At 41.3% G+C, this 72,089-nt stretch overlaps 1 protein-coding gene across 2 annotated transcripts; it reads left to right on the top strand.

Moving 5' to 3' along the window:
- The first annotated feature begins 40,073 nt into the window (after positions 1-40,073).
- On the top strand, positions 40,074-66,520 carry RAD21 (RAD21 cohesin complex component). Of its 2 annotated transcripts, XM_080611643.1 has the most exons (14): positions 40,074-40,279; positions 47,271-47,444; positions 49,230-49,359; positions 51,567-51,666; positions 52,629-52,735; positions 53,629-53,832; positions 54,402-54,527; positions 56,418-56,540; positions 57,783-58,006; positions 58,335-58,497; positions 58,875-59,026; positions 60,708-60,857; positions 62,090-62,173; positions 64,684-66,520. In XM_080611643.1, exons 2-14 carry the CDS (start codon positions 47,301-47,303, stop codon positions 64,873-64,875), a joined length of 1,899 nt encoding a protein of 632 aa, XP_080467769.1. In that variant the 5' UTR covers positions 40,074-40,279; positions 47,271-47,300; the 3' UTR covers positions 64,876-66,520. The 2 variants fall into 2 exon arrangements, with proteins under 2 accessions (XP_080467769.1, XP_080467770.1); XM_080611644.1 differs by lacking the exons at positions 40,074-40,279; positions 47,271-47,444 and adding an exon at positions 47,525-48,209.
- The last annotated feature ends 5,569 nt before the right edge of the window (positions 66,521-72,089 follow it).

Below are 72,089 nucleotides of genomic sequence, written 5' to 3'. Positions count from 1 at the left end.
TTTAGGTGCAGGCAGTTCTGCTGCAAGGATAAAAGTTGCTGACTTCTATTAGTGCCTCAGAAACTTCAGGGAGGAGGTACAAGAGTTAGGAGGCATAAAATGTGAACAAATTCCAGCATTCCCAGATGTTTCCGATAAATGCAAAATGAAACCATAATGTGATTTCATTATAGTCAACATCAATTTCCATTTTAACCCTATTACATGATCAGTGGATCGTGATAGGTGATCCTGATAATTCTGTCTGTCTAATGTTTTCCCATTAAGTTCTTGCTTTCAGTGGTTTATATTTTGCCAAACACAACCATTTAGACTATATTTTTCCTTCTTCAGCTGGTTATGTTTCTGTTTTGATTTTGGGGTGTTGGTACAGCCAGTTCTGCTGTTTCTGAGAAGTACAGGACGGGAAAAATGTCAGTAACTTTGCAAGAGCTTGAACTAATACTTTAGGTGCTTTTTAGTGTGCTCTTTATATTTACATATAGCAGTAGGGAAAGGCAACTTAGCAAAATTTGTGCTGTGCCCATGAAAAAAATCTATTCTGGGCAAATGACAAGATTCTAAAACACATGATTTTTGTTTATATTCTATATACATTTTCTATATATACTTTTTTATATATTTATATGTAAATACAATATGTATAACTATATATATATAAGGTATTTGTAGACATGATGATTGGCAGAACGCAATAAATACTTGCTGAAAATATCACTGGGCATCCCATCTGCGCTTAGCATGCTTTGTCACCTCTGAAGCAATTTATAAATACCAGATGTGGCAAGCACACTGTCAGGAAAAGATTCATAACTCAGTGAATTTTCACTGCAGAAATCACCCTCTGACCAGGGAAAATAAACAGTTGAATTGTGGGCAGAAGGGAAACCTTCTTGGCTCCAAGGAATTTGTTCCTCTGATTCTCAGCTGCTCCAGTGCTAAGTGCACTTCCCTGCTATTCCTAACCCCAATCCTCTTCTTTCTGTCCTGGCCTCCTGGTTTTTGCCAGCCCACATCTCTCCTGGGTGGTCCACAGAGAGCCAGTGCAGAATTGCAGAAGCCAGCTCTGTTACTGCTCTGTTGAAAAGAGTTGACTCAGTACTATATATTCCAATCAGTCCATGTTGCTAAATTGTTAACTTAGCACTTCAAATGCACTGCATGCCCATCTGTAAAAATCAGAGTAAGATTTACCTCCAGAACCAAGAACTGAACCCACAGCTCATGATCTACATTACATGATCCACATTACAGTAATGTAGATCATGATTAACACTCTGATCTCAGCAACCCCCAAGGTGTCCTTCAAATCTTTGCCAAGCAGCTGGTCTGTGTAAGTGTTACCAGTTACTTCTTGAACTCATCTGGCAGAAGTCTAGGCTGAGTCTTCAGATCAGTGCTACTGACTGTCCTTTGTGGATCTACTAAATGGAGTTAAAATAATGTAATTATTTTTTTAAGAGATTTTTAAAGCATTAGAAGACTACGTTGTCTGCAAGACTGAGTATTCCAAGTCAGGGAATGTGAAGATTAAGGTTGCTCCTTGTAAACTGTCACTTGGGGAGAGATGTCCTGGACTGATGGGCTCTAACTGTGCCATCCCTTTTATCTTGAAGTGCTCCCCTGCAAGTGGGTTTGATGTAGATGACAAGAGCAACAACGACTGTAGTCTGGAAGGCTGTAGCTTCATGAACACATGATGGTTACCTGAACTGACCACCACTTTCATCAGTAAAAAGGACCATCAGACATTAGCATATGTCTGCAAGAAGAACAGGTGGAACATGTATTTTAGCTCTTTGGGAACACAGGAATGACTGATTCAGCTCCTGTCCCTTTAACAGAACCACAGAATGGAAGGTATGTGTGGGGGTCAACTGCTCCAACCCCTTTTCTCAAGCAGGATGACGTATGGCCAATTGCACAGTACCATGTCCAGAAGTTGATCGAAACCTTCCCAGAGAAGCTGTGGCTGCCCTATCCCTGGCAGTGTTCAAGCCCAGGATGGATGGGGCTTTGAGCAAGCTGGTGTAGTGGAAGGTGTCCCTGCCCATGGCAGGGCATTGGAACTGGATGAGCTTTAAGGACTCTTCCAACCTAAAACATTCTATAACTCTATGGGGTTTTTTAATATCTCCAAGGTGGGAGACTCTGGCACCTCCCTGGGCAACCTATGCCACTGCTCATTTACTCTCACAGTGAAGAAGTGTTTCTTCATGTCTAGAGGGAGCCTCCTGTGTTTCAGTTTGTGTTCGTTGCCTCTGGTCCTGTCACTGGACACCACAGAAAAGGACCTGTCTCTCTCCTCTCTGCACCCTCTGTTCAGGTATTTATATACATTATGAGGTCCCCCTTCTCTTCTCCAGGCTAAACAGTTCCAGCTCTTTCAGCCTTTCCTTACAGGAGAGATGCTCCAGACCTTTGATCATCTTCATGGCCTTTCATTGGACTGTCTCCAGTATGTTCGTGTCTCTCTTGTACTGGGGAGCCCAGCACACTGCAGGTATGGCCTCACCAGGTTCAAGCAGAAAGGAAGGATTACCTTGACCTGCTGGTAAAACTAAGAACATCAATTTGTGAGACTATATCATATATACCATAATCAGGAAAAGCAAATCATAGTTCTAACTTTTAAGGGCTAAATAGTTCTGATTTTGCTTTTCCCTAAATTCTGGGTTCTTCATTTCTCCATCCTAACTTTTGAAAGTACACAGTATTTGTAGGCACAATGAATAAAATACATGCACTGGAAATACAATCCCAGTTTTGCATTAACTCTTAACAATTCTATAACCCAAATTCATGAATTATATGTAAATATTTAATTACATACATTTAATTGGACTAGGAATGCACTTTTCTCTGATTTAGACTTATGAAATTGACTGTAAAAAGGGATGCTACTTAACTATCCTTTTTTATGACAGAGTATAAAACACTGCCAGTATTTTGATATATTATTATTAATGTTTAACTGGAGTCTATAACTTTTTTATTAGAACTTTTCTTCGAATAATTGCTGCAAATTGAATGTAAATTATTTTCTTAAGTACAATAATGCTATGGACATTTCAATTTCTCAGAATGCTGTTAAAAGAAAAGTTAAGAGCAGAGAGATATACCAGAGATTTAGCATTCACTGACATAGTGGAAGCACTACTGAAGAAACTTGGATTTCAAAGGGTCAGTGTTAATTCCTTCCTATGTTTTGCGTGGAGTAGATTCTTAAACATAGAATTAATGACATAAGCGTGAACAGTACCGCCTAGTGGAGAGTTCCAGTTATGGGCACCAGTAGAGGCAACTTTCTTACGCCATGAGCCTTTCAAAGCGAGCTGCCTCTGGACACTGCGCTTCAGCCCGACAGAAAAGAAAGAGTGCTGGAAGAGGAGTCTTGGTCAGTCCCCTGCGGCACGTTCAGAACTACTCACAGAGCCCTCACCACGTGATGTGCTGGAGTTTGCACCCTGAAAATCACTCTCTGCAGCATGTGCCAAACTCAGCTTGATCTGCCATGATGGGGAGGACCCAGGGCTTTTGCTTGGAAGAGGGACTGAAACCTGGAAGCAGCACTAGCACAGGAGCTCCTGCATAAGCTGCTTCCACCCCAATCAAAACTCTCTCTGTGCCTGCAGTAGTTTTTCACCATAGCTGGCCTCTGCCTAGCTCACCAGTACTGTGATAAGCTCATCAATTAGCTTAGATGAGTAAGATGATTGCCAGAATGATTTGATTTAGCATTAGTGAATTCTTGTAATTTCAACATTTTTCTCACTGCATCTGCTGGCTAGGATTAAGCTTTTCTTAACAGCTCAGCTACCCTGAAGTCAAAACAGCACCTGATAATAATTTTTTCCAGTAGAAGATGGGCAAAACTTAAGTTTTAGCTTAAACAAACTACAGAATCAGTGCGGATGCCACAGCTCCAGTCAGACTTCATCTGCCGCTAGATATACCCCTCCCTTACATTGACTGAAGCAGCCCAGATAAACCTGTGTGGTTTCACAGCACACACCAGCACTGCTCACTGTGGGGCTGTGCAGATACCTGAACTACTTCTAAATAAAATATATGGGTAGGAGAAGCCATACTGATGCATTATAACAAGGTTCCACAAGGATTAATTTTACTCAAGACTGCTGATGCAAAACACAGCACTCCTGCAGTTTGCTTCCAACCCTCAGCCTCCCTCATTTACAGCTTGCCTTGGATAGTTTATATACCACACCAGAATATGGCCCTGGAGACCAACATTTACAGAATCTCTCCACTCTCATCTTGCCTCTGCATAATACATGTGAAAGATTGAGCAGAATCATTAAGGGGTTGGAACTCTGGCCCTAAGGGACAGGGAAGGGGACCTGCTGTTTGGTGACTGGGGAGGAATCTTATCCATTCCTCCTCCTTGTACTGAAACCAGCCCCAGGGAAGCCCAGGCCATCATGGGTGGGAATCATGGCTCCAAATCCACATGCTTCTGAAGTGTTGTGTGGTTGTTGGGGTTTTTTGTGGTTTGTTTCATTTTAAATCACAGAAAGCTGTTGAGGTTGCAATGTGTCCCATCAATCAGCACACCACGCAGTGTCTATATTAAACATCCTACTGAGTCCCATAGGAAGCGTGAAATTTCTGATGACAGGAGATAAGAAAATATTCAGCAGATTTTGATAAACAATTTATACGCTAAGGGACTGGAAGGTCAGTGAGCAGAAATTGTGCTTTATCTTCCTTGCATATATATTGCTTGATGATTAAGTCAAAAATATTACATATACAGATATGAGTGAAAAATATGACTATTCATAGGCAGAGACAGGAAAACAGAGGGGTTTGTTATACTGTTCATTTTAGTCCCCGTGCAACAGATTCAGAGATGGTTGTGCATTGTTATAGTTTGGAAGAACTGCTTTTCTGTCTCCTACGGGTATTGTCGACCTTTTGCCTTACCATACCTGCAAAACTTGTGTAAAGTTACTAATATAATACATTTTTTACCAATTCTTGGCCATCTGTAGCACAAAAATGCCTGAAGAGCTAGTTCATCCTTTAATTGGCAAGTGCAAATTAGTTACATTTCCATCCTATTGACTGCTAAGGGATTTGATCTTGTCTTCAGAGCACCTGCAGGGATGGAGGGTGCCTCAGTAGACTCAGTAAAACTGGTTGTATAATTAGTGCTGAAAAATCTGTGGTTCCTATATTCCATGGGGTAGAGGTATGCTGCCTTTCTGGACAAGAATTCATCAAAGGGAAGGGGGAAGACCAAATTCAGACCTTTTGTGTAGGGACTGTGCCTTGCCTCAGCTGAACTGAGTCACAAGTTTTTAGTAATGAAGTTTCTGTTATGCTGAATTTAAGAGCAGTTTTTGGCAAAAAAGAAATGAAAAATAATAAAGAATTTTTAATGCATAGGGCAGGCAACTGGGCACGAGGCATTTCTGGGCTCTTTGCCTGGATCTGTCATTGACTTGTTGATTACATCTTGTGGGTCTGTTTTAATCTCTTAAGGAAAAAAAAAAAGCAATAATCAGAATATTAAGAAACTGGGGAGGTTTGATTCACTGCAGCATAATCTGTAGGGTCATGTTGAAGGCCGGGTTAGGAGACCTTCAGTATATTTTGGCCCTTTTCTATATGCTTTATCCTATTTGTCTTTACTATGTATGAGGCTATAATTCAGTGGCCTTCAGGGCAAATGCTCTGTTTGGCTGTATGTGCACAGTGATGGTAGCAGTGCAAGATACACATCTGTGCTGGCTTTAAATGATATGTCTCATTAAAGAGGACATTTGTACAGGCAAAGTCACCAGGCTTCTCTGAGATGCACAAAGGTTCATGATGACATGGTGGAGATGCTTTTGGTGCTTGAGCTAACTCCAAGCCATGATGCAATACACAGCATAGACTTATCCCTATATAGGAATTTTCTACAGGGATGGTACGAAGAGAGCATCCACCTCATGCTGCAGGGGACAGAGGAAGGGCTGCTTACTATTTATTGATCCTGTCACAACTCCCTCTTCCTGGTGAATGTGTGTGAATGGGTTTTGTAGATGTATATCTGTGTGCAACAGAAACAGTTAACTAGAAAACAGCAAAAGTACACATGGAGAGGTAGTGTGTGAAAGTCTCCCAAAAGCTGATAAGCTCTGGAAACTTGTGGTCCTTTTGAATCTAAGATAGCTGATAAATTCAGAACAGCAAGAGTCCTCAGAATGTGTCCATGGCCATCAGCACTCAAGAGCGTGAACACCAGCTTTTATAACTCAGACCACAGCCAAGAAGACGGCAGCTGCTACATGCAAACACAGACCACAGGCTACAGGGGTTATACATGCCTGGGAAAGGAAGGGACTTCTGAACACCTTCCTAAAAGACACTGGTGTATCAGTACGGCTCTCTGATTCTCAGTAAACATCCAAGATTGGCCTCCCCGCTGCTACTCAACATGGGTAAAATGAAGGATTGAGCGGGATAATTGAGTAGATGGTACCAAGTTACCTGCTATTAATATGAACAGCTTGATTCTATTGTTCGTAATAGCTTGATTTATAAACTGTGTTTCAATAAATATTGGTGATAGCCTGTGTCTCCCCCTGAGTGTTTCCTCTACCTGGAAAAATTACCTTTTTCTCCCCCATAGCTGGAGATAAGGAGGCAATGCAAAGAAAATGCCATACTGTCCAGGCAGTGGATGGGGAGGAAGGGATGATGCGAAAGCAGGAGAGAGGAAGGCTTTTAAAGAGACAGAGAAGGAGAAGCCAGCAACATTTCCCAGTTATCCTGGGCTCACTGAGGTCACTCATGACATCCAGCTGCTAATAGAAGTATAATACGTACATTAACAATAATGGTGGCATTATATGACCAAGATCCTTAGATCAGGCTGTTCTGCCTCTTTCATTTGGTGAATAAAGCAGATGTAAGAGAGTAGTCATGTAAAGATTATTAAGTATTCCTGTCCACTGATAACTTTCTACAGATACGAACTCCTTTTTAATGTGGTTTAATTTCTGGAAAGAGAACCCCTAAGTCCACAGAATTTTTCTCCCATTAGCAGTATTAATCAGCTCCTGAATGGACAATCAAATGTTTGCCTTTATGTTCTCCAAGCCTGTTGCTAAGAGCTATATACAGAAACAAACTGTTCACATAAATTTTCACATTTTTCTTAGCAAAAACCCCAACAGGAAGAAGAAAAAAATCTGCTGACATTGATAAAGAATTTGAAAAAGCTCCTATGGTTTTTGTCATTCCAGACTGGCCGTTCATAGTCTGGGGACATTATTGCAGCTTAATTTCCACAACAAAAAGGCCCCATTCTTTTCTTAAATGTTTGACCATTCATCCTGTCCTCAGTGTTTTGCATCAGAAATGCACTTGTGTTGTCAGCCTTCCTGTCAGCACTCACTTAGGGAGGCTGCCAAAGAAAAGTCTAAGAAAAGGACAAGTGTCTCACAGGTTACTATAGTTCCTTTTGTGCTCTTTAAATTTGCAGACTTCAGGCACTTAAAAACGTGATTAACATTTGTGCATATGATACATTTAAAAGTTGGGTGAACTTTTCACACTGAATGTTAACAGTTTCCATTGTCCGTTCTCCAGTAAATCTGAGTCGCTGATTATTCTCACTCTATGGATTTTCGATGGGCTGTCATCCTGCTAGGTCGTACCAAAGCATTTTACAGGCACAGAACAGGAAACAACCATTTGATTTTTTAATGTAAATCCCGCAAAATAGAAGGTATTTTTCCCTCCAAAGGTGAGAGAAAAGGATTTCAATTATCACAGGCTGGTAGGTGACAGGTGTATTGCTAATAATACCTTATTGAGTTCTTCTTTCACTGTCACTTCATATAGTTGTTTAGTTACAAGTTATGAAAATGTATGAATAATCCACTTATGCTGCATCAACACAGTCCCGTAAGCAAATCAAATACGATCTTGGCAACCTCTAAAGGTACAACAAAATTAATGAAGTTAAGGGTATAGAGATCATACAACCAGAGATCTCACATAACAGCGTTCTTCCACTGAAGTACCTCAATTAAATTCCAGAACAGAGTAATTGTTAATGGAAATCATCTTATGGCTACATAATGTCTTACAAGAAGTGGGTCCAAAGGTTTTAGAGCTCTCTAGTTTAAAGCATACTGGTGTCTATACCACAAAACTGTATCTTACAAGTGTATATCACAAAACCAATCACAGTTTTGTGATACAAAGTTGTGATATACAGTTGACAGCCTGGTTGGCAAACTCAGCAGCAAATCCAGTAACTATTGCATTAGCCTCTGGTAGCAGCATTTGCAGGTCAGAGTGAGTAAGACAATGTCATGTAATCTGCACTGCATATATTCCATGTTGAAAACCTGAACTTCATTCTCTGAGGCTGCAAGGGTGATACCTACCAGTTCATACAGTCTTTAAAAATGCAATTGAGGCTTTGTGTTGATTTGGAGAAAACTCCAGGAACTCGCTAACAAAGTTTTAAGTTGACAAGCTGGTATTCTTTATTGCAGCACCAGGAGACACGGGGGGATAGCTCCTCCAAGCGTGTCTCTCCCAGGCATCAACCAGGCTGTGATTATATTGTCCTTAAACATACATATTCATTAGATTACATACATTACATCATACCTTTTAGAGAATGCCTCCTGTATACATACAAAAATGTGGTAGTGGGCTTTTGGACCCCCGGTGGTTATTTCTTCATCACTTTGTTTTAGGATCGTTGTCATATCAGTAACCACCAGGTGGTTCTGACAAAGCTTGTCTTAGTAATTTTCTTTTCTCTATAGTGGCTAACAGAGCCTAACATTCTTGAGCTTACTTATTTACAACCCTATTCTTCAATCAACCCCATTCTTCAGTCTGTAGGAGGATATTGCACCACCTTGAGCCATTAGAATGAGAGACAGAATTAAGGCAGTACCAGTGAGCTTTGTTCACGTGTCTCTAAAGATGGGTGCTCGAGAGAAAAAAAAAAAGTGCTGCAACATAGAATTTGAGAGTAAACACCTCATCATTTTAATAACTGCAAAAGGCATTTTTTCTGGAATGCCATGAACATTATTGCTGTAAGACAGAACAAAGGACAATCCTATAAAAGAGTACACAAAAAGACAAAGACATTACTTCTCCCACTGCTTATTTCAGGGCTAAAATGCTGGCTACATGTTCCAGCTGCACTATTTTAATGTTTCCAGCTGGCTTCTGCAGCAATGTGCTTACTTTGACTCACAAGGGAATAAGACTATTCTTTCATCTGACACAATTCATATAGGGAACAGAAAAAAACAGTCTCCCTATTACTTTTTTGCTCCTTATCTCTGACTGAGACAACAGGATACTTTTGCAGATCGCCAGCACCAACAGAAGCTTTTTGGAAAGCAGTGTAAATAAATCAATGTTAAATCAATGGGACTTAATAAGTTCAGTTCAGAAGCCTCACCCCATCACATATATTTGTGATCCCTCTAGTATGTATGTGCTGGTGTTAGGTGTGAGCATCACGATAGCATTAATTGCATTAATCTGCCTGCTAATGTCAGAGGTAGGATGAAGAAACAGGAATATTTACTCCTCCCCACATGGTAAGGAACCTGGAAAGAAATTGGAATGAAGACCCCAGGAGTCAAAAAAGACACATTCTTGGAGGGATAGATTACCCAAGGCTTTCAAAAGGATTATACATTCAGACTCAGGAAGCAGGTGAAATGATTAGATTGGCAGAAGGCATGGTTATAAAAGAGAAGGTGAAGATGAGTTTAGCAAATTTGTTTTAGACAACAGCAAAACAATGCTTGGAAAAGAGATCAGAAATGGACAAGTATTTTAGCAATGAAGGTAAGTTGCAATGGGTAGGCTTGTCTGGACTAAAATTATTTTATCTAATAAGTGTGTAGACGGAGAGACAAAGGAAGAATGAGAAATCAAGGACAGTAAAATTCTGAGCAAGAAAGGAAAATAAAGAGCATCCTTGGGACAACTACAATGTCTCATCTGAAGAGAGTTTGACATGGGCAAGGTAACACCAAAGAAAGTATGTCAGAGGCAGAAATGCACATCAGAATGAAAAACAGAGTTGTAAGTAACAAACTGTAGGGGAGAACGAGCTAGTCCAAATAGAGACCATAAGGATAAAAGGAGGAGGACTGAGAGTGAAAGTTTGAAGGGTGCCAACAGATAGTGGAGAAGGAGTGGGAGGATCTACCAGAGGAGGTGCTGAAGAGAACAGCCTTTGAGGTAAAAGTAGAAAGCAGAGCACACGCTCACCAAAGGATAAGGTGGAAAGGAAAAAGATGTGGCAACGTGACAGTGGTCCTGAGGACTGCATTAAGGGGAGTCTGAATTGGAAGGAGCTCTCAGGTTTGGCTAAGAAAGAATGTCAGTGAAGGTTACTACTGTGGATACTAAATCTAGGTAATAAAGACAGTATAAGGAATACTGGCCAGGAATGAATGTTTGGAAGTCTAATTGGGTATGGGAAAAGCTGAGGATGGAAGTGCAACTGTGTTTCCAGGCTGGCTAAAGAAGACAAAGAGTGGAGGCACGGCAACAGAGAAACAGCTGAGGAGTAAGAGAACAAGGGGCAGTAACACTGTGTCAAACAGGGAATAGAGAGGTAGCATCAAAGAACTCTTACCCTCCAAGGCACAGAAAACAAGAGGAGGTTGGATTTAATTGTGAGACAAACAGATGAGGTAGAAAAATCAAAGTAGTTTTAATTATCTTTAAAGGGATTTTGCTATTTAATATTAACAAAGGATTGCATACTCTGAAACTGCATACAGAAGTCTTATAGATGTAGTGCCATATATTAAACTGATGCTATAGCTGACCTTGGTTCCTGAAGGAGAGACGAGAGATTAACTTATATGGAAACTTTCCAACCACTAAAAGTGCAATAGAACTAGACAAAATATAATGAAATCTGTCTCCGTTAAGGGGCAATCTAGCCATTAACGTTGAGGTGAAAATATTTTGGAGAATCATTAGGATTGATTCAAAGTTTTACATGTCCTGTGAATTATAGAATGAAACTCTGTGGGGACCCATATTTATGCCCTGGTTCCAAGGCAAGGTGCAAAAACGATATAACGTGTTGTATTGGTACTTGGGTGCTATACCCATATTGCCATGAAGGCTACAGTCCCCTTCCAAAATTTAGTAAGTTTGCATCAGACATTAAGATATCCATCACTTCAGTGCCAACACAGTGTGCAGCTATTTGTCACATCCTCATCATACACAGTGGAGCATTAGCAGTGCTAATAGCATTGCATTAGTTGAGTATAGAATAAGTTGCTGACCTACAGTAAACCATTGACTAAAGATGCCATGGCTTAATCTGATATACAAAAGTGACTTTACGTATCCAGCATTAAAAATGATAGGGCACACTCCTTATAAACAGCAAGAAATATATCCTTGCAGATCCCATCTAACTTTACAAGAAATTGTAAGAAGAGCTTTCTAAATATGTTCTATCTTGCTTGTGTAGAAGAGTAACAACAATAAATGATATGACGAAAAAATATGTTTTAAAAAAGGCCACCTGCCATTGTATGCTTTAGAAGTCTGAAGTTCATTTAATAGGGCAATGATGTGTCTCTTCTATGGGACCTCTTCCAGGCTCATCTTGGTAAAGATGTTAAACAAGCAAGACATTTTTAAATGATCTCCCTTCAAACCAATCAAACCACAAAACTGAATTTTATCTGCTTTGAAAATGAAAATTTTTTGCAAGACAAATCAGCAACACAGCTCTCTATTTTAAAACACCATGGTAGGAGGATACTTTCAGGTGGTGGGGGCCTCTCGTGGGTTTGTTTTTTCAAAGATTACTTATTCTTTATGGTTTAAGTACAGAGACTGCCTGCCTTCGTTAGGAAGCTGGGTTGACAAAAAGTCCCAAAAATCTATGCAAACCTATATATTAATATATCTGATGATTAACAGTGTGTGAATCTCTTAAAACTCAGATCCACTTATATCTAATAAGAGGCAAGAACTTTGGTAAAACTTCTAGTCAGAAAGTCAGAATCATTCGCCAGAAAATGTTTGGTTTATCTCATTAGCACTAATCTATCCTAGGGAGAAATACAGAGAGATATAATTTCCCTACTCTAATCTCTCATGTAAATGTTGACAGAATTTCTAACTTTCTTTTGAAATGTTCACTCTGAGGAAAGTTAAAGGAAGTACAGGAGGATTATAAAATCTGGCAGATGAGATTTGGCACAAAATGCTTGAAAACCAAAAGCATATATGACTGATGAAAAGATGTGACATCCTTAGATGCATCAGAAATGTAGAGAGAACAAGATACATTGCATACAACAAATCAAAACCCTGTAGCTTTTCCCATGATTCAGAAACCAGTCATCTCAGCTGAAAAACATCCCAAGCACCAAAAATCCAGGACAAATCCATGTTGAATTTTAATGACTGAAATTCCTTAATAATGGGTGATTATTTGTTAGAAAATCAGCTGTGGTCCCATTGCAAGTCCTTTTGAGATTATTCTTGCAAAGAAAACCCAGCACAACATTTGACCATGAAGCCAGCAGTGTGTGGTGGTGGCTCTTCAGGCGCCAAGAACCACATGGCTACAAGGCTGAAACATTTTCTTGCTCAAAATTTTAGTAGGACACCTGTACTGATGGTTCATGGTAATTTTGAATCTTTCATTGCATTTATTTTATGAATCATCATAGGATTTCACTCTTTTGAGTACTGGAGACATTACCCCAGTGCAGTTCTCCCCAGAACCTCACTGAGGAAGGAGGAGGAGAGGATAACCTTAGAGCCACAGACAGACAGACACTGGAATATCTCTAGCAGGCCTTGAGGACAGGAGGAAAGACGAGGCAGAGCAGCGCAGAGCTGGGCAAAAGGATACTGTTCAGGTACCAGCATCTAATGATCTTGATGCTGTTGCTTAGTGGATAAGTTCAGAATCACTCATCCACTGTACATTTTTTTGTTGTCCATCACAACTGAAACACTTGTGTCAGCTTTATTTATGCAAACAGAGGCCTCTAGCGGGAGGACAGCAAATGCCAGACAAACTGTTTCTGCAAGGATAGTTCAAATGGCTTATCTCAAAACTCTCCTTCAGAGTTGGGAGAGCTCACTGGACCCGGATGGCTAGTGGTGTGGCTTTTTTCAAGCCCACATCCCTAGCTGGTACAGGATACCATACACAGAAACACTGTGCACTAGCTAAGCCTGGGATACACAGATTCATGAAGATGAGGGTTATCACAGAGAATGCCATTTGGGTATTGGCATCACAGAGCTGGGACCAAGGTCGTTTATTCAAAAAAGAGGCAGCGTAGAGCCAGAAGAGTGCCATGTGCACATCATGGGTGCATACATATGATATTATGACAAGAGATATGTGAGGTTTGCCAAGCTTTCAGAAGCAGGGTGAGTCGGCATGTGAAGATACTGTGTGGATGAAGGCAATCTCACTGTGATGCTGTACAGCCCCCCACTGACCAATGAAGTTTTAAAAACAACTTTGCCCTACTATGCAAGGATTTAAAGCATAAGCTCCGACATTAATCTGTCACATTACCATAATCTTCAATATTAAATAGTTGGCATTTAACTTCAAACCTACAGGGATTCCCTAGAACTTCTTTCATCAGTAATAGCTAAAACATTCTTGAGACCGCTGGCACCTGTCTGGCATATCTAATGTATACTGGGCCTGCTTCTTCACTGTATCAGTTTTATACCAGTGTAAAGCTGATATAATAGAGAGCAAAGCCTCCAGCTTCTGTGTTTGAACTGCCAAACCTTAGCTTTAGTACAAAAGAATATAAATCAGTGTATCTGTTCCATATTTCTTGTCTTCTCTCCAGAAGCAAAATCGCTTTGGATAGGTGCCCCAGGGAGCAGAGAAGACCATGTGTTTTCAGCTTTTGTGATATTTGTTGCATCTTGGATCGGAAGATTACAGTAATCTCACAATAAAATAAACTCCAAGCAATAATAAATCTCCAATGTTTCAGCTGTGTGAAGAAAAGCCCCCTCAGTGAAGACTTTCAAAAGAAAGAAGAGGTGACGGAGAGGTTAATTTGGAGGTAATTCTTCAGGGAATTTGATTCATGACTGGGAGCAGCACTACTGAAGAAAATGCATTGCACTTCTTTGATGGGATCTGAACTCAATCACTAGCAAAGGTCCTGTCAAGAAGCCAACAGCAGTGGTCCATGATTCCTAGGAAGCAGGTTGATGTGAGCATTGCACATGTGCAACAGCATGTCTCAGAAGGGTACTAAATGTTGCTTTGCCCTCTTCCATCACCACTTCTCTTAGCTCAAAACAGGCCTTTAAAACTGCCTTCATGCCTCCCGCCAGCCGCAAACTTCAGTTTTCTCCTGGTTTCTAACAGAATATGCAAATACAGACTTAGACATGACTTCATTTTCCAAAGTCAAGTTCTATGAAAAACAGGTAGATGCTTAGTAAAGACATTATTTTTCTTCATTCTTATTCAAGCTGCAAAACAACAGCACACACAACTATAAGGGCCTCTCTCTCCCTATGAACAAACACACACTGATACTTGCATGGTTGTGGTTAAACTGATGGGTGAGCTGGAAGTACAAAGTGCTGGCACAAACCGGGCTTCAGAGCTGCATTTCTCACAGCTGCTACATTTTCCATAGCAGTCATGAAATATACTCCTTGAAGACACTTTCTTTTTGAAATTGGTACTGGCTTTGAGAAAAACAACACATTTCGAGGTTTCTTTGCGTATTGTAAGGAAACGCAAACAGGTTACAAACAGCATTTTGAAAATTCTCTGCCAGTCACCTTTAAAAACCTGCAATTTTCTGTAAAAGGACTCTGCTGTATTTTCTCCCATCAAATCCCTTCTTTTTCAGGTTTTCTGTGCTCTGTTTCTGCTGTATGTGAAAAGGTACCTTAGCAATAGAATATCATGTAGGGTGTAGTTCTTCTATGATGTGACATACTAATACAGTACAGTTTTAGGAATCACCTGAGCTGGAGTCAGATATAAGTTTATGTTCAATGATGTTCTTAAAAGGTGACATTGTTCTAAGAAGAAGAAAGAAACCAAACCCTTAAGTTACAAAAAATACCACAAGAAAAAAAACCTGTGGAGATACAATTTTTCATGTAGGTATACTTAAAAAATATGTTAAAGGACCCAGGATATGGAAGTCCTGTACTTGTGCGTCTTTTTCTGATAGATGTTCAAATCAAGATCTAGCTGAAGAAAGAAAACTGCTATAAGAAATGCCCCTTTCTACACTGGGCTATCTTCCTCAGCTACAACATTTTTGACTGCCTGTCATGCAGGTCTTCCTAAAATGTAAGTCTGCATCCAGTGCTATCACTGGTAATGATTCCAAAGGGACCTTTATGTGGTCATCTATGGTGCATTTGTCTTCACATTTGTTATCTAGAAGTTGGTCATCTAGTTCAAACCAATTGTCCAGAGAACCTCCCCATCCCATGGGGGGAGATAAGTATCTTCACCAGACAAAGATATACATCTCAAAATGTGTGTTTGGCACCAATAAGAAGAACTGCCTTCTGGATGTACCTGTGTCAGACCACTAAAGGCGAAAACAGCTTGCTTAGGCAATCTCAGCCTTTACGTGACTGAAGATTCATGAAATAAAGCTCACCGCAAATGTACTGTAGTACTGAGGCTTCTGTAAGGCTCAGATTCTTTCCACCTTTCTTTAGGTACACTTCCAAGGTACCTGTGGGAGGAGCCATTTGCCTGAGGGACCTTCTATAGAGACTGGAGAATAACAGGCGCATCCAGAGAGTGAGCCATACCACAGGGCTGCACAGAAGAACATGACAAAGGAGCTCTCAAAGTCTATTTGGGTCACCCAAGATCTACTAAGAGACTACAGCAGGAGTCAAGCACAAGCCTTCTCCATTTCAGGCAACCTGGACAAGCAGTTAACATTATGTGGGATGAATTCCAGCTTAAACCCCACTAAATTGTGGATTTCCACATGTACAGTACAGCGCTAACTGCAATCATACTTTGCTGTAAGATAAACAATACCCAATAATAAGGCAAATCCATAGCTGTCTGAAATAGTAGCTCTTAGAGTGCTTTTTTATAGCAGAGCATACCAGATGTTGACTTTATGGATGTGATAAACTCTTTAAAAATTGTAGTACAAAGGATTTCAGCTGTTAGCACAGATTCTGCTAAGTCATCTGTATATGCCCAAGGAGAAAATTTGTCCTTAATGACTATACTCCTGCTTATTTTTAAGTGGCAGCTTAAAAACATCAGCCAGCATGAAGTATTGGAGCCAAGTGGTTTCTTGCTGTGTCTATTAATTTCAGTGTAGAGTCAATTTAGCTTTGCATTTTTGCTATTCCGATGTTTGTGCACCATATTCCCCAGTATTTCTGCTTGCAGTAATGTGGTACATGGAGATATACAGAGATCATGTGTCAGACAAAAGCTGCTGAAGTGTTTCGGGACCAAAACTTGTCCTGGAAAGCATAACAGTCAAGTATGCAAAGAAAGTGTCCAAACTAGCACACCAGGAGTCTGGCTAACCCTGTAACTGCAGCTCTCATGGTTTAGCATTCTTGTCCACCCCACAAACTCTGTTCACCTGTAACACCACTCTCAGGGGTAACAGACCCAGCTGAATGCAGAAATACCTTTATTTCACCCATCTCCACTAGTCCATGTCCTACCCTGAAGTGCAGCTCCTTGGTTATTTCTGCTATTGCTAGTTTAGCTTCTGTAGCTCAGTCCCGTTGGATAATGGCACAGTAAAGTCAACACTGCTGCTAAACTAGGCTGGCCTCCACTGTGAAAAGACCCAAGGCCAGCTAGTCCAGTCCTTCAGCTTATCTCTACAAACCTCCTTAGGTAAAATCAGATACTCCCCCATCCTCCTTCTCCTTCTTTCTCCTTCTTTGTATCTCCTTTCCAAACTGCCCATACAGCCATGCAGGAAGTGCTCACTGCAAGGCACTCTCTGTTCATCCATTCCCTTTCATCACTAAGGTAAAAATAGGATTCTATTGACATCTGAGGAAAACATAAGCAAATAATATATAAAGAGAAATTATGAAGTATTGTAATGCATACAAATGAATTGGACTAAAAGCTACTTTTCTCCCTACACATGGAGCAGAGATTTCTATGCTTCTAAATAATATTCTTACAATGTTCACGTTTCATATAAATTGAATTTGGGGTTCTCCCTGGGTCACTGTGGACATTTTCCCATCACCAGTGATTGTCAAGTGCTTTCCTACAGTCTGATTTTCTTACATGCTAAGATAACAATATAAAGGTAAGCTTACCTTACTCTGAAGGAACAGTAAACCCAAATTTATAGCAGCATGTGGTGTTTAACTGCTGGGAGTTGAGGCTATTGTATACAGGAAGTTTACTGGAAAGTGCAGAGCTAAGGGATTTCTGCATATTAGTTATGACATCTCTGGGAATATTTAGATTTTGAATCAGAACTCAGCTGGGTTTCAGTGACATCAATTTTATCCCAAAAGGAATATTATCACATTGCGGGCAAATAGTACTGGCTTGTTCCTATAAGAAAAACTTCATTTTTATAAAAAATGATGTGCTGACGAGGTGAACCTCTCTGCTGTGCTGAAAGATTGTATAAGGTTTATGCAAAACCTTATTCTGAGGATACATAAAGACCTCAGAATAGGATGTGAGGGGGTGTGTATACATATACAGCTTTCATCCTCAAAACACTATGCAGTTAAAGGCAAGAAAAAATCTGGGAATCTTGTGCCCCAGTTAGCCTGTTAAGTGTTCACACTAATAGGTATAGTTACTAGCTGAAAAAGCAGCTCTTGGTGTTGAGATGGCTGTATACGTGAGTTAGATATATGCAGGATTTGTTATAGTGAAACTAGAACAAAGGTAGGTAAGTAGGTAGATTGTTACATACTAGTATTGTCTCCAAATCTCAACTAAAAGCAATTAATCTCTTTCTTGGAACAGAGGGAGCCACAAGTTAGGAAAAATAGCTTATTTATTCCACGTTAAACAATTTAGATGGGTTTAGCAGCTTTAGTCTTCCTATGGCTTGAAGCAGGAATTTGGAGCCTGATATAATACATACATGGTTCCACTGCTCTGTGTTTGTCTTTTCTGTGAAATGCTGCCTACAGCAGAGCAAGCTGTTAGCCTGAATTTGAAGGGAAATGAGGCTTATTCAATTATGGTCTCTGTAAACCTTTTCCTAATAATTTTTGAACAAGATGGACAGTTTAAAAGAAATGAATAAATAAACAAACTAATAAATAATGACAAGGGAACTGAAGTCTCTGCAGTCTGAAGTTCTCAAAAGCTTACAGAAAAGAAGCGAATACAAAAAGAAGGAAGAAATATTGCATCCCCAGTGGAGAAGTGAGCTCAAGTTAGCTGTTGTGCCTGGCCTGCCAGGCAGCCCCTCAGCAGCGGTACATCCAGGGAATCAGCACCCTGGCAGCCCAGGATCCACCACAGCACACACGTCCTCTTGCCTTGTCCATGGAAGGAAACTAAGGACAAAATGGGGAAAAAAAAGGGCTTACAGGAAATGAGCAGGGAATAGTTTAAGAAAGAGGCAAAGTGCTAGAGGCCATGAGGGAGGCTAGCGCTCTCCCAGGTGAGGGTAGGGGGAATATGTAGCAATAGAGACAGAAATTAATAGGAAATTAGATTTAAATAGTTCTGTGATTCATGTGGCTTCCTGCTTATTAAACATAATCACCCTGGAATCATACATAAGCATTTCCACTGAACCCAGCTTTTACAAAAATATCAGAAAAAATGACATATGATAAATATATACATATATACGTATGTATCTGTATGTATTTAGACCTTATTAACCCTGTTTTATCTGAACATCAGGGACACAGGTATTTCTGACGGCAACAAGAAAGGCACATTAGTAAAGCAAAGAACAACAATAAAACATGAAAATTCTCTTCTTCTACCTAAGATGAAATCTGAGCTTGCATTATTTAGATTTGAAATTACTACTTGCAGCTTTTGGGGTTTTTTTGAGCATGAAAGCTCTTCCAGCAAATTCAAACTGACTCTAAAACACCTATGGTATCACCTGAGTCAAGAATTCCTTTATTTTTTGCATCACTTCAAGAAGGCAAGGTTGAAAAATGTTCCACAGTGTAACAGATGAGTTTGCAGACCTACAAAGACCAGCTTGGCCATGCCAATTTATTTTACTGCATCCTTTATTATTGTGCACTATGTCTTAATTTTCCTACTGCCTTCATGTTAATGCTGTTTCTATTAGACCATGTATGGTCTATATTAAAATGTGTTATCATAGTATCACAGAATAAAACACTGACCAGTAATAGATGGCAACAGAAAATGCTGGAAGCCCTGTAGTGAAGAATAATGGGGCAGACAATTCAGAGACAACCTGCATACAGAAGTAAATGTTCCCTTGTTTTCAGTACACTGTAGTGGCTTTATGCAATGTCGTACAGGCTTTATATTACTGGAGAAAATTCTGTCTAAATGTAGGGATTATCTACATAAATACCGAGTTTTTTACATGCTGTACTTAGCCCTTGACCTGAGTCTGATATAAGTGCCATGGGTCAGTCTTGCATTAGATGCTTCATGTTTTCTTTTATTACTTTTATAAATGCTGCCATGTTGTCTTCTAATTGAATTGGAAGTTCAACTGTAAGCTTCTGCTAATGCCTAAACTTTGCAGCCTATAATAAAATAAAGACAGGCTATGTTCTCATCTCCTCCTCAATCTTGCCCATTTATTGACCTTCTTTAAGGATAGAAGGCCTAGCCTACTAACTTCGACCAGGACAAGTTAAGCAAGAAAAACTCCATTGGAAACTTCAGATCCCAAAGACGTAAATAAAACTTTTTCCATTGATCTTTCTGGATAGGGGCTGGAGGCATTAAAAACCTTACTGTTTCCTGGCACCCTGGGTCTCCAGTAGCCTAATGGTGTGTATTTTCCTCTTTTATCACTTGTCTTCCTGCATGCCTTGCCTAACGATAACTCTGACCCAGCTCCTTCTGTCTTTTGATCTCAGTTTGATTGCTTTGCTCTTTTGCTGACTAGATTCTCACAGCTTACAAGGAGCTGTGACTGAGAAATTGATTCAGAACTAGGCCCATCAAAGTGTAATTTAGGAACAAATATAACCATCCCCACCACTGTATATGATTTTAAAAAGGTTACAACTCAGAAGAAATTACTACAGTTTCTTTTGTACTGTAAAGATAACAAAATAGCTTAAACGCATTTCAGCTATCTGTATTTGAAAAAGAAATACTTTTCTTGAATAGAGATTAGCTGCCAAGATTTAAGAAATAAAATCACGGGTATTTGAATGTTGAGTAGGAGACAATCTGCCAGTCATGTTATATCACCCCATTCACACACTAACCAAGAAACAGGTAGGAAGTTCTTTTCACTCTTGCATTTCTTATTCTAGAGTCATAGTTTTCTGATGTTTGGAAATTTTAACTTCTAGCTTCAGTTTTCCTTTGAAAAGACTACGTGTTTGTCCTTGAGTCATCACTGCCAGTTGGCTGAACTGAATCTTCACCTTCTTTGGCATTTACTTCTCTTGCCAAAAACCCTCACCCTATCATATCCCTCTCTGCTTTTGTTAACTTAAATACATCAGTCTCTTTTATTCTCTTGACAGAAACAGGTTCCCTGTTCTCCCAATTCTCTCAGTACCCTCACCTCACAGTACTGCAAGTCAAGCCTGTGTTTCTAGGAATGGAAAACTGTAAAGGTGGCATTTATACCAGTAAAATACATATATATAGTACCAGGCCCTGAGGGCACAAGTACAGGATCATCCACACTATCAGAACTCTAGCCTGTTCCCTACTACAGGTTTAGCCCACACCATCCAACATCCCTCTGGACAACGCACAGTTTGGAGGACAGAGCAAGTTACGGCCATTCCCAGTAGATGCTTTGGGATGAATCCTGGACTTCTCTTTTATCCATGGCAGTTGGGAAGGCAGAATGCAATTTAAGCTTATGAGCCATTTATTTACTAATGTAGATATAGCCCCACAATTTCAGACGTTAATGAGCCTTCATTTACATTCTGTCAGTATCTCCACTAGAGATACTTTGATACAGTTGATGATTGCATTTTCTGTTTTCATGGGCACATTACATGGATGACATCACATCAATCGATCTTTTGCAGTTGAGGCCCTTAGAAGCTGCTTTTGTTTACACTGCCGTTTAATTACAGCTGAACTAATTTCTGATCACTCATTTTAAAGCATTTTTCAATTACCACTTTTCAATATCATGGCAAAGCAAGTCTAATATAGTACCATTTCTGATTGGTTCTGTGGTTGTTTGGTGTGCCAGATTCTTGTCAGACAGCAGGCTCAGAAATCTCTAAATTTTACCATTTGCTCTCCAATCCACACCAGAATGACAGATGAACACTTAAGTAAATTGCATCTATGTTTAAATTGAAACCTGAGGGGAGAACTCTGGCAAACTTCATTCCCTCGCTTCAGGAAACTTTCTTTGTTTTTTAACAATCATCAAAAGGGATGGTAAACTTCTTTTTCTCTTTGTATCCCTTTTGTAGGCTCCAGCATTTAGCAATCTTTTCCACTCCAAACTGCCTTTAACATTTTTTCTGAAGATGTGATTTCTAGTTACTTATTTCAGAACATTTTATGCTTTACAAAGATGATTGCTATTCACTTTGTCCTTGTTTGTTTAACATCTAGTTCCATATTCTGTGTTGGTTGTTCTAATTTTTTTCCTTTCTTTTGTGTAAACCCCTTATAATTACTGTATAGATGCTTCAGTTCCTTTTTACTATTTATATCCAATTCTTCAGACTGATGAGACACCGTCCTTTTTATATCTGTTTTTATTAATTCAGATACTTGCTTCTAGCTAGCAATGTTTTCCTACTCTTTAACTTATTCTTTTTTGTGTTTGTGTACTTTTTAATCAAGTTCTGTTTAATTTGTGCTAAAACCAGATGTTTTTTCCAGTCCTCATAATTCCTCCTCTTCTTCACTTATGTAACACTCCCAAAAGGCCAGTACCCCTGGTGCTCAGTATTGTTATTATAAATGTTTTCTAGGAGATGGATATTCTAAAATCTTTCTTTCACAGAGACAATCCATGGCTGCATTATATTTTTATGACTATGTCACAGAATTATAAGAAAGGTAAACTGCAGGAGCCCCTGCAGATCAAGTCCAACCTTGCTGCTCAAGGCAGGGCTAGCTGCAGGGATAAATCATGAGGTGTGGAAGCAGCAACAGCAGGAATAATCAAAGGCAAGAGAAGCATGATATGAATGATCTTCTATTGAAGGCACATAGTGATTATCAGTTCATCACAATCGTAACACATAAATAGGACACTCTGATGAGAGACAAAGAACAGTTGAATAAATGCTAACAATTCATGGAGGTGAGATAGGATGGAAAAACTCATCACTGAGATTCCCTAAAGGGGAAAAAAAGGCACATGCAAAAATCAGCACATAACTCCCAACCTAAGAAGAGACCATGAGACAAGATGAGGTCTCAATAGCCAGTGTCCTTGTCCTTCAAACAGGACTCAGGGACAGAACACCTGGATTCAAGCATTCTGATGCCTGCATGCTGCACACACCACCTGGGTATACATGTCCTGGTACTTGTCTGTGGAAGTGTGACACAGGATTGGGCAAATAAGTATTGTTTTAGTGCAAATGACCTTCCAGTCCCATTCTCAGGGGGCAGCAAGAGTGTGGTTGCTCCATAAAGCGAGTCAAGCCAGGAGCTGCGAGTGACCACACATGAGAAAGGAACCCTTTCACCACCCTGGAGCAAGGTTAGAAGGGCTGAGTTCACACGAACAGGGACTGGTGACAGCCCATTGACAATCAGATGAACACCAAGCGATGGGTCAGGTCCAAGACAGCCCAGGAAATCCTATTAGCGAGTCAGCAAGGGACAGAGCTGGGCAAAGAATTACCCACAGCATAGGTCAAGCAGGACTGAGCAGAAATGGGACTTCAGGGCCCCTGGGAAGAGGGTGGGCTCCCAAGTAAGGCTCATCAGGGCAATTAAGGCTTAATGGCCACTCAGGGCCCTGATATCTTTCACTGTGTGATTTGTTAACAACGTTGCAACATTCTTTCTTATTCATCCAGTTAATTTTTAACAATGCTATTCTATGATTCTATGCCCCAAGGTCAAAGATTCACAGATCTTTGAGCAACCCATTACAGGGGTAAATATTGATCATGGTAAAGCTTTTCTTGTGTTTAAATCATAGAATCATAGAATCATAGAATAGTTAGGGTTGGAAAGGACCTTGAGATCATCCAGTTCCAACCCCCCTGCCATGGGCAGGGACACCTCACACTAGACCATGTCACCCAAGGCCTCATCCAACCTGGCCTTGAACACCGCCAAGGATGGAGCATTCACAACCTCCCTGGGAAACCCATTCCAGTGCCTCACCACCCTCACAGTAAAGAATTTCTTCCTTATATCCAATCTAAACTTCCCCTGTTTAAGTTTGAACCCATTACCCCTTGTCCTGTCACTACAGTCCCTGATGAATAGTCCATCCCCAGCATCCTTGTAGGCCCCCTTCAGATACTGGAAGGCTGCTCTGAGGTCTCCACGCAGCCTTCTCTTATCCAGTCTGAACAGCCTCAACCTTCTCAGCCTGTCTCCATACTGGAGGTTCTCCAATCCCCTGATCATCCTCGTGGCCTCCTCTGCACTTGTTCCAACAGTTCCATGTCCTTTTTATGTTGAGGACACCAGAACTGCACACAATACTCCAAGTGAGGTCTCATGAGAGCAGAGCAGAGGGGCAGGATCACCTCCTTCGACCATGGAAGGAGGTCACGCTCCTCTTGATGCAGCCCAGGATACGGTTGGCTTTCTGGGCTGTGAGCGCACACTGCCGGCTCATGTTCATTTTCTCATCGACCAACACCCCCAAGTCCTTCTCTGCAGGGCTGCTCTGAATCTCTTCTCTGCCCAACCTGTAGCTGTGCCTGGGATTGCTCCAACCCAGGTGCAGAACCTTGCACTTGGCATGGTTAAACTTCATAAGGTTGGCATCAGCCCACCTCACAAGTGTGTTGAGGTCCCTTTGGATGGCATCCCTTCCCTCTGGCGTATCAACCGAATCACACAGCTTGGTGTCATCGGCAAACTTGCTGAGGGCGCACCAATCAGGGTGCACTCAATCCCACTGTCCATGTCACCGACAAAGATGTTGAACAAGACCGGTCCCAACACCGACCTCTGAGGGACACCACTCGTTACCAGTCTCCAGCCAGACATGGAGCCATTGACCACAACTCTTTGCGTGTGGCCATCCAGCCAGTTCTTTATCCACCGAGTGGTCCACCCATCAAATTGATGTCTCTCCAATTTAGAGACAAGGATGTCATGTGGGACAGTGTCGAACGCTTTGCACAAGTCCAGGTAGATGACATCAACTGCTCTGCCCCTGTCCATCAGTTCCGTAGCCCCATCATAGAAGGCCACCAAATTGGTCAGGCAGGATTTCCCCTTAGTGAAGCCATGCTGGCTGTCACCAATCACCTCCTTGTTTTTCATGTGCCTTAGCATGCCTTCCAAGAGAATCTGCTCCAAGAGTTTGCCAGGCACAGAGGTGAGACTGAGTGGTCTGTAATTCCCCGGGTCATCCATTTTCCCCTTCTTGAAAATGGGGGTTATATTTCCCTTTTTCCAGTCATCGGGAACTTCACCTGACTGCCATGATTTTTCAAATATGATGGACAGTGGCTTAGCAACTTCATTCGCCAGCTCCTTCAGGACCAGCGGATGAATGTTGTCAGGTCCCATGGACTTGTGTATGTTTAGGTTTTTAAGGTGATCTCTAACCAGATCCTCTCCTACAGTGGGCCCAAGGTCTTCATTCTCACAGTCCCTGCGTCTGCCTTCCAAGACTTGTGTGGTGCGGTCAGAGCCTTTGCCAGTGAAGACCGAGGCAAAGAAGTCATTAAGAACCTCAGCCTTCTCCAGATCCAGGGTAGCCAGTTCTCCCGATATCTTCCAAAGGGGGCCTACACTGTCCCTAGTCTGTCTTTTATTTGCAATGCACCTATAGAATCCCTTCCTGTTATCTTCCACATCCCTAGCCAAGTTTAATTCTAACTGGGCCTTATCTTTCCCAACCTGGTCCTTAGCTTCCCGGACAACATCCCTGTATTCTTGCCAGGCTTCCTGTCCTTGCTTCCACCTTCTATAAGCCTCTTTTTTCCTTTGAATTTTCCTCAGCAGCCCCTTATCCACCCAAGGAGGTCTTCTGGCCCTCCTGCTGCACTTAGAATCATAGAATCATAGAATAGCTAGGGTTGGAAAGGCCCTTAAGATCATCTAGTTCCAACCCCCCTGCCATGGGCAGGGACACCTCACACTAAACCATGTCAGCCAAGGCTTTGTCCAACCTGGCCTTGAACACTGACAGGGATGAAGCATTCACAACTTCCCTGGGCTACTCATTCCAGTGCCTCACCACCATCACAGTAAAGAACTTCTTCCTTATATATCCAATCCAATTCACTTCCTTCTAGTTGGGGCGCAACACTCCTGAGCTTGTAGTAGGTGATCCTTGAATATCAACCAACAGTCTTGGGCCCATCTGCCCTCTAGGGCTATATCCCATGGAACCTTACTAAGCAGATTCCTGAAGAGGCCAAAGTCTGCTCTCTTGAAGTCCAGAGCAGTGAGCTTGCTGCACGCTCTTCTCACTGTCCTGAGGATCTTGAATTCGACCATCTCGTGGTCACTGCAACCAAGGCTGCCCTGGAGCATCACATTTCCAACGAGCCCTTCCCTGCTGGTGAGCATGAGGTCAAGCATAGCACCTCTCCTTGTCATCTCCTCTATTACTTGCAGAAGGAAGTTGTCTTCCACACAATCGAGGAACCTCCTTGACTGCTTGTGCCGGGCTGTACCTTCACTCCAACAGATATCAGGGTGGTTGAAGTCCCCCATGAGGACAAGGGCCTGTGAGCGTGAGGCTGTTCCTATCTGTCTATAGAGCATTTCATCCGCAGAGTCCTCTTGATCAGGCGGTCTGTAACAGATCCCCACCATAATGTTTCCCATCACTGTTCTCCCTTTAACCCTGACCCACAAACTCTCTGTCGACTGCTCACCTGTCCCCAGACAGAGTTCCATACTCTTCAGCCTATCCCTAACATAAATAGCAACTCCCCCTCCCCACCTGCCAGGCCTGTCTTTTCTAAAGAGCCTCTAACCTTCCATTCCAACACTCCAGTCGTAGGAGCCATCCCACCATGTTTCTGTGATGCCTACTATATCATACTCCCGCAGTCGTGCACACATCTCTAATTCCTCTTGCTTGTTCCCCATGCTACGGGCGTTTGTATAGAGGCATCTGAGCTGAGCTCCAAATGAAGCCGGCTCATTGGCTGGAGCAGCTGGAATATCTCTGCATCGCTCCGAGCATTTATTGTAGGTGCTGGCAACTGACTGGGTGTGTTGGGATGGAACGATGCCCCCTCCCCCAGCACATCTAGTTTAAAGCTTTCTTGACCAGCATGGCAAGCCTGCTACCAAAACCGCTCTTCCCCTTCATTGTCAGATCAGCTCTGCCAGCCTCCAATAGACCTGGACTCCCAAATTGAGTCCCATGTTCTAAATGCTCAAAACCCTGACTATGGCACCACTGTTCTAACCATTTATTAACCTGGCAAATCTGCCTAGCCTTTTTAAGGCCCTCCCCTTTATCCTGCAGAATTGATGAAAAGACTATCATTGATGAAAAGAAAAATCATTGAAGCCTGCAACTGCTGTTTCTTGTTCTTTCACTATGCCTACCCAGTCTTTTCTAAAGGTCTCTTTAGAGAGTGGAAAACAGCTCTTAGAGTCTTCTCTTCTGCAGGCTGAAGTCTACTTCACTTTGCCTCTCCTCTTACACCATATACTCTTAACTCCCTCACCAAATGGTTTAGTCACCCTCTGCAGTCTGCTGACAACTCACTTGTTTGGGGCAAGGCCAACCCAGCTTTTATAAGGTGTTTGAGATGTCACCTCACTGGTGTTAAGCAGACGGTAAATAGAGAAAGGTGAACAAAGAATAAATGAGTAGAGGACAAATGGAAAGAGATGCTCCATTTCTTGAGCATTTCTCCCTAGTGTCCTGGGTTCAGCAGCAGCAGTCAGTTTTTCTCCTTCTTAGTAGCTGGTGTAGCGCTGTGGTTTTGACTTTCGGTCTGGCAATAATACTGATAAAGCCGATGTTTTCAGTTTCTGGTCAGAATGTTTAGACTGACCAAGGACTTTGTGAGTCTCATGCTCTGCCAGGGAGGAGGAGAAGCTGGGAGGAAGCAGGGACAGGACACCTGACCCAAACTAGCCAAAGAGGTATTCCATACCACAGCACGTCATGCCCAGGAGGTAGAACTGAGAGTTCCCGGAAGGGCTGGATCACTGCTGGGTGGGGGGCGAGGTATCGGTATCAGTCTGTGAGTGGTGAGGTACTGGTCGGTTGGTGAGCGGTTGTATTCTCTTGCTTGTTATTTCCTTTATCATTATTACTATTAGTGGTAGCAGTAGTGATTTGTGTTATACCTTAGTTATTAAACTGTTCTTATCTCAACCCATGGGAGTTGCATTCTTTCGATTCTCCTCCCTGTCCCTCCAGGAGCGGAGGGAAGAAAGGTGGGGGGGGAAGTAGACTGCGTGGTTCTGATTTATGGCCTGGGCTTAAACCACGACGCCTAGCTTGCCGTAATCATCCCTGATCTGTTCCAAGTCATGTCACTTGTCCACAGAAAAATGACAACCAGAGGAGTCTCTTGCGGTTCATCAGACTACAAATGTACATCAAACTACATCTTGGTCACCTTTCAAGGCTGCCGTAACGCTCAGTATGTCTACAGCTTTGCTTATGACCTTGGTATATGAAAATCTCTAACATCTTACACTTACATGCTTCTAGACACCTTCAGTTTATTCTATATGTACCTGTAACTTACAACATTTATTGATCATATATTAATTACACATGAAGTATTTATAAGTGTACCCTTCATATAAAGTATGATTAATTCACAGAAATGTATTGTTTCTGGGGGTTATATTATATAAACCAGAACTTTATTACTAATAGAATGAAATTACAATATCCTGTAAAAATCATTCATGATTACAAAGAGAAACTATGCTGACATGTTTAATAGTATTAGCAATTGAATAGTACAGCTATTATATTTTTTATATAATATATATGGATTTGTATGGCTGAAATGAACTTGGCTTCTTTCTTTATTTAATAGTTACTTTGATCCACTGTGTTGCTTTAACTTCTATCATAATTCTCTATAAATCATGGAACCCACTTGGTTTAATTATTTGTTCTACTTGATCAAAACCATCCCTACATGTAACAGTACAATATCCAGGAGAAAATTCAACAGACAGTCCCAGGCAATTTATACTGAAAAAATATTTACATGAACACTCTGCAGTGTAAAGCAACTGCAAACAGAAAAGTTGAAATGTACAAACTCACAGAGGAAAAGTGCATAGCTGAAGAAAAAAATCAGTGGGAAAATTGCCTTTTTATTCCTAAAAGATTTTAAGACCTGATACTTACATGGTATAAAATACTTCATTTCTACCAACTTCCAGTACTTGATTTAATGGCTGGCTGATTTATGCCACTGGGCAACCTTGCTCAACATCCATTAATGTTACTCAGAACATAGTTTGACTCAGAATCTCTATTCCACAATTTTCCCCCAAGATTTCAGCCTTGCCTACAAGGTTATCTTGCAGCAAGAATTTTCTTTATAGTCATGTCACCCTAATGGGGATGCTTCATTCATGTTCAATGAGCTGACTTTTACTTTACCATGATGCATTGTTTCTATGGAGAGAATTGAATTTATTTTGAATGACATACTCAATTTGGGGAAGACGTATGCTGATCTCTTCACTCCCCTTCTGATCGCCATGCTTTGGGGGCTGGATTCTATGAGGGCTTGAAGGACACTTAACAGGAGTTAGGTTGGAAGTCGATGTAATTGAGTATGGAATTGAGTTTTTGAAGTATCAAGATTTGTTTCCAGACATCATTTAAAATTGCATCAAAGTATAATTCTGATATAATTTTCTATACTCTTTCATAAAGTCTGTGCTGCACCAGCAGTGTTTGGGAGCAAGGTATGACTTGTACCTTCTGTCTTCTGTATGTCACCACTGGATCACAGCACCTTCGGGGCCAGAAACAGGCACTAACAAAGGTTTTCAAATCAGCAGCTATGTATTGCAGCCGTAGTGTCAGAGAGAGACAGCAACAGTGGGAATGGCTGTTGGACCAGCTTCATTCTGTGCAAAACTGCTTCCAGACTTGTGAAAAACACTGATAGATACATTTGGTACAGTCAGCCCTGCATCTGTAGTGTTAGCAGAAAAAAATTGGGTACCCCTGTGATCTGTGCAGAGCCTTCCTCAGAAGCCCAGTGGCATAACAGCTTCTTTGTCTCTGCTGAAATGTGTGGCTATTTTCCTCTGAAAGCTCAGCACTCTGCACTGCTACTGGCAAGTTATGAGGTACAGACAGAAAGAAATCTTGTGATGAAGACAGGTGCCGTTATTTAGTAGATATTCATGTTTTAGAGCTTACCAGGAGATAATAGTTGTGCTGTGTATTGCTGTACATCAACAGGAAGCTCACTTTATGGTTATTACCTGCACTATGTCCATCAATTGAGCAAAAGGTGGGATTCACGAAATCACAATTTGGAAAGCCTACAAGTACAGACTTACCAAAGAATCAGATTTGTCTTCTTTGACAATTTTACCTCAGAAGACTTATACCTACCAATACAATGCAACTATGTTATAACTAGATAAGTAAAACAATAGTCTTGATGTAAACACACCTTTATGTTAACACATGAAAAATAATGATGATATTAATTGACATCACAGGAGCCTGAGAAGGCGGATGAAAGGGAAGAGGGTAAAATCGAATTGCCTAACCACAACTAGAGCAACAATATATACTTAACACTCTCATTATGAACTCTAAATTTTTCCAATACATCTAATTACTCTAGTGTGCCGAAATCTAATTAATTTGCATTTTATCTTCCAGAGATGTGCCAGCCTCAGAGTCACAGTTAAAGAAGGCTTCATGATTCCTAATGATTTTAATAACATACTCTTTCTAAAAAGTTCACTATTTAGAGAAATGTATGATGGGTTATAATGGGTAGGAAATGGTGAAGCTCCTTATGCATTGTATTTTGTGAGTGCTTTCAGACATTACCAAAACCAGATAATTTTCATTTACATCAGCAATACACACCTTTTTCTCTTAACAGCATTTCAGTATTGAACTACTTCCAGAGCAAGTATTATGTGAATATCACAATGTAGATAGAGATCTGATGTATACTTTAATTTCTACAAAGTTTACATTAACCTCAATTAAAATGCCATAAAGCAGGTATGTATAAAGTTGGTGGATCTGACTGAAGATCTACTTAAAAATCAACATTTCATTCATATTTCTAATGCTTGCCTTCAGCCTCTTCCTTCCCTCCAGAGCTGTCCCTGTGGTCTTTTCCCCGGAACATCTACTACCAGCCAGTTTCCTCATCAGTTTCATCCTTCAATCAATTTCAGAAGTTAAAAATGACCACGAATTGCAGATAGCAGGTTGGGAGGAGAAAGACAGAAATATGTGGGAAGAGTGTAACAGAAGACAGGAGAGAAGACAGATTGCAACTGAGCAGCAAGTTGAAATCTTCAGGCCCAAAAAAACGTTACTGGTATTTCCTGGTTAAATGTGAAACCTGTTAAGTTTCAGTACACAAGAAAAACTTCACCTGACAAACTGCAATTAAAAAACCCCCAAAAAACAACAAGCAAAAAACCAAACCCCCCTCAAAAAAAAAACCAAACCAACCAAACCCAAAACCCAAGAAAACAAACAAAAAACAAACCGAGAACAAAACAAATCCCAAACAAACAAAACAAGAACAAAACCCTTTCAGAAAATTATTGTTACAAATGGCTAAGTATATATTTCAGTTTACTGGCAATAAAATGTGTTAGGAAGAGAAAGGGGAAGCTTTCAAAGCTTTCTCCTAGAGTAACAACAAACTTAAATCTTTTTAAAATTGCTCAGCAGCAGTGGGCTGATGTGTAGTTGAGCCAAAAGGCCAGTACAAGAATGCTGAGTCTACAGATCATTTGAAATTCCTACAGCATTTCTGCTGAGCTGGGAATAAATTCTTTTCATTCCAAGAAACAAAATTACGGAGACCTTGTAAACCCCAATGCTAACAAGTTTATTTGTACTGATTACATGGTGCATGATTTGCTGTGTCAGATCATAACAACATTTCATCAATACAGTATTAGCAAATGTCAAGAGCAGAATTTCCATTGCAGTTTCAGAAATCCAAATGCTTTTTTGCCTCAGTTATACCTCTTTGTGTTCCTCAAATTAAATAAAGTGGCAGGAAACACCACTGACTCACCACGTAAAGAATTCCTAACAAGTATTTGGGTGACATGGTTTAGTGGGAGGTGTCCCTCCTCATGGCAGGGGTGTTGGAACTAGATGATCTTAAGGTCCTTTCCAACCCTAACTATTCTATGATTCTATGATAAAACCTTTCTGCCTGGAGCTACTGGCAAAAGGATGCACTGTGAACAAAAAGACAAAGTGGCAAGAATGCAATGGTTTTGTTTTCTTGCAGCTTTCATGTACTTCATGTGGGATCTGTGCCAGGTGGCCCATACTTCAAAATAGGAAGTCTAAAGCGTTTACAAGTCTATATCAACTAGAGTGCAAACATTTGTCTTGTAATATTCAGAACAAAGAATGCTGATTCTGGGGTGGCAGCTGAATGCCAGTTTCAGAAACCACTACACCTATGGATCACCTAAAGGCAGTCGTGGCTTTCAGTTAAAATCTTCTGCCCACGTGCACTTGCAGGAGGTCCCTTTCTAGCACCTTCTGCTCTTCTATATAGCTGCGGCAGAGCTCGCTTGCTGTAAACAGGGCCTGAAATTGCTCCTCAGAGAAGGCCCAACATACTGGAGAAACTTTGGATTATCTGCCTTGAAATGCTGGTTTTCAGAGAACACAAGTTCTAATAAAAAACGATAGTATTTTTTATTCTGCTTCACATTACAGAAGCATGACTGTGACTGTCCTGAATTTCTTCTTTCTTGGCTCAAAAAAGCAATTTATCTGGCAACTATGTTGCTAGTACTTTGAAGTGATTAGGCAAAATAGCTTAAACTGGAAGGAAGATGTGTGTGTGACTTAAGACAGCATCTGGTTCTCAAATTTCAAGGGAAAATGTTTATCAGGGAATGGTTACTTCAGTTATTGAAAAAGAATTACATGTTGTCCTTTCTCCTAAGTGAAAGTTATTTATATATGAACTAAGTTGTTCTGCACTTGAAAATCATGGTTGTGATGCCTGATACACTTGACCAAAGCTGGAAATTAAAATAAGCTCTTTGCCTCAGTTTCTTTCTAAATGTCACTGCATAATGTGATCTGCTATATGCTAGCAAGAGTGTACATAACAGTCACAAACTTGCTTTTTTAAGGACCATCTGGAACATATGTGTCTGAGCAGAGCCAGAAGAGAAATTCAGCAAAGTACCAAGCACCGCATACAAATCAAAGAGCATGCTTCTTTTCTTGTGGGGAAAAAAATGGGGCAGGAAGATAAGCTTCACTATCTATCTCAGGCCAGGATGTTCAGGGCACTTTCCAATCTGAGTGAAAAACTAAACAGACTTTAGTAATGGAGAATATTTCCATGAAAACTGAAGTGCAAAAGACTACCATTGAAAAATATTTGACTAAGTCATAAACATTTGAAGGAATCATGCAAAAGTTTAATATATGATTACAACTGAAGACAGCACATTTGTGTTCTTTAAAACTGACAGGTCAGTGGATGGAACTCAATGGACATGAGTTCCAATACACTGTGTTTTGTTCTTCCTTGCTTACTGTACAATTGTTTCAATTTTAGCAGAATATCTGAAGTTAACATCAACTTGCTCATGAAGTACATTCATCTCCACAGTAAAAATGAAACATTTTCATATTGGTCAATTAACCTTCGTTTTGGACCATGCAAATGAAATGTCTTGATTTTAATTTTGATGGAATGAAGCATTCTGGTTAGATGAAGCAGAAAAGTATCAAACTAAAAGACCTTGGAAAAAATAAGCCATATTAAATTTGACTGGCATCCTTATAGAATAGATTCAAGAATAAATTAAGAGGACAAGCTTACAGACTGATCTTCACAGTAGTCACAGACTGCCATGAGAAACAGATGTGATAACAATTCAAATCCTTTAGATTCAAATTGAGCCAAATTTTGACGATAAACTCCCTGGGATTTGCATAAACTTGCTTCTTTGAAGTATGTACTTTTAAAGCCCTGTCATAACTAAGTATGGAAAGGCTGGAAACTAAACTTTGGAAGAATTGCAGAATCTGACTATGGTGAGTCATCTGGAAGAGACTGGACCTGTGTACTAGCTTTATGCTTTCATTAGATGGCAGGTATTACCAAAATCTTACCTTTAAGCATCTTAGGTTAGGTTTCAAAAAGGTTGTCTTTCAGAGACAGAATTGCCGACTCAGTCTACAGCATTAAACAAATCCCAAAGAATCTAAGACAAATTTTTTATTTTATTTTAAAAAAGGGCAATTATTAAGGAAATGGCAGTGACAATTTGAAAAAAAAAAACTAACAAAAAAAACAAAACAAAAAACAAAAAACAAAAAAAAAAAAAAAAAAAACAAAAAAACAAAAAAACAAAAAAACACCAAAACATACTTCTCTCCCACTGTTAATTTCTGCCATTAGTCAAAAAAACAAAAAAAAAAAGCTAAAACAAGGTTATGCTGTAGACTTCTCAGTAATAAAGTGGGTTAAGGTGTGAAGTTTTTCCTACTCTGGGGTTTGCATGGCAAAGCTTTGGTAGCAGAGGGCTACAGAAGTGGCTTCTGTAAGATGTCAGAAGCTTCCCGTGTCCAATAGAGCCAATGCCAACTGGCTGCAAGAGGGACCTGCTGCTGGCCAAGGCTGAGCCAATCAGCAACAATGGTAGCACCCCTGGGATAACACAGTTAAGAAGGCTGAGAAAAAAATTGTGCAAAACCAATTGCTGACAAAGAGGAGTGAGTGTATGTGAAACAGCCCTGCAGACACCCAGGTCAGTGCAGAAGGAGGGGCAGGAGGTGCTCCAAGTGCCGGAGCAGAGGTTCCCCTGCAGTCCGTGGTGCAGCCCATGGTGAGGCAGGCTGTGCCCCCACAGCCCATGGAGGTCCATGGAGAGCAGATATCCACTTGCGGCCTCCACGCTGGAGCAGAGGGATGCTCGAAGGAGGCTGAGCTGGAGCAGGCTGTTGGCAGGACCTGGGGCCCCGTAGAGAGAGGAGCCCACACTGGAGCAGGTTTGCTGGTAGGAGCTGTGACCTGCAGGGGACCCATGCTGGAGCAGTCTGTTCCTGAAGGATGCGCACCATGGGACGGACACATGCTGGACCAGTTCATTAAGAACTGCAGTCTGTGGGAAGGACTCATATTGAAAAAGCCCATGGAGGACTGTCTCCTGTGGGAGGGACCCCACACTGAAGCAGGGGAAGAGTGTGAAGAGTCCTTCCCTGAGAAGGAAGGAGCAGCAGAGACAATGTGTGATGAACTGACATGACCCTTATTCCCCGTTCCCCTGCACTGTTGTGGGGGAGGATGTATAGAAAATCAGGAGTGAAGTTGAGCCTGGGAAGGTGTGAGGAAGGTATTTTTAAGATTTGGTTTTATTTCTCATTATCTTATTCTGACTTGACTGGTTACAAACTAACTCCCCCAGGTCAAGCCTGTTTTGCCCATGACAGTAATTGGTGAGTGATCTTTCCCTGTCCCTATTTCAATCCAGGAGCCTTTTGTCATATCTTCTCTCTCTATCCAGCAAAAGAGGTGTCCTGGGTTCAGCAGCAGCAGTCATTTTTCTCCTTCTTAGTAGCTGGTGCAGTGCTGTGGTTTTGACTTTCAGCCTGCGAACAGCGCCGATAACACTGATGTTTTTAGTTGCTGCTCAGTAATGTTTACCTGACCAAGGACTTTTTGAGTCTCAAGCTCTGCCAGGGAGGAGGTGAAGCTGGGAGGAAGCAGAGACAGGACACCTAACCCAAACTAGCCAAAGAGGTATTCCATACCACAGCACGTCATACCCACTATACAAACTGGGGGCAGTTGTCGTCGCGCATGGAGGGAACACATGCACAATCAATATGATTGATAAAAGTGATCCGTTTATTGTGCTCAAATAATGGGTATATATAGTGTCAAACTGCCATGTACACACAGCTTCCCGTAGTGATTGGTTGGCATATACAGCATTGGGTACATTCCAGGTGCATTTCGGTGATTTTCCCCTGCTCATATACACATCCTCCTCTCAAGGTCTCTGTTCCTAGTTCACAGACAATTTTTAGCTACAAGGTTGGCCGGCTGGTCTTCTATCTCTATTGGTTAACTTCCAGGGTTTTTCCACTGCTGGCAACTGTACACAACTGGTGTTTTTTCTCACTTTCACAGAATCTGTGCTTAATTAAGCTCAGACATGGGAACATGACCTTTGCTTGCTAACCATGTCTCCACAGGCAGTTACCCAGAAGGGCTAGATCACTGCCTGGGTCAGGGTGGGTATTGGTCGGTGGGTGGTGAGTGGTTGTATTCTCTTCCCTTGTTATTTCCCTTATCATTATTATTATTGGTGGTAGCAGTAGTGATTTGTGTTATACCTTAGTTACTGGACTGTTCTTATCTCAACCTGTGGGAGTTACATTCTTTCAATTCTCCTCCCCATCCCTCCAGGAGCGGGGGGAGGTAGGGTGGAGGAGTGAGAGAGTGAGCTGCATGGCTGAGCTTAAGCCACGACAAGAGGGCAGTGACAGAGAAGCTATGGTGGGCACCTGGCATCCAGCCAGGGTAAAACCACCACACCAGCTCACACAGTTTTGTTATTACTCTACTGGTGGCGTATGGTTTTGTTTTGTTTTCTCTGTCAGTGCTTATTTCCCTATAACAGCAAACAATGCATCTTTGCTGGTCCAGACTTCTGGTGGATTTCATGCAGTTCAGTGTATCACCACTGTTAAGTTTCTATACACTAGTCCACTGGCCTATAGCCTACACACTCCCTGGTTCAATGCCTGGACCACAAACTCACTTCATATAGGGATAGAGGAGGGAGCAAATAGTGGTAACAAAGCAGATGTTTTCTTGCAGATAAAAACCCTTGAAACATTACTGTACCCCAGAGAACTCTGTGTGGGGCATATGGAGAGGCAATATTTGTTCCAAGTAAAGGTTCTAGCGAGACACCATAAATGAAAATTGATGAAATGATGAAATGATGAAAATTGATGGTGGAATTCAGGATCTTGTGTGGTAGGACCAGTAGAATAGCAAGTAGAATTGCAACCCTGGACTTTAGCAGGGCAAACTTTGGCATTTTCAAGCAACTGCTAGGGGAAATCCCATGGGCAAGGCTGCTTGAAGGTAAAGGGGCCCAAGATAGGTGGTTGGCATTCAAGGATTGCTTATTCCGAGCTCAAGATCAGAGCATCCCGACACGTAGGAAGTCAAGGAAGAGGACCAGGAGACCTGCGTGGCTGAATAAGGAACTGCTGGGTATGCTCAAGTGGAAGAGCAGAGTTTATAGGTCATGGAAGGAGGGGCTGGCCACTCGGGAGGAATATAAGGCTGCTGCTAGAGGATGTAGGAAGGCAGCTAGGATGGCTAAGGCCTCCTTAGAATTAAATCTGGCCAGAGGGGTCAAGGACAGCAGAAAGAGCTTTTTCAAATACATGGCAGATAAAACTAACACCAGAGGCAAGGTAGGTCCACTGGTGAACGGGATGGGTGCCCTGGTGACAGAAGATACAGAGATGGCAGTTACTGAATGCCTTCTTTGTCTCTGTCTACTCTGCCGGAGGCAGTCCTGAAGAGCCCTGTACCTCTGTGACCTCAGATGAAGTCAGGTCAACGGAGCAGTCTGCCTTAGTCGATGAGGAACGGGTTAGAGACCAGTTGATCAATCTGGACATCCATAAATCCATGGGTCCAGATGGGATGCACCCGCGGGTGCTGAGGGAACTGGCGGAAGTCATTGCTAGACCACTCTCCATCATCTTTACTAAGTCTTGGGAAACAGGAGAGGTGCCTGAGGACTGGAGGAAAGCAAATGTCACTCCAGTCTTCAAAAAGGGCAAGAAGGAGGACCTGGGTAACTATAGACCAGTCAGCCTCACCTCCATCCCTGGGAAAGTGATGGAACACCTTATCCTTGGTGCCATCTTAAGGCATATCAAAGATAAGAGGGTTATGAGGGGCAGTCAACATGGCTTTACCAAGGGGAAGTCATGCTTGACCAACCTCATAGCCTTTTATGAGGAAATAACACGGTGGATGGATGATGGCAGAGCGGTGGACGTGGTCTACCTTGACTTCAGCAAAGCATTTGACAAAGTCTCCCACAGCATCCTCATAGCTAAACTGAGGAAGTGTGGTCTGGATGATCAGGTAGTTAGATGGACTGCGAACTGGCTGAAGGACAGAAGCCAGAGAGTTGTACTCTATGGGGCGGAGTCTAGTTGGAGGCCAGTATCTAGTGGAGTGCCTCAAGGGTCAGTACTGGGACCAGTATTATTTAATATATTCATCAACGATTTAGATGAGGGAATTGAGTGTACTGTCAGCAAGTTTGCTGATGACACTAAGCTGGGAGGAGTGGCTGACACGCCAGAAGGCTGTGCTGCCATCCAGCGGGACCTGGGCAGGCTGGAGAGTTGGGCAGGGAATAACTTGATGAAATATAACAAGGGAAAGTGTAGAGTCCTGCATCTGGGCAGGAACAACCCCAGGTTCCAGTATAGGTTGGGGAACGACTTGTTAGAGAGCAGTGTAGGGGAGAGGGACCTGGGGGTCCTAGTGGACGGCAGGATAACCATGAGCCAAAACTGTGCCCTTGTGGCCAAGAAGGCCAATGGCATCCTGGGGTGTATTAGAAGGGGGGTGGTCAGTAGGTCGAGAGAGGTCCTCCTTCCCCTCTACTCTGCCCTGGTGAGACCGCATCTGGAATATTGTGTCCAGTTCTGGGCCCCTCAGTTCAAGAAGGACAGGGACCTGCTGGAGAGAGTCCAGCTCAGGGCAACTAAGATGATTAAGGGAGTGGAGCATCTCCCCTATGAGGAAAGACTGAGGGAGCTGGGTCTCTATAGTTTGGAGAAGAGGAAACTGAGGGGTGACCTTATTAGTGTATATAAATATATAAAGGGGGAGTGTCATGAGGATGGAGCCAGGCTCTTCTCAGTGGCAAACAATGATAGGACAAGGGGTAATGGGTACAAACTGGAACACAAGAGGTTCTACTTAAACTTGAGAAGAAACTTCTTCTCAGTGAGGGTGACGGAACACTGGAACAGGCTGCCCAGGGAGGTTGTGGAGTCTCCTTCTCTGGAGACATTCAAAACCCGCCTGGACACATTCCTATGTAACCTTATTTAGGTGTTCCTGCTCTGGCAGGGGGATTGGACTAGATGATCTTTTGAGGTCCCTTCCAATCTCTAGCATACTGTGATACTATGAAAATGGATGCTGAAATCAGTAAAACTGAATCTGAAGAATGAGAATCAGGAGGCTGAGCCTGTATGTTTTTACACATTATTTGTTGATGTTAGAATCCACTAAGATATGTTATCAATGTTTGAAATAATAGTAATGCTTCTTAAAACCTTGGTAGGCACATTTTCTTGGTATTCTAACAGTATTTTTGTAAACTGATGCCCCATTAGACACAAAATACTATTTTGGAGATGTGATTTTAATAAGGTTTTTGTATTTTGGGTCTCTTTGGGCTAAAGATTTTTAGCTATTGATATAGAATTTTATTTTATGTATTTGTAGCTTCAGACTTCCTGGTGCCTCAAGACAGAAGACCAGAAAAATCCTATTCATAGAATCATAGAATAGCTTGGGTCAGAAAGGAACTTAAGATCATCGAGTTCCAGCCCCCCTGCTATGGGCAGGGACACCTCACACTAGCCCATGTCACCCAGGGCTCTACGCAACTTGGCCTTGAACACTGCCATCCTTGTTTCCCTTTCCATTTCTTTTACCTAGTCATTGACCCTTTCTGTTGAAGCCCAGTTGCAGCCACAGTTCTCTGTTTAGCTATCATCACAGGTGGCTGTCATACATAAATAAGCAAATTCGAAATAAGAAAACCTTTCTCAGTCCTGTTGAAATAGTTCAAACAAAGAAAACACAGTGTGTGCAGCTGTTCCCAACACAGGCAACAAACACTCCCACAGCATCAAAGGAACACCTGCAGTGTCCTAGATAGCAGGAGTACACTCCAAAACTCAGAAAGACCTTGTGTGTTACCCTCCTTAAGGAAGCAGGCTGCATAAACTGATGTTTTAAATGAGAGTCTTTTGTTTTAAACCAACTGAAAATTCAGACACCTGCAAGGTAGTGTTTTTTGTTCACTGGGTAACAAGAAGCACCACACGCAGACAGGTCAGTCTCCACAGTGGCCCAGGCTGGACATGAAGGTTGTGCTACACACCTCTGACAGAACGGCAACCCCAAGCCGGGCCCGACTAGGCAGCACCAGGGGGTGCACAGACACACGGGCGCAGCGCGGGCAAGCTGCCCGACACTCCGCAAGACCCGGCCCAGGCCGCCCCGCCGCGGCAAAGGACGGAGAACGATCGGGCCGGGCCGGGCCGGGCCGGCCGGACCTGCGAACAGAGCCCGCCTCATCAGCCGCGCGCTTCCATAGCAACCGCGCGCACCAGCCACTTCCGCCCATGGCCGCGGGAGCGAGGCCGCGCAGGCGCAGTATCCCCCATCAGTGACTGGGTGTCACGCCTCCGGCCGTTCACCGTCCCGGGGTCTGCGCATGCGCAGTGCCGGTGGCTCGGCGGAGGCCCGCGGCACGGAGGGGTACGGCGCAGGCGCAGAGCGCTGCGCGGCGCGCGGAGGAGGGGGCATTTTAACAGTAAACATCCTGTGATTTGAACGGCTGCTTTGGGCGGCAGGAAGGGCCGTGGCCGCCATCTTGTTTGTTTGAGTGAGCGGCTCGGCGCGGCGGAGCGCAGCGGTCTCCAGGCCAGGCCTCGCCAGCCGCTGCACCAGGGTAAGGAGCGGCTCCGGCCGCGCTCGCTCCCGCTGGTCGCCCCGGCTCGTTGCTGCCGTCTAAAAGGGGCATGGCGGGGCCTGCAGCAGCTTGGCTGCTGGGGCGCTGCCGGCCTACTCCGATTCGGCTGCCGGCCCCTTGCGGCCGTGCGTGGCCGCGCCGCCCTTTCGGCCGAGTCCTCCTGGAGGGGTGGGCGAGTGGCAGCAGACGGGGAGGCTGCGGGCCAGCCTGGCAGCCTGAAGCGCGGCTCTGGGGCTCCTCCGGAGGGCCCAGGTGGTGGGGGCGCGGGACCGGGTGGTTGTGGTGATCGCGCCTCGGTGTAATGGGGCACCGTCTGCGGCCTGTCGGGGGCACGGGTAGAGCTCCGCGGGGGAGCATAGTGTGCCTCTGGGCAGGGCAGAGCGGGGTGTGCGCGGCGTGGTGGGGCGGGCTGAGAGCCTGGAGCGATCTCCCTGTTTCCAGGGAAGAGCCAGATTATGGGAGAAGAGGGGGCAATGAGTTAGGATCCCATGGCCGGAATAATGGAACAGGTCCTCGGCTGCGGGTTGGCAGAAGGGATGGTGTAGCTGCGGGGCTGCTGCAGTCTGGGGAGGGGGCGAGGAGCGGAATTTCATCATCCTCTATGTGTTTCTGATGTAATTTAACTTCTCACTTAGATAAAGCACACTAGTGAATGCTTCTGCAACCCTCACTAATAACGTATAAACTGTTTTCTGACACTCTGTTGATCTGCAAATAAAAGCCCCCTTTAAAAATGCCTACCTCTTGAAAAATCAAGTTCTTACTCTAGCAGCTTCTGTAGACAGTCTCGATATAAATCTTGCTATAATTTTTAAGATTTATCTCTGATTCTGAATGAAAGGCTTCTGTTAAATATAAAACAGTGTCATGTTTCTGTCAGCAACAGAGGAGGTTTGAGGTCACTATGACTTACTGGCACTGTTTCAGTGAAAATAGCTTTTTGTTAATTTTCAACACATGGAAGAAAATAGTGTAAATTTGGAGAAGTTATCATTTAGGCCCACATTGTGTGAACTTGTGCAATAAGCGTACACTTTCATTAATCTCTTCCTCAGTAAACCTTGTTACATCAAGAATGGTGAAACATTAGTAGGGCCAGGCTTGCAGTTTATTTCATGAAGTTTCATTTGTAAATATTTGTCATTCTATGAAACTTGGAAACACAAAGCCTGCTGACCTGAAGTAGTAACTAGAGAGGAAGTAGGTGGGGGGGAAGGATAAAAGGCAAAACAAAACGTTAGTGAGACCTACAATAAACTTAAATTACCACACAAATAGGTTTTGTCTTGCCATCAGGATCCCCAATGCCATGGGATTTCCCAGAGAAATTAGAGTAGTTGCCTCAGTTAATACATGAGTTTCTTTGTTGCAAAATGTTAGAAAGTTGTTTTTTTACATTTGGGCTCTTTGGGTGAACAGTGCTGGAAAAGATGGAATAACATAATGAATTCTCACATTCATCTTATGTACATTTAGAAAGTGTGTTAATACGTGGTTTCTGCAAGTGCATTAGTTTGACTTGGAGTTGGAATTGCAGAAAACAGGTTGGGACAATCGAGATAGGACCTAAAATGGAAGATTCTTTTCCGCTGGATGAGTGGGCATACTGGATCTAAGGGCCAGGGCAGGATGCCTGCTGTGGTTTAGATGTGAAAGGGAGGTGGGAGGGGTGAACAGTGTTCACAGGGTTCAGTAGTCTCAAGCTCTGTGCAATAATTCTGAGTGATCTGCCTTTTGAATTAGTAACTTTAATGGGGTGCTGGTTCTAGCAATTTGATTGTATAAGTGAATGGTGTATCGTAATGCAGAACAGTGAATGCAGTTCCTGTAAAGGGGTGGTGCGCTTTTGAGCAGTTAAGAGACCTGGTAGGGCAACCTCAGCCACAGGATTTCAGACAAAAGGTTGGTGGAAAAACCCAGACCTGGAGACAAATGGAAAAAGCTGTATGTGTTTATCAAAGGTATGTCAAGTTAGACTAGTTCAGTTTCATCTTTTCAATAATTAATTTTGTTGACATAAGAAATGGAGGTGACTTGTCATTGAACTTCAGTAAAGCTGCAGGTGCCACAAAGAAATAGATTAAAATTCAGAAAAATGTGGATTAACAGAGAATTATTAAGGTATTTGAAGAATTGGGATGAAATAAGGTGGTGCTGAAAAGAGGCATTGAGCTAGGAGTAAGGAGTTATTGGCAGTTTGTGAAAATGGGTCCTGTGATGAATTTTAGGTTTTTTTCAGTGGTACCAGGTGCTCAGTATGCAAATGGAACCTACTGGTGAGACAGCATTAGTAAGAGCCCACACCAGGGAAGTGTTAGACCTGTAAGAAGGACTGTGAAGGATTATGAGTTAAAATTTAAGAACTCCAAGTACAACTGCAGGGTCAAGGTAATCCTGCTGAACTTCTGAAGCTTGACAGAGCCAACTCAGGCTGCTTCAGGTGCACAGGGTGAGCTCACTCTTCCCACATACTCCAGGGCTGGCTTGGCTTAGCAAAACAGAAACGGAGACGCCATAGGAAGAAAACGTGTGTAGGGAGGAACCGGGAGAGAAGAGAGGCTGAAGGGTGGCCTAAGAACAAATGAATTTAAATGATTGGCTGATTTTAACACTGTAGTATGGAAGTTGTCTGCTGATCACTGGATGAATGTGGCTCTGGAGTAGCTTGAGGAACAGAAGTAGGTGACGATAAAACAAGACTTAACCTATGCCTATGACTGGCATGTGTATACATAGCTTGACCTAGCAGAGTAACACGCAAGTGGATTTAATGGGCTGGAGTGAACCAGACAAATAAATCATGGTGAATGTTGCATCTGTTGTCTGAAATATTATTGTGAACTGTTAGTTCATTAACGTTCTTTCTGCATGACTTGAAGGATGGGACTCAAGCTATGGGAGAGTGCTTTTCAAAGCTCACATAGGTAAATAGCTGTTCTAAGGTGCAGAAGGATTTCAAGACTTAGTATTTGTGAACTGATGGTCAAGATGAAGTTCATGGATAGCATCTACCCAATTTTCTTGCTTCCTCAGCAGGATCAATTACCAGATTCTCAGATGGGAGAATGAAACGGGCAGATTTTGGATCAGACCCTGTGTACTAGGTGTATTTTATTAGTTTTGCTTTAAGTGCTCAGTTACTTTCTGTATAGAATTACTGCCTTTTTTACACTTCTTAGAAATAAACATATTGAAAATAAGATTATGCAGTCTTTGAAGACCAGTTTAGGCAGAGGAACCTGAGGGAAATTGTGGTACATGGAAGCAAATTTGAGGTTAATTAAAAACAAGGTTAAAATCTTTTAAAAGCACAATTTGGCAAGATGAGGATTTGATCCTACCTGGTCCTGTGTGAGTACATACTATTTTTGCCTTCAGAACAGTGCAAGCAAAACAGAAAAATTAGTACGTTCTCAAAGCAAACTTTAAGGTCCTGGTTCACATCCAGTCAATTGCAAAAATTAAGAGTTATATTTTACCTCAAAAGCTTTTCAGGAGCTATCAGCTACCCTTTTTCTTCTGAGGATTCTTATGAGTTGCTCTTGGAGCCAACAACATATGTTCTACATGTCTGCATTAGCACTCTGCCACTCCAAAAAGCTCTTAGTTCCTTTAACATTCTTCCCAGCCTCAAATTATGCCAGAAAAATCTACTTTTTTATGCCACCACATCAGCATACTGCCCTATGAATTAAAGATCTGACAAAAAGCCTGAAATAAAGAAAAGGATTATCTGAAAAGAAAGAAATAAATCTGGGGACAGTGAGAGCAGGCTTTGGAGCCATTGCCTGATCCTCTAAACAACAGCGGCTCAGAACCATGAAGATGGGCTTTGTACCATTTATGGTACCCAGGTATTACCATACAGAGCAGAGCATCTGCTGGAATTTCAAAGTGGCAGAGGCTGATATTGTGACAGGAAATTAGTGCTTCATGGAATAGGGGTTGAATTTGTTAATAACACTTCCGTTTAAAACACACTTTAAACTGTCTGTAGTCTGTTGCTGTTTCTCTTCATGTGCTTTGCTGTGGCGAGGCTTCAGTAATGTATGAAGGGAAACAGATGAGCTCTGTCAGAATCTAGTTATTTTTGGTTCTTACTCCCTCCAAAAGTTCAAACAGCCTGCACGTGTAGTATTATTTATTAATTAGTCTTCCAAGCAAGTTCTAGGTTTGATCCATAGCTCCTGTGCTGGGTGGTAGTCAAACCTGGGAAACACCACAAGCACAGGTGACACCCCTTACTGTTCCTGTGCCTTCCTTGATACCATGGTTTTCAGCTTCTAGTCTTTGATTTATTCGCTAAGGAAGCATATGTTTTGAAACCCACTCATGCATGGTAAGCCCCCTTACGGGGAGTACTTTGCCTTGGATTATCATTTCTTTATAAGAAAGAGGTTAATAATGTGTCAAAAAAAAAGCGCTGTAAAATCATTTGCCCTGGTGTGATCCCAACACCTGATTTTTTTGGGAACCTTGCTTCCTTTTAGATAGTCATTTGTCTTATGCTTGCATTGCCCTTGCTGTGTGGGATTTAAAGTGATAGGTTGTTTCTAACTGAGTTGTCCAAATAGTATGTTTCACATTGAACAGGAAATCTTCGGTATATTCTCAGGGCTACAGTTAACTGTATGTTTGAAGGTTTGTGAATCCATGCTACCTATTTTAATGATTGTAAAACATTGCTGAATAATTGCCCCAAACTCCATGAATCAAAGTATGTTCTTCTGCAGCTGTTGTTTTAATGGGGTAATGCAAGCATTTTTGTTAACTGTGTGTTTGTATTTTTCCCTGTTCCTCTTACTTGGGTAATCTACAGGCCTGCTATTGCCAAAGCACTGCATGGTTGTGATAGCAAGTCGAGATATCAGAATGCTGTGCTGCAAAGTTCTGTCTCTGCATACATAAAAATACTGAGGCCTTTGAAAATGCACAAGGGATTGTCTGCTGGCCTTTGAGACAGTGTGGTGTCTTTCAAAAAACATGGTGTGGGAAGAAGCACAATACCTTCCTTTAGATAACTTTTATTGACTAAGAAGTTCTTCAAATTGTTATGTTGTGCTTCCTAGAAAAGCTTTCTCATGGCCATCTCTGTGCAGTGTTGTCCTTGGCTTCCACACAATCTCAACAAATAAAAGTGGCTTTTTAACTTCTTGTTAATCTGCAGCTTTGTTATGACTCAAAGGCATCGACTTCACCTGTAAGAATAGTTTAAATCCTTTCTATCTCCTGAGTTTACTCAAGCTGAAGGTGAACATGGCCTTTATTTCCTTTAAATCCTCTCCACTGTGTACATTCTTGTTTGTGAGCAGAATCAGTGGCCAGTCTGTCATTAAGACAGGTAAGCTTGATAGTCAGTTCTGCTGTCTGAAAACTGTTCTGTTTAATGCAGCTGAAATTCACAGCTTTCATCATCTTGCATGTTGAAGAATACCTGTGAATGGGTACAAATATGGAGTATGGTATTACTGTAATCTTCCATATGCTTTATATTCCTTCAAGTCCCACTTGTCAAAACAAAAACCACCACCACCAAAAATAATTGTTGTTTACTTTCAGAGAGGTCGAGCTCTGTTGTCCCGATATGAGGTTGGCTTTGTTTCCACTGAACAAGTAATGTCAGTGCTTCTCTTGCCCCTATGCTTTTTTTCTGGAAGTCATAATTGTGTTGCCCCTCTTTTTTTCGGAAGTGTACCCTATACATAACAACAGCTCTGCCCTACCTGCTTTGAAACTTGTTTTTTCTACCTATAACTAAATTAGTATGGTTTAGAAATTAGCTTCTGGAGAATCTCTCTCTGGCTGTCGTGTTTACCAGTGCTTTGTGTTTCCCTGTGTTCCCTATATAGTTGTGTTGGCATGCATTTGGGAAATGCTGGATCTTTTTTCTAATGGCTAGAAACTGGTGCTTTTTGCACTGACTCTGCCCAGATTAAACTGCCCTGCTTTTACTGTTATGTTGCTGTGCTTCCTCTGACAGTTTTTCTGTAGGCATGGAGGAGATGAAATGCAATAGTTGCATCTCTCCTGTTCTTTTCATTTCTTTTCCCTGGTTATGGATATTGCTGAAGAAAAAGCTGTTTGTGGAGAATCTTCCACCTCTTTAAAGCAAACTTTGTTTCTTCAGCTTGTAGTTGAGCTGAATCATATGCTTACCTCATGCATGAAATCAGCATCTTCAGATCAGAAGACATCATGCTGTTCTGCTTTCCCATGGTTTGATATGTTGGCATCTTACTAGCTGTAAGAAGGTAGTTACTGCATAAATAGGTAAAAGGAAGCCTGTCCTTCTGGTGAAGGCGAAAGAGGAAAACTAAATCTTCAGGAAGTTTGAGATAATGCAGTCAATTTTCTTAACATTTTTATCAACACTTGAATAAAAAATACGAAATGTTATTAAAAGGACTATGGAATGGAAAGAGTCTGTTCAGAAATGAAGATATAATTGTATTTTCCATGAGAAAATACAGTGAAGTCCAAGAAGTTTAGAACTATGTATTTTAAAACACTGAATGTTTTACTGAAATCATATAGAATATATAATGGTGTAGTATATTAGTAGCTACTGAATTAAGAGTGGAAAGGGTTGAAAGTGGAAAGTAGGAAACTGCTGTGGGCTGAAAACTGAGACATGTTTGTGTTGTATGAGTTTGGTGTCATTACCGTAAAGTTTAATATGTTAAAGTTTGTTTTTTTCGTTGTGGGATGGTAAACATTTTTAAGTTACGTAAATGGACATTGGTTACTGTTCTTCCTGCTTTGTGGTTCCTCTGCAATAAATATATATGCAATTACATGGCCACCACTTGTAAGTGTTGGCTTTTTAAATAGTTTGAACAAATAGTCTGACCATAATGAATGAAAAGCAAACCTGTGCTTTGCCTGCTGAGGATAAGGAGGTGTTTATAGGGATGTTACTCTCACAGATCTTTTACAAAAAAGAAGAACAAAGCTGCCTTTCTCTTTACAGGTTTGCACTTTGTTTTAGACATCTGGGACCATGTTCTATGCCCACTTCGTCCTCAGCAAGCGTGGGCCGCTGGCCAAAATCTGGCTGGCGGCCCACTGGGATAAGAAGCTGACCAAAGCCCACGTTTTTGAATGTAATCTGGAGAGCAGCGTGGAGAGTATCATTTCACCCAAGGTACCTGTTTTACACTGATGTAATGTTATCTTGTAGTAATAAGAAATTGTGTGTACAGGTGGTAGTTACTGTTTGGGTCACTGATACAAATAAAATTTGTCATGTTGTTACTGTAAAGGGTGGAAAGGTGTGTTCAGATGTGAAATAGTTCATTGACTCTCCGATTCTTAAGAGTATTTTCTTGTCAATTTTCTAATGCTGAAGTATCATGCAATTTAGTTACAAAACATTTTGCTTTGTGTAAATAGAAGACTTGTATCTTGATATACTATGTGTCATTTAGAAACAAGTGTTTGGAAGAGAGGAAAGCCCAGGCTTTCTGACAAGTAACTTTTAAAGGCATTTTGCTAAGACTCTTTCAGTGCTGTTGTTACTGGGAGGTATAGAAATAATATTTTAAGATAACTTGTTTATGCTCATTACCCAAGTTCAAAGCATTTTTCTGCTTAGCTACAACAAAAAGACCTGAAGTATCATAGTAGATTGTAATGTTACTGGTTGCATGAGGATAGTTTTACATGCAATAAAAATACTATACTAGTGTAAAAGCTTTTGAAGCTTTTTCTCTGGTTTTCTGGGAAGTGCATAGAGAGCAACAAAACTGAAAGAATATAAGACTTCTGAATGGCTCTTGGGATTTTCTTTTTATTTGTTTTCCTTCTTCATGAAATTTGCCTTTGAAGAGCTGGTGGACTGATATGGTTGTGACTTTTGCTACTTAACAGGTGCCTGAATGTCTCGAAGGAACAGCAACTATTTCAAAAAGTAAACTTATTTTTATCTTTCGGTACAAACATGAAGTGTTTCTATAATGCTACTCTGGATTTTGAAGAACTGCAAAGTATAAGCAAAAACTGTATAGTACAATCGCATAGATGCTCTTCTAGAGCAGTGATTTGCTTCAGTGTCAACTCTGGAGGGATTTAGAAAGATAATGTTCATGGCATCACTAGTGAGCTGCAGCATTCTTGCAGAAAAAGGAGAATAGGCACTCTTTCATATGTTTAATGCTGTGGAATACTTTCATTAGCTGGAATGTTAGAAAGACACTGTATACAACACAGGTTTTGAATTTTAGAGTTTGAGGTTAAACCCCTATGCCCTCTATGGCTTAGTCTTTCTAGAAGGCAATTTTCCATGTACCCTTCATCACAAGTCTTGTGCTCTTTCACACTAAAGTACTTAAGAAGAGTCCTTTCCTGAAATCTTTTTAATCAGTTTTCTGTTCCCACAGCAGATGCTTGATTACATAGTAAAGCAGTGAGTTTAAAGAGGAAAGAAACGTAACTTGTTCTAATGTGGCGGTGCTTGTTTATGGATGCCCCACGTCTTCCACTATTTTTCTCTGGTTTTCTCCTTAAGTGCAGGACAGAAGATGGAGAGGTAACAGGTATCAGTTTTTAACCAAATTTTACTTAAATTGTAATTTATGACTGTCCTTTTCTCCACCCCCAATAAAAATAACAAAGATGTCAGAAAAAGATACTATAAAATGGGGTGTGCTTTGTCACTTTTTTTTTTCTTTGGTACTAGACAGAGCAATGTTTGGGAATTCCTGGAGTGAGATGCTATTAATTCATGGATGACCTGGCAAATATCAGTCAATAGTATGTAGAGTATCATCTTGAACTGTCAACTTTGTATTCATTCGTTCTTCAGTTTTTGCTGATTTTTATACTTGGTTTGGATATTTGATGTTACTTGTGCAAAGCCAACTGAAATTTCATTATAGGGAAAACAAAGTGAGGCCACATCTAATTCACTAATTGTGCAATATGTTTTTAGGTGAAGATGGCACTTCGAACCTCAGGACATCTCTTACTAGGCGTTGTTAGAATCTACCACAGAAAAGCAAAATATCTTCTTGCAGACTGTAATGAGGCTTTCATTAAGATTAAGATGGCTTTTCGTCCAGGTATCTGTCTTTAAGCACTCTCTGAAAAGTAACATTGTTTATATAAAGAGAAGTATTAAGAAGATATACAATTCTGTCTTCCTGTCTCTGTAGAAGAATTGCATACAGTTCTTTCTACATGATTATAGAAGTTCTTCAGCGCAGTTTCAGTCTGCTGTGTGACTGAGTTGTATGCTAAAAAACATCTTTTGTGTTCTGAAAGAAGACTTTAGTGCTGATTCACTAAATCTCAGTTATGATTTTGGCTGTTGTTGGTGTATAAATGGAAATATGCTGCATGGTTTTTACCTTCTGTCACAAATCTGTGAAAGGTCAGTTGTGTGCACTGAATAGAAGCACAGACAGGAACTTGTTTCCATCGAGGGCAAAGAATGCCTAGCCATGAGTTACAGAAGAAATGTAGAAGTAAGCTGGGGTTTTATTTTTACCTCCTTCATGTTTTAGTTTCTGGAAATAGTGTGAACCGTTTTGTGTGCAACAAAGATATTTTCCGTTTTGTATGTGCAGCACACAGCTTCTCCCCTATATTGTTGCTTACTCTTAAGATTTTTTTTTTTTCCATGAAGATGTGGAGCCATATTAATAACTGAAATGATTTTCCATGTGGCAGTTCATTACTTGGCTAACACATGGCTGATAGCTTTCCTTCATTTTCGCCTGGAAAACTTTTTTCCAGCTGTGACAGTGATGCTGCTGAATACTCACAGCTGCTGAATCACATTCTACCTTTTTAAGTTTGTGAGTATAACAGATTTAAAAGTTGGACTTTTTCTTTAAAAGCAGAGCTTTAAAGGAAGCCTTTTTTCTTTTTTTTTTTTTAAGTCAACTCTTGAAAGCCACTGCAACAGTAAATTTGAGAAAAGTGAAGGTATATCATTCTTTTATCTTCATTTCCCAATCTCCATTTTGTGATTCAGGCTTTGAACTTTGGGTAGCTTTCAGTGGCAATTTGTTGACCATTGCAGATTTTTTTGTTTACTATTGCATTTAACTGCCCCAGGTGATCATATCATAAATTTGTCTAATTTCACAAAGCAATTTGCTTTCCCAGTTTTTCCACTCCTAACTGAGCGTGTGTAGAAGGTGAAGCGCCTTAAAACAAGGCTAACAGAACATGGCATGCTGACATGAAACAAGTTGAGGCACTTGTCTTTGTTCCCAGTTTATCAGCTTTGTGGTTTAGACATTGTCTTGACCCTGTCTGCACTGAGAATCATTTACATGTTTTATTTTAAGCAGCCAGCAGCTAAAAATATTGGATAGCCCTGAAAGAATGGACTAGAGTTTCTTCATTCCTAGCCAGGTTCCAAGATGAGTAAACTACAGACTCATGCTTGTTCCTGGTCTCTCTAGACTGTGGCTCTTTGCTCCTTCGTTGCAGAAGGAAACATCATGGGCAGAGTGTTTCTGAAGTAGCTGTACCTCAGAGTTGCCTGTGTTGTGTGGGTCAGAAGGCAGAATGTAGATCTCAAATGTTCTTCAAGTTACAGAAGAAATTGAACCTTCATTTCCCATGCACTTTCAAGTGTCCTGACCTCTAAGCCTTTGAATAAAAGAGAGGCTCCAGCTACTGGCACTATTCTTATGTGATGCCTAATCTGATAGTCATGCTCTCAGAATGCCCACTGAATAGTAGATTATGCATCTCAGGAGGGTAAGAAAAGGTATGTATGTGGTTTAGGTAATCCAGCTCTTCTAAATGCAGAAACCTAGGAGTTCGTGCAGCCCAGGTACAGTCAGTGCTGTGCTGGGACTTTCAGAGCTCATTGAACTGACTGAATCACTGCTTTAACCAAAACAGACTGCTGTTTTGTCACTGCTTTACCCAAACCAATGGGACTAACTAGCTTATCTGGAGCATCATGATAAACTGATTATGTAGCATTTTACCTGCGTAGTGTTTTGATGATACGCAGTGCCTCTGTTAGCTGCACAGCTCTGCATTGTGCTACACAAACATTATCCAGTGATTTGAGGCTTCCAGGGTCATACAAAACAGGACAAGGGCTTGAAGGGTATGTATTTTGAATTTAGACTGAATCTCAACTCTAACATTACCTAAGGTTTCTTCATAGGTGTCTAGCATCAATTCAGTTCATCAATTTAAAGACAAGAAATTCATGCAGAGAAAACAGTTTTGAAGGCAGAGGGGAGAATGCTGTCCTTGTAAAGAGTGGGAACTTATGTCTGAGTGTTCTTCTCTGCAGGGGTTGTCGATTTGCCTGAGGAAAACAGAGAGGCTGCTTACAATGCTATTACCTTACCTGAAGAATTTCATGATTTTGACCAACCACTTCCAGATCTAGAGTAAGCTTGGGTTGTTTTTTTTGTTTGGTTTGTGGTTTGTTTGGTTTTTCTTTTATTTCCATGCAAATGATGTCTGGTTTTAGTTAAGGAGAGCTTGGTTTTGAACAGTAAAAGCCTTGCCAAACTAAAAAAAAATCCAGTCTGTAGGTAACTTGTATCCTTAAACCTTTTGCTACACCAAGGAAGTACACCATCATCTTTGCATTGATTTGAGGTTCATAGTAGCATGTAATTTTAACTGAAGCTAAAGCTGTCCTTACAGAAGGTTTTAAGAAACTCAGATACACATTATTATTTCCTTCTTTCTCTGTACAAGGGATCACATATATTCTCAGGTTAGACAAGATTAGTTTTATGGAAATGTCTGTAGTGGCACTTTTAATTCTTAAAACTTTTTAATACTGATCGGTGACTTGTGAACATAGTAACAAGTGTACAGCTTGAATTGTTTGTTACCCTTTTGGATTATTCATACTGGAATTTCTGGGATACAGTTTGCTTTACTCAGTGTTCTATCTGGTTTATATTTCAGATTAATTTGAAACTGCATAAAAATTCTGTGGTCTTTTAAGAAATGGACCTTAACACATCACAGAGTGTTAACTTGGCACTGCTACTAGATAGATTTATGATAAATTAATATACTAATAGCTTTTGGAGTTTGAAAGGGGGAGTATCTTTTCTTGCTTATCAATTTGGCCTTTAAAATTAGTGACCCTGACATAGCAAGGGGTAAGAGAGGCTCCTGATACATCTCCCATAAGCTAATGCAATTTGGATGATAGGTTTTAATTGTGAATCGTCTGACTGGTTTATGTAGTGTTTTCTATTCTGTATCCACTATCAGCTTTTTCATTAATTGATTGAAGTGTGTAGTGTACTACTTAGAAGCTAGTTTCACATTTCTCTAAGCAGGCTTTATCTGTTCTTTGTTTTTAATAATTGGCTTCTGTTTGTTTAAGTGACATTGATGTGGCCCAGCAGTTCAGTTTGAACCAGAGTAGAGTGGAAGAAATCACAATGAGAGAAGAAGTGGGCAACATCAGTATCCTCCAAGATAATGACTTTGGTAAAAATCTTGTGTATTACTATGTGTTACTAAGCTGGTTTTGGTAACTATAAAGGTGCGGCTTTGCAATTGCAATGGGATTCCCACCAAAATAGGTCCAAAATGTTGTGTTTGTGTACATTTAATTTTTAGTTTGTTCATGTCAGTTTTTCCTCTTAATTTCAGCAAGCTTTTAGCTGCTTATGTAAAGAAGAATCATAGCATCAACTATGTTGGAAAAGACTTGTAAGATCATCAAGTCCAAATATAGTAAAGGGTGTTCAGTCAGGTTGATTAGTGAAGTACTATGTCAATTACAATTTTCAAAATGTGTTGTGAATATGAAGTCAGCTGTTGCTTTAATCATAGGCATGTTTCCAATCAGAAACTGTTAGGAGATTTCTAAAGCTGAAGCAGTTATGGCCACTAGTTTACTTCTTTCAGTATCTAAGATCTGCATTCTAAGATCTGAATTAAAGCCTGAAGACAGTTGCACTTGAATATCTAGTTTCCAGAGTACACAAATGTAATCCATAATTTAATAATCTTTTTGAAAGTATAATCTAGGTATTGATGGTGGTATTGGCTTGCTCTCTATACATGAAGCCCAAACTTGAGGCATAAGGTACAACTTTTTTTTAATTCCTTGGAATTCTTTGGTTTCAGTGCAGCTAAATTTTAGTAGGATCTTGCTGAAATCAATTCACATGATAAAATTCTTTGAAGAGGAGATGGTTATTTTTATAATTGGTTGAACAGTATTTTCACTGTGGCGTTGTTAGGCGTAGTTCCTTACATCTTGTCATTAACTGCAAGTAAGATAACTTGAAATGGTCTTACATACGGGCCTTTGAGCTATGTCTCTTCCATTTTGGTTCTTTAGTGTTTGTATCAGTGAAATCGTATCTTTGCAGGTGACTTTGGGATGGATGATCGTGAGATGATGAGAGAAGGTAGTGCATTTGAGGATGACATGCTAGTGAGCACCAGTGCTTCCAATCTCCTACTGGAACCTGAACAGAGCACCAGTCACCTCAATGAGAAATCTAATCACCTGGAATACGAAGACCAATACAAAGATGATAATTTTGGAGAAGGAAATGATGGTGGAATATTGGGTATGTTTGAGAGATTTGTTTTTCCTCTGTTCTATCTTCTGCCTCAATAATTAGTTCTGAGGGGAAGCAGGGAGGAGGGTGTTTTCCTTTGTTGACGAGGTCCCTCTCTAAGTTGTGTCTTCAGCAGTGGGAATCTGGTTTGAGAGTGCTACTGTGATACAGATGATGTGTAGCATGTTAAGTGTTGGCATATTTCAAATGAATTTAAAATTTAAAATTAAATCATCCTGAGTTTTTACCATTCCATAGTATTATTTGGACAAAATATTGTACTATTCTTGTTCTTTGACTCCTTCCAAGGGTTTAATTAATATGTTGAGAGTTGTATCAAGTGCTTCTTTGTGAAGTACTAAGAAACTAGTAAGATGCAAGTATGTGGAATGTGTGTGGTAATAAAGGCTATCTGTAACCTCAAAATTTGAGCAGAAATGTGCCTTGCTTTTATGTCAGCTTTGAAAGTATAGGTTTCTTTAAACTTTGCATTATCTTTATCTGTGTTGTCATGAATTTGTTTATACTTGTTTCATGAGTTTGTGGATGCAAAACCGATTGTTTCATATGGTTTTCAGATGATAAACTTCTCAGTAATAATGATGGTGGTATTTTTGATGACCCACCTGCACTCTCAGAAAGTGGAGTGATGATGCCAGAGCAGCCTCCTCATGATGATATGGATGATGATGATAATGTATCAAGTGAGTATGATCGAGGGCTAGGTCTAGAATTACTTGTTCTAAACAAATTTAATTGGGATCCTGATTCATAGAATCGTGGAATAGTTATTCCTTAAAAACACGTTGAGCTCGAAAGTATGAAATGTGGTAAAGCACTTTAAGATGTGGAGGACGGCATTGTCAGGATCCGATTGGGGAAACCCTCAGTGTCAGACCCTTTTTTGTTTGTGATCCCAAGAGTGAAATTAAGATGCAGACAAGGTCAAGTATTGTAGTTGATCAGTTGGCTTATTAAAAAAAGACAATTATTATTAAAAAGGGAAATTACTGTAATAAAGGGCATAGCGATAGGACAGATTGGAAAAAAAAAAAAAAAAGTAGAAAATGAAGCAAGAATTTGGGATGCAGAGGGAGAGAGAGTCACCACCATGGATCTAGCAGTGTCCCAGGGATCTGTTGTCATCAGTGGTGGGAGTTCTTCAGGGTTTGTAGTCAGTATCAGAGCAGAGTGTCCCCCAAGAGTCCGTAGTAGTCATCGGAGGTGGGTGTTCTTGTGGAGGTGTCCTGGAGATGCCCTCATGGTGATGTCTTGTGGATGATGTCCGTCAGGGTCTGTAGTAGTCATCGATGGAGAGTGTCCTTACAGAGGTGTCCTTTCGAAGTCATCCTCATGGCAAAGGCTTTTTTTTTTTGTGATTAGCTTTTCCCCCTTCTATAATGAGTTGGGGGAGTACCTCTGTTCTCATGTCATGTATTTATTGTGGTTTAAGCCCAGCCAGTAACTCGGAACCATGCAGCCGCTCACTCATTCCCCCCTAGAAAGGGGGAAAAGAATTCCCCCCACTTCCAGAGGGATGGGGAGGAGAATCGAAAGAATGTAAATCCTACAGGCTCAGGTAACAGTCCAGTAACTAAGGTATAGCATAAAACTACTACTGTTACCACCAATAATAATACTGATAAGGGAAATAAAATAACAATGGGAGAGAATACAATTGCTAACCAGCCACTGACGGATACCCAGCCTGACCTGAGCAGCGATCTGGGCCTTCTGGGTATCTCCCCCCAGTTTATATACTGAGCATGACGTGCTGTGGTATGGAATACCTCTTTGGCTAGTTTGGGTCAGGTGTCCTGTCTCTGCTTCCTCCTGGCTTCCCATGCCCCTCCTCACTGGCAGAGCATGAGACTGAGAAAGTCCTTGATAGGAGTAAGCATTACTTAGCAACAACTGAAAACATCAGTGTTACCAGCACTGTTCTCAGGCTAAAGTCAAAAACAGCACTGCACCAGCAACTAAGGGGAAAAATAACTGCTGCAGCTGAACCCAGGACAGTATTAAACATTCCTGGTGGACCGGTTTCCTTGGTCTTGCAGCCAGCTCTTCAGCTGCATGTGCCTGCAGCAATTCTTGGGGTAATGGGCAGCAATTCCTCACACCTCGAGATAATGGAGTCTTAGCTCTTTCCTACTCATCCCTCAGGCAATGGATGAGTGGTGTCCCATTTCAGCTCCTCACACTCTTTTCCCAGGCAGTGGACACTGGAGTCTTAACTCCTCCCACCTGTCTCTGAGACAATGGACTAGTGGAATTCCATCTCAGCTTCTCATACCAATCAGATCCATCTCTCACAGGCATGGGAAGGGTAGCACAGTTTCTTAATGTTTTGACATAGTGAAAGGTACTTGTTCTATTTGGCAGTGGGTGGACCAGACAGCCCAGACTCGATAGATCCAGTTGAACTGTTACCTGTTTTCCTTAAAAGGAAAAATAGTTATTCCTTAAAAGCATGTTGAGCTCAAAAGGATGAAATGTGGTAAACCACTTTAAGGTGTGGAGGAGGGCATGGGAAGGGTAGCACAATTTCTTAATGTTTTGACATAGTGCAAGATACTTGTTCTAATTGGCAGTGGGTGGACCAGACAGCCCAGACTCGGTAGATCCAGTTGAACCATTACCAACTATGACTGATCAGACAACACTTGTCCCCAATGAAGAGGAAGCTTTTGCTCTGGAGCCTATTGACATAACTGGTGAGTAAGCAATTTGTGGGTGTTCTACTTGGGTCATCAGAGACCACCTTAGTTTGATGGAGTGGAAATGAATGTCTAGCACTGCTGCTGACTCTAGTTCTCAGTTCAAAGAGAAAACAGAGACCAAGTGCTGTATTTCTTTTATTCTAACCATAGCCTTCAAGCACTTTCCACGTAGGTAGCTTACACTGATGGTCTAAGCTGATCCTAGTTGGTAGTTTCTGCAGTCAGTGTGTGCAGCAGCATGATACTGTAGCTTTTGGTAAACATGCTGCTTAAAATACAGTGCATTGGAATAGAGCTTACTGTGACTTTAATTCTAAAGTATCTGCAGTATCTGTAGTGCAGCACAATTATGTTTGATGGCCAGGAGTGACTGTTTACACCAAGAATGAGAGCTCTTCTGGTGAATGATAGCTTTAATGAATTGATGATTTCTGGAGATGCATCTCTAGTTGATGTTCTTCTAAATAGTGAAATTCCTTGTCTTCTTCTCTAATGCAAGACACTCTTATTTTAACTGGTACTGTATTTGGCACATTAGAAACAGATCCCTGTTTTATTAAAAAAATATTATAAAAGATTTGGAAAAAATGTAGTTTGTCCTGTGTTTTCAGACTGAACTCCAGGCCAGATTTACTGCTTGGCCAGTTAAAAAGCCCTAGCGCTGCCCTCTGGTGGCAAGCTAGCAACAGAGGTCCTAGCTGATCAGCTGGGACCAGCAAAGACAGCGTTTGCCAGAGCTTCAGGGTCTGCTGCAGAGTGCCAGGCTATAAGCAATTTGCAGTAAAGTCATTCTAGAGCAGGATGAGAGGTACAGGTAAGATAACCACCCACATTAACACTACCAAAGCTCAGATAGGGCTTATGGGAAAAATTTGGTGGCATTTTGACTCTTTGGTCAGAGGGGCCTTACACCTCAAGGGTTTGCTCCTGAAGAACACCAGCCTGACAAGCAAACCATGAGGGAGGGAGGCAGATGAGGACATTGAGGCTTAGGTAGACTTAGAAGAACTACATGTACACATGGAAGGATTTGTAGGTTCTGGTACAGCATTCATAGTGTTTGACCCTTAATAGGGCTTGTAGCTTTTCATTCCTTCTCCCAAAGGTGACATTGCCTTAGATTCTTGAGGCAGCATTATACATGGGCGGATAACATCTATAGAGAACCTGCAGGATTATTGCACAGTGTGGTGTCTGTTTGAGCTAACCTTTATTACTCGCTAAAAATCTCAACAGTCAAGGAAACCAAAGCAAAGAGGAAGAGAAAGCTGATTGTGGACAGTGTGAAGGAACTGGATAGCAAGACTATTCGAGCCCAGTTAAGTGACTACTCTGACATTGTTACTACGTTGGACTTGGCACCTCCTACTAAGAAGCTGATGATGTGGAAAGAAACTGGTGGTGTTGAAAAGCTTTTCTCTCTGCCTGCACAGCCTTTGTGGAATAACAGGCTACTGAAGGTAATGGCTTTGTGCAGGTTCGTTTCTAAATGGACTATATTCAGGATTGTGCCTCATATATAGTAAACATCAGCATATGAATAGCGATGTGATAGCAGTATTTATAATTTAAAAAAGTCATTAAAACAACTAAGATAACACTAATGCTTAAAATAATTATCAGTTACAGAAATAAATTACCTTTTTTTGTTAAATGTTACTACTGTTGGAAAGGAGCATAAAGAATGGGGAAGGAAATGGTCCATAATTGCTTGTTCTGAAATGAAATTAAATAAAATGAAGGATGCTGAGAACTATAGTAGTGATTAACATCACCTCTCCCCTGTAGCTCTTTACTCGTTGTCTTACACCCCTGGTACCAGAAGACCTAAGAAAGAGGAGGAAAGGTGGAGAAGCTGACAACCTTGATGAGTTCCTTAAAGACTTTGAAAACCCAGAGGTTCCCAGAGAGGAACAGCAACAACAGCAGCAGCAGCAACGAGATGTTATTGGTTTGTGTCTTGTCAAAGATGCTCTGCTTTCTGTCCGAGCTTATTTTTGACTCTTCTGTTTGTGCTTTGTATTAAGTCACCAAGGATTATGAATGAAGCAAAGAGCTTTGTAATGGTTGTTTAGCTCGATACACAGCCTGTGACTTAAAATAGCCTTTTTTCCTAGAAGCAGAAGACAATTAGAGTTTGATCCAGTAGGTTAAATGGATGTTGGATTGGGTTGTATGCACATCTGTACCAGTTCTGTTCAAGATGGTGCCAAAGCTATGCAGGCTGTTAAAAGAGTGATCAATTCTAAATTAATAGCAGGTTGGACTTAGCAATGTAATTTGAAGCTCTACCAAAGTATCTAAAACTGGGTTTATTCTGTAACATAGATGAACCTATTCTGGAAGAACCAAGTCGTTTGCAAGAATCAATGATGGAAGGCAGCCGAACCAACCTGGATGACTCTGTTATGCCACCCCCACCACCTCAGACAGGTGTTAAGCGCAAATTACAGCAAGTAGAACCAGAGCCAGTGTTACCTGTGAGTAAGATTTTTTGATTTTATTTTCAATATAAGAATGAAAAGTGATACAGATTCGAGGCACTAGTTTTCTGTGGTGGTGTGAATATGCTGGAGTAGTATCAGAATCTATGGCCCTGGGTAGTCTTTGTGGAGTTTTACTTATATGCTTCAGTAAGATTTGCACTTAAAATGCAGGTAGGATAAAGAAATGGCACTGTCTCCTCCAGAAAATAGCCTTTAAGGAGAAAGGTGTATGGCTTACAAAGCTATCAAGTTCTGTTTGGCAAGTGTATGTGAGCAGCTTTAACTGATGAAGAAAGGAACAGGTTGCCTGGGGGGATTGTGGAGTCTCCTGCGTTGGAGATATTCAAGGCCCGGCTGGACAAGTTCCTGTGTGCTCTAGGTTACCCTGCTCTTGCAGGGGGATTGGACTGGATGATCTTTTGAGGTCCCTTCCAACCCTTGGGATTCTGTGATTCTGTGTTAACTGTACAACTTCCTTTTAAAGATAGTCCTGATGTTCTACATTTAAGGGTTCGAAGGAAAACTTTGGTTTTTAGGGAAGATTTCCTAGTTGAGTTATGAGTAGGCTTGGAAACTAGCTCATATCTTCCTCTTCTGTAAAAGCTATGATACAGTGTGAAAGGTAACCATGTTTGTAAAGGTGGGGGGAAATGGGCAAAACAAAAGGTGTATTCCTTTTCTGAATGCTTACTTGGTAAGGACAGTCCTGGTTTTTGCTGTCTTGTGCGTGTATTTTTTAACCCCACTTTTCACAAGTTTCTTGGCTAACAGGTCATTTGCTGTAGAATGAGACTGTTGGATATTACATTATCTTACTAAAAAGGGTGGCAGCTGCTGCTCCTCTTGGCCGTGTCATTGGATGAAATTGGCATTGACTGTTCTTTGTGGTGAAGTCTGTGCCATTGGTGTGTGTTGGGAATGCTTTGATCATGCCAACCAGATCAGGCCTCTAGCACTAGCAGTATACTCTACCTTTAGCAGTATCTGCTCTGTGTCTCTAAAAAGTTACTTTGAGGTATTTTAGGGTAGAAAGAGTGTAAAACAGTTTCCAGGTGTCATGGTAACTTTACTGGCAAACACTTAACTAAGTATAGATTCAGAGGGAGAATAATTTTATTAAAACGGAATACATAAATCCTTTTAAACTGCTTTTCTGGATTTTCTTGATACAAATATCTTCTGAGGAATGATACCCAAGCACCAAAGTCACTCATACATTTTGGGAAACTTAACAAAGTACCTACATCTTAATTCCTTCATGCTTGTCTTGCAAAGAACATAATTTTTATAGTTTGAAGATACCTTGTTCCAGTGAGTTAAAATGTGTTTGTGTAGAACTGCATCTGGTTATATGGGATTTTAAAGTTGCACGAGCTGATCCAAGAAATAAGATCAGTAGTTTGGGTGGTGGACTAAGTGAAGTTTATTGGAAAGCCTTTTTCCTTATAGTGTTGTCATAATTTCTGGTTTGAGTAGAATGTAAAAGATTAAAAATACATCTGTGGACAGCAAAACAAAACAAATTGCTTTCTGTGTTTCAAAACTGAAAAATTCAGACAAATGGCTCAGATTTAGAGACTTGGATTTTGTGAAAGTGGTTTATAGCATCAGCATTCTATTGTAAAAGCACTGATAAATGATGCTACTGGTTTAACTATATTGTGTACTCTTAAAGCATCCACCATCACAACAGCTGGAAATGCCACCTGTAGAAATGCCTCCAGAGGAGCCCCAAAACATCTGCCAGCTAATACCAGAGCTAGAACTTCTGCCAGAAAAAGAGAAGGAGAAGGAAAAGGAGAAAGAGGAGGAGGAAGAAGAGGAGGTAAGAAGTCTTAATCTGGAAAGGGTTTTATGTTCCTCAGCACTGTTTGACTTTGGAATCATTAACTGGCATAAGAAATAAATCTTTAGTCCTTGCTTAGGAAACTAAATCTCATTTCCAAACATTCTAAATGTGGATTTAAAAATTATTCTATGACCATTTTGTATTATTTATATTATTCTGTTTTATAAATTGTATGTACATTCTGCTTTGAATTAGAGGGTTCTCCTGTTCTCACATATGGTTAGATTAAACCACTGTATATATTTACGATGCCTTATACGAGAAGTTTTGATCTTAATTTTATAGTTCCATTTCAAACAATTGATGCCAGTTCATAAATGTAGATTTTTGTAAGAAAACCATTGATGTTCTAAAATGTGATAACTGAAGCTGTCTCTTAGTGACAGTATTTAATATTCTATGGACATCAAGCCAAACTTCATTGGTTGCTTTCATTTTACACCCAAAATACATAATATCAAACTAGTTTGTTGAACTGTTTCATTGTTGGAGAAGGAATGTATCTGGACATGTGAAGTTACCCTCTGTAAGAAGTCACATATACAAAGATATGTGAATTACTTCAGTCAAGATGATTTTCCTAACGGTGTAAATAGCTGTTAGAGCATTTTCAGTTGGAAGGGATCTACAACAATCATCTAGTCCAACAGCCTGACACTTCAGGATGTTGCTTTTAAAATATATAACACATCTTCCATAAACAAGTACTGTTTTGTGTAGGTGAGTGTTTCATAGGACATGGGGAGCTGAGTCATTACACCTGCTGGTCTTTGCAGCTTTTAGCAATAACCCGTTTTCTTTTCAGTAGTTCTGGTTCCAAAGTGAAATGTGAACATATCTGTGTTTATTAATATTTGCAATGTAAAAAGCACCGTTAATACTGTGTTCAGTGCTAGCAATCTTAGATTGGAAGGAAGGGTCTCTTCTCATTCAGCTGTCATGACTGAACTGTGTTTTACTAATTCTGAGCATAACATTTTGAGGTATAATTATCATGGTAGGCAACCTTGCTAGGGTACATCAGCTTAGATCTGTGTCTTCCTCCATCCCACTTCCTGCCTCTCCTGGATGTATCCTGCCACTCAAGTTGTCTAAACCTTCTGGCTTGATGAAAAGAGAAAGCTGCAATGATACCTAGATATCCTCTTTCATTTCATAACTCAGTGGATGAAAGATTTTGTAAATGCATGAATTTTGGCTACCTGCAGGAGGAAGATGGCACAGGGGGTGATCAGGATCAAGAAGAAAGGAGATGGAACAAGAGGACTCAACAAATGCTTCATGGACTTCAGGTACACACGATCATTTGCTTTCTCTTAAAGTAGCCTTTGATGCTTCTGACCAAAGTTAGAAGGTTAAGAAAGAGCTTTCTTTGCAGTAGATGTTACAGACTTAAAATACCAGTTCTGTTTTGGGGGGGGGGGGGGTGGGTGGGTGAAAAATGCCTGTAATTGATTAAATCATAATATAATTGTCATTCTTTTTCCAAAGAACATTTGAAGTTCAGTTTTTTTCCTTAAGTGTTTTTCAACCTTTATGTCCGCACTTGGTGTGCAAGAAAGCGGAAATTCAGATTTTAAAATAATTGGGTTTGATTGTATTTTCAATGAAACCTTAGCACCTCTGACTTAGTGCTGTGTTACTCTGAGCAAACCCCAGCAAGGGCTAGGGATAAAACCCTGTTACAGAATGTTTAGTCTCAGCTAGGCTAGTTTGAAAACTTCCATGCTATGATAAGCTGAATTTGTAACAACTATGGGAATCTGACCTTCACTAAGGTGCAGCGTTACTTTTCAGCATATGGCTTTGGTCTGTACAGACAGATAATCTTTGTAGGATGGATTCTTGCTTGCTTTTTTTCTGATAACTGAGCACCCCATGTATTACACTTAAGTGCAAACTGCTGTCCATTTGCATTTAGGTCTCTGTATGTACTTCATATATCCTCGGACTACCTTTGCCTTTCAGTCTAGTTTGTGGTTCCCACCCCTTTGTTCACTTAAACTTTTTTGCAGCTCTTGAGATTCCACTGTCACTGAAGTGTTTCAGTTCTGTCTCAAAGCTGGTTTTGTTTTCCATCTTTGCTTTTTGGTGACATTGATAGGCTCTATATCTGCTGAGAAAAGCTCACTGTCATTATTGTGTCTCTGAACTTCCAGTATAGTGAATTGGGGGCAGGGATGCTGAAGAGCTTTCAGTAAGATGAGATTAAGTAGTATTTTGTATTCTATTAAGCTTCTTAAAAGTCTGATATAATCAAGCAGAAGCTTTACAGTTCTGGAAAATGTTACTAGAGTTGTATTGTAAGAATTACTCCTTACTTCACAAAACAATAAAATTTTAATTTCAAACTCCTAAATAGCCCTTATGACACCTAAGTAAAACTAAATTTACGTGCCTTTACATTGTAAACTAATGTGATTAAATTCGTTTGCACAGCTGCAAGAATTCTGCTAGTAAGATTGTTTTAAACTGTGGTTGTGGCTTAACCCTGGTAATGGGCTCAGCCCCACATAGCCATTTGCTCCCTCCTTCCTGTTGGGATGAGGGAGAGAATCACAGGGGTAAAAGCAAGAAAATGTGGGTTGAGATAAAGGTGGTTTAATAGGTAAAGCATCTGCAAGCAAGGCAAAACAAGGAATTCATTCATTGCTTCCCAACAGCAGGCAGACATCTAGCCATTTCCAAGAAAGTAGGGCTTCACTGCATGTAATGGTTACTTGGGAAGACAAATGCTGTAACCCCAAATGCGTGCACACATCCTTCTTCTTTTCCCCTGGCTATTACTGCAGAGCATGACTTCATGTGGTATGGAATATCCCTTTGGTCAGCTGGGGGCACCATGAGCTGCTATGAGGAAGATTAACTCTGTCCCAGCCCAAACCAGTACAACTGTTGCCTAAAAGCAGTTTTTCAAGTGTGCAGATGTTCAGTTGGTAATGTTGTGTAATGTTTTCCTCACCGATGTTTCATCACAGTTTCTGAAAAGAGCTTTAGAATTCTCTTTGGACTGTGTGTAGCTTTTTTCTTCTCTTCTTTCAACTCTTTCTTCAATGTGCCCAAAAGAGCATTGCACTGGATGGCTGAAACATTAAGTCTGTAATGAGATTTGAAGTTAAAATCTGTTTAATATAAAGTAATTCGGTTTGGCCAGCCAAATATCTTTTCATCTAGTAGATATTCCAGAGCAGACGGTTCTGTTTTGAATTGAAGACGTCAGTTGTTGTTCTCGCCAGCAAACAGATGTATTTTCCTGAATATTTTAATATGCTGGCCAAGACTTTGAAAAAAGTGTAAGTGACTTTGGGTAATTCAGGTTCAGACAAATGGGTGAGCTTTAGAAATAAACAGGCTTTCACCTTGGGAAAAAGAGGCGTTTTGAAGAGCTTGAGCTCTGGAAATTTTGTTTCAAACAACAGGTGATTATTATTATTTGTTTTGGAGGTTTTTTTATTTGAGAAATAAACCAGGATATATTCCCCCCCTCTTCAAAAATCTTTGTCCTGTAGTCAGAAAGGACTGGCTTAGTTCTTGGTGCAGAAGAAAAGCTAGTGCCATACTGCAGTTTTTCTGGAATAAGTTCAAGACTGATTTTTATTGGCACATCCCTGTGAAGCTGCCTTGGTTTCATTTAGATAAGATCCATGTAGAAATTTCCATGTACATGTTGTGATGTCCCCATCCAATATCACGTCCTTCCCAGAGTCCTGGGGGTGACAACAACCAGAATCTTGCCAACAGACATTTTTGTTTATATGTAGTCCTTTATTTAATTTGTGGTATCAATGTTTGTGTTTTTCAGAGAGCTCTTGCAAAGACCGGAGCGGAATCCATCAGTTTGCTCGAGCTGTGCAGAAATACGAATAGAAAACAAGCAGCTGCCAAATTCTACAGTTTCCTGGTACTTAAAAAGCAGCAAGCTATCGAGCTGACACAGGAGGAGCCTTACAGCGACATCATTGCAACACCTGGTCCCAGATTTCATATCATTTGAATAGTTAGATACAGCAGAGCTAGTGTTTCCTTTCACTAGTGCGTACGTCTATTGCCCCATCTGTAGGGCCCACAAGACCATTGCAGAGAATTTAGATTTCATTGTCTGTATAAAGTCCTTGATTTTTCTTTTTGGGTTATTTTGGTTTTTTGTATTTTAAATCTACCACTTAAATTTTTAGTGAAACTGCTGGGGTGGGTGGCTTGAGTTCCAACTGTGGAAACCAGACGGCTCAAGGACCCAGATGAAGATTGTTCAACAGCTCGGAGCAGATGTGTGCAATATTGGTGCATGTAATGTTGAGTATCAATGAAAATGTCTTACAATAATTTGACTAGCTGATTCAATAGTGATATTTTTAACAACCTATACAAGTAAACCAGAATGGCCAACCTCTTGTATGATTAAAAACTTTGCCAAACTCGTCTAAAATGTTCGGTCTGCTTCTCATAGTAGTGGGTTTTTCCCCCCCTTCTCTAGATCTTTGTGCATACCATGGGTCTCTCAAAGCTGCCAATATGAAAGGTAGTGCTTGATCCGTCAGCTTGCGTTCTCACTGCATTTTTGCAGTCAGATTTTTTGTAGCCCTTGATGCTAAAGGGAAACAGGTGTCTGTGGAAAGCACTTCCTCTATGTGATCCTGTTGCATACACAGAAGGACAGAACACATGGTAAGCATTTTAGATGAAACATTCCCTTTCACTTGTCACCTCATGATGGTCCACTACTGATAATGGCTGATTACTGTTAATAAGCATCATGTGAAAACTCTATAGTAATTTCATTTAAACCTTGAAGATCTCAAAATGCTTTAGGTTTGTTAGAGCTGTATATAAACTCCAGACTTTTTAAAACAGACTTCTAGATTGTAAATTATCTGGTTTTTATTAAGCAGGCGTATGAAGACATAATTAAGAGAAGTTGAACAGTTAGCCTTTGGTAGAAAGGCTAAACTCAGATGCTGCCTGTACTGAAAGGGCAACAAACTTGAATACACAGTACAAACAGGCACAGTTCCACTTAATTGTGTAGGGTATTAATGGCTCTTTGGATATATTTATGGTTTTAGTATCAGTTCTTCCAATAATGTGCACTCCTGTGTTCAAAACATCTTATCAGTTTGGCAAAAGAAGTCCCACTTGATTTTGCTTGCAGAGAATGCAGCTTTACTGCTAGACAAGGTAGCACCAGAAATATATGTGAATATATTGATTATGGAAACCTGTCTTAACTTTTCTTAGGGCAAAATTATTCACACTGAAGGTTCTGGTTTTAATGTTGGCACTTTCTTGAAATAATTTTGGGACTCTTGAAAATTCAGTGTATACTCAACTGTAAAATTATGTGAATGTTTAAAAAAAGCTGAGACTACATGATGACCATGTTTTAATAACCCTTGAAAAAGTTAATTGTATAAAGTTACTGCAGCTTTATTTTCAACATGATGTGCCTGTAAAACCATGGTTTTCCCCTTTGTAAAAAGAGACATTGTAGATAACTTGAATGTTTAATTATAGAAAAGGTCATTAGTTTGTTGTTACACATTTTTAGTCTGGTTTTGTTGCTTTTCAAGGTTGATATTCTTGGAAATAGTTGATGCTGTTATGTATAACTTTTCTAATAAAAGTTGTGTTATAAGCTGTTAGGCATTAGTTTTGTATCTTGTTTGAACACCTTTTGCTTGTGCCGTAGGGACCTGGCATTTCAGGTTGCTTGTTTTGGGACTGGAAGTGTAATGATTTAGCTCTTTTGAGAGATTTAGAGATTGAGTATGTAAACAGATCTCTTGCCATTAGGAAGGAAGAGTTATTTTACTGGCCATACTGAGGTTTTGTTCAGGTGTTCTATGCTAGGAATGTCTGTCTGGAAAATTAGGGGAGATTGTGTATGGAATGTGATTCATCTCCATGCCAGACCCTTCTGAATGTCAGAACATAGCCAGCTGGAGTTGTAGCTCGGCTGTTCCCTTGCTGCTCGAATTGCTGCTGCATGTGGGCATATCAGTGCTGATGAAGCTTTGTGCTCCTGGATCATCCAGGCCTGCAGAAGCAGTGCATCTCCCACAGAGTTAAGAGTCCCTCACTCACGTTACCTGCAGAGCTTGGAGCTCCAGGCAGTGGATTCTGTTGGACATGGGCTGCCTCTGGCAGCAGGATCCAATAAACTGACTTAATCCAGGTTCTGTGCACCAAGCCCCTGGACTGCTTTGGTGCCACTTGTGGTAGGAGTTGGGCTGATTTTCTTTGTGCTCTTAAGTCTTGCAGGGCACAGGCTAGCCTGAGTGTGTGTATGCATGCATGCAGCTGGCCTGCACTGGAAAATAAGGACTTGATTTTATTCCTTTGGTTAAGGCTCTATAAAGGAGAGAAATACGGAAGTTTGGGTAACTAGGACCAGAATGAAAGGAAGCTTTTCTGCCTTTTCTTATATCAATAATCTAGGAGACTTTTATGATCAGTTCTGTTCTTTGCTACACTGCTGTGATCAGCATTCAGGGCAAGTTGATTTTGCAGAGGTGTACATGCCTGATGGCACCAAATATAATCTGAGGCAATGAGTGCAAGCTCTGCTTCATAACATACAAGGTTTGTTACTAGGTTTGAACATGACCTGTATGTAGTACTGACAGACATGCATTTCTTGGAAAGCAGGCTTCACAATAATACACTGATCAGCTGTTGAATAAGGTCTAAGGAATAGTGAGGGACAAAGGATATTTTCTCTGTATTTTTCCTCTATATACAGGAATCATATTTCCCTGCTCTGTTACTGTGCAGACAGATGAGATGCAGAAAGGCTACCTGTTGCACAGCATTTACTCTATTTTCCCTGTGACTGCTGGAGTACTTAAACCACAGCATCTGCATCTTATTACAGTTCCTCTTCAAATAAATGTCTAAAGGGTTTTAAAGGAATTAACCATAAGCATTCAGTTAGTCTTCACTAGATAAGAAGCCATTTTCTTAGCAGTGCAGTAGCACTATCTACTTTCAGAAACCAATCTTCTTGTAAGGGATTTAGATCGATAACATTACCATAAAATGTATTTATTCCTTCCTTGCTGCTTTGCCATCCGGGCTGGAATGTCTCTAGCCTGCACCAGCAAGGGGAAGCAACTGCTGTGAACACACCTTGGTGCTCCATCATCCTCACTGCCAGCAGGTTTGTTCTGTCTGCGGAGTTTGAATCCTTCCATCAGGGACTATGAGGCATGTCCTCATTCCAAGTAACTCCTTTCTGGCGGCTGAAAAGGAAAACAGTTAATGGAAATATTCTTGCGAGGAGATTAAGTTGTTGAATGAATTGCTGCCCTGCATGTCTGACCACCTTGGAAGACATCCTGCTGGAGTTCTCCCTGGAGAGAGCTCTGTTCTCATTCCAGGGTGGAAGGGAGGAAGTCAGGCAGGTAATGCTATCTACAGCTGGAGGTTAAATAGCTCTGCTTCTGGGAAGGGCAGGAGTAGAGGACTCTGGCATCCAGAAGACAGTGTACAAGGCAGGTTCTAACAACTAACAGCATTGGCAGAAGTACTGATGAGACTCACAATTCAGGATTTTAAACCAGCTTTGTTAGTGACCCAACTGGCAGCTTCATGTGCAGCTTTACTTGAGGGACTTCATTGGAGGGTCAGGTACATGGTGTTACAGATGCTGAGCTATGCCCATCTTTGTAGACACTAGATTGCCTTTTCTGCTTTGGTCTTCCCAGGTGCTGCTACATCTGCGAATAGAGGAAGTCAAGCTTCAAAGGGTTGTTCTCCACCCGCTGTTGTCACCCCACTGCACAACTGTGTGTGTGGTGGTATGTAACGTTACTTGGGGCAGGGGAGAGTGAGGTTCTGGGAAGTTTCTCTGTTTGCAAAGCCCTCAAGTGTCCAGGGCTCGTGGAATATACTTCCTCAAGTGCTCATCATGTTCCTGCTTGTGCTTTCTCACAGATTCTTCTGTCACACCCATGAGGTGTCTGAGCTGTATATTGTGAACTGAGATGAATGCAGAGCAAAGCTAAAGGGCCAGGAAATAGACTGTCCCAACACACAAGGCAGGAAGGACAATTCTCTCTGCATTTCTTGCTAACCTCTAGACATCTGATAAAGCCACCAGAGAGACAAGAACCGGAGGTAGGGAAAGGGAAGGTTTTCCCTTGTTGTTCTCACAGGAGCTGTGAGAATAACATTGGTTTAGCATTTGTTTTAGTTCAAAACATTTTCATGCAGGACCTGAAAACTCATATAGGAGAAAATATTCGTATTAGCCAAACACTAATGTTAATGTTGTGTTAGAAGCAGAATAAAGTGCCAGAAACTTTCTGGGAGAACACACCCTCCAATTTCACTTGGCCCCAGCTATTCCCCAGCAGCCAGGAAGGATACAAGAAGTAGTCTGGCTGTCACGAGCCAGGTCTCTACATGTTCTCCCCTCCCCAGCCCCTCTGCTTTTCTTGTTTGCCCAACTTTTGTTTTCAATAAAAGCATTAAATATAATAACATAGCCTGAAACTAACACTAAATAATTGAGGACTGTGTAGCTGACCTTTAATCACGGATGTTTATAAATGTACATGTGATGAGAAACACAGATTTGCTGATGATACTCAGCATCCTTCTAGAGCAGATGCTGTTTTAGAGCCAGTAACATTCACTGTGCAAGGACTGCTCTCCAAATTAAACTGTTATGCTACTTCCTTGGAATACTTTCCCATTCCCTGCCTTGCAGTGCCCAGGTAATGCTGGCAATTATTTGTACCATTTAGTTATCTAGGTTTGGGGATGGTAGGAATTGATTCAGGGTAAAACCCACCAACGGAAGCACAGTTCTTTCCTCCAGCTGGATCAGTTCCTGCACCCTGCGCACTGGGCAGGCACACAGAAACGTGTTCCAGCAGAGCACAAGAAGCACCAGGCAGGAGAACTGAGGAGGGGAGTAGTGAGGATTGCTTTGTCGGATGGCTCTGCCAACTTTGCATGTGTGTTAGTCAAAGAAAGTGATTCACAATAATGCTCTTTGAATTCAGGAGTCCCAGTGCTGGCTGCACCTGGGGGGTTGGCATGTTCGTCGTCAACTTGCGCAGCAGTGTTCATAGGCTGCTTTTCCAAGGCAGAAATTGAATGTTCTCCCTCAGATGGGGTATTTCTGTGACAGAGCCCAAATCCAGCCTCTGCCAGAAGATGTGTCTGCACTGACTTTCTGTGCCTCTTGTGAAAGTTAATACAGCCAGTCCTCGCCGTACTTGAGAGTAAGCCAGAATTAGAGGCAACGTGCGCTTCACAGGCAGCCTGTACCACACATCACAGTGGATTGTAGCTCTGACATGGAGGATCGGAATATCATAAACGGTTCCACCGCTGAGCAGTTCTGCAGAGAAGTTCAGCTACATTTGGTTTTGTACAAATTAAGCTGCTTCTCATGTTCCTTGACTACGGGACTAATCTCCAAAACAAAAGAAATGCTGATGTTTAAGGAATAAAAACCCACAGTCGGTGTTGTGAGAAAAAATAGAAGGAGAAGCAGCTTAGCATTTGGATTAAAAAGCCACATTTGATGTGTAACTCAGGAATGTTTCTCTGATTAGACAAATAACTGATGAGCGACCCTGCAAACAAACAACATGTTCCATTTTGTGTTTTGTACTTACATGCATACAAAATTGAATCAGGTCTTGATGATGCTGAGGGAGGCAGCAATGAGCCAGAAAAGGCATGAAAAGGTTTGTTATGGTGGCAGCTACTTAGCAGCAGGAGCTGCAGGTTTTCCTTGATCGTTTCTCAAGGCTGGAATAAGTGCGGAAGACGGTGCTAAGTTTCATCTTCACATCTGTCAGAAGCAGCTCCAGTTCATTAATTGTGGCAGGCTGCTCTCTGTGGTGTGAATTGGGGCTGGGATCTCTGTCACCTTCACCACGAAGCTGGTGAAATTACAGGGAAGCTTTTGAGCTGAGGAGGTAGGCCTCACTGAAAAGGTTTAGAACCAAGCCCAAGAGGAGCAGACCCACCATGTGTGAGAGGAACGTTTCAGGAGTACTTAAACCACCCTTCACTTCAGCAGCAAAGCCACTGTCATTCCATTGCTCATGCTGTTCCCTTGGCAGGGGTGATGTGACCATCGGAGCATTGCAGATGTCCAACAGGTTTTGTCAACTACCAAGGTGCTGCTCCTGATGCAGCACAACTGAGCAAGTGGCTCAGCCTCTGGTGTACACAACTGTGGAGCAAGTTTTCCATGCAGCTCTGTACTCTGTGTCCTCATTGCTCAGGGCTGCTCCATTGGGCAGATACAGAGCTCCCAGCATCCCGAGTCCGGGAGAGGAGGAGGCTGAGCCTATCTCAGGGAGGAGTGTTAGGGAAATACAGTGGGTACCAAATCCAGCCAGATGCACTGGGGTAACATGTAGCGGAGCCATACTGCTCTGAAACCTTGAGGACGGACTGAAGGTGAGTGAGCTGTGGGTTTTCACTGTAAATGAGGTGGATGCATAAGCGCTGAGTTCAGCAGGATGAGAGCCAGGGCCTGCAGCTTGACTGCTGGGATGAGGCTATGACAAACCTGCCTGCTCAAGAGATCCACAGGTACAAACATGAACCTCAGCTGTCTCTGAGGTCTTGCTTCAAAACCCCTCTCCATTCCCATGGTCCCAGAGGCCCAGTTTTCCAGCTGTAAGAGAGAGTTTTCTGCTTAATTTTGGGACCCAGACATTTCCTGTCAAAGGACCACATTTCTAGAGCTAAGGCTACGTGTGCTCATTCTTTGTTGTAAAGCAAAGCACACCTTTACCTCACATGCAAATAAGGCATCACCAGTGTTAAAACACAACCAAAACATGCTTACCAAGCTGGAAGGAAAACCAAGACTACTCTTACTCTTTAGATTTTGGTGTCTACATGCTCCTACCTCCGAAGTGTGGTGCTTCTATTTTGGTATGAATGTGTGTGATTTTAGTTAACAACCAAACAACAGCAATGTTTTGAACTGAACACCTTCTTCCTTACAACAAGAGGAGCTGGGCTGCGAGATGCCTGAATACAGGGCAATGCAGTATATGTGATTTATAACTTGTCATCTGTGAAGAAACTGAGCACACAGTATCAGTGTTGTGTCTGGTTAAGGGAGACAGTGCTATCGAGAAGGGTACCACAGCTGTCAATTTCTGTAGTGTAGCAACCCACTTACATGTAATTTCTGAGTACACAGGTAAAAACCTTGGCCTGTTTTCCTGC

This window comes from Psittacula echo (assembly GCF_963264785.1).
Source record: "Psittacula echo genome assembly, chromosome: 2".
Taxonomy (NCBI): domain Eukaryota; kingdom Metazoa; phylum Chordata; class Aves; order Psittaciformes; family Psittacidae; genus Psittacula; species Psittacula echo.
This window is presented reverse-complemented; position numbering and strand designations above follow the sequence as displayed.

Coding starts and splice junctions, on each gene's coding strand:
- RAD21 (XM_080611643.1), top strand. CDS start 47,301: ATGTTCTATGCCCACTTCGTCCTCAGCAAGCGTGGGCCGCTGGCCAAA. Junction 56,541..57,782: donor GGAGCCTATTGACATAACTG/GTGAGTAAGCAA, acceptor AAATCTCAACAG/TCAAGGAAACCAAAGCAAAG. Junction 58,007..58,334: donor GGAATAACAGGCTACTGAAG/GTAATGGCTTTG, acceptor TCTCCCCTGTAG/CTCTTTACTCGTTGTCTTAC.